This window comes from Pinus tabuliformis, chromosome 9, assembly GCF_031772625.1.
Source record: "Pinus tabuliformis cultivar Carrire ecotype Pingquan chromosome 9, CPIR1, whole genome shotgun sequence".
Taxonomy (NCBI): domain Eukaryota; kingdom Viridiplantae; phylum Streptophyta; class Pinopsida; order Pinales; family Pinaceae; genus Pinus; species Pinus tabuliformis.
Genome location: NC_142307.1, coordinates 1,888,000,490 through 1,888,072,578, shown reverse-complemented (window position 1 = coordinate 1,888,072,578; position 72,089 = coordinate 1,888,000,490). Strand labels below are relative to the sequence as shown.

At 35.5% G+C, this 72,089-nt stretch overlaps 1 pseudogene; it reads left to right on the top strand.

Annotated features, from left to right (window-relative positions):
• The first annotated feature begins 22,998 nt into the window (after positions 1-22,998).
• On the top strand, positions 22,999-51,457 carry LOC149156468 (vacuolar iron transporter homolog 2 pseudogene; annotated as a pseudogene).
• Positions 51,458-72,089: the final 20,632 nt, after the last annotated feature.

The window sequence follows — 72,089 nt, the reverse complement described above, 5'->3', positions numbered from 1 at the left end:
GTTTTCCCTTGAACAAATTGATTATACTACAAAATTTAACATGGTATTCAATGTATATATATTATTTCCATCTTTGATTTGATACCCAAAATAGACTCGGCCTTGTATATAACTTTAACTAAATTATTTTCCTTTTTATAGCTGCAAGCCTATGTCTTAATAATTATTGGTTTAGCATAAATTTATTCCCAACCCAAGAGACGAGGGATAATGCTAAATAAGTTCTCTTTAAAATACATCATGCTAGATACGTTCTCTTTACAATATATTATGCCACCTCTTAAATATTTGTCGACACTTATAATATATGTATATATATGTTTGCGGTCAAACAATACTTTAACATGTCAAACCTGAATTATATTATAGCATCTGACCTCGAACATCAATTCCTCACACAATATATTGATATATAGATGTGCCTTTGTTTTTTTATCCCCGTGCTGAGAATTAGTTACTTAAGGTTTTGAGGATGGTTCTGGACCTTAAGGTCATCGTGGCACTGGATTACACAGATATTTGTAGGTCGAGTCATCCATGTGAAATTTGTTTACATGGAAAGGGACCCGCTAGGTCTAACAAACCTTAGACAAGTGTTAAGCTTCAATAGTAAGGATTTTCTTACTCTTGATCAATGGTGGAGGTGATATTTGCATTGTTACGGTAAATAACTACCCGCAGTTGTTGTAAATGGATATCCATCCCATTATTTTGGGGCGGGTAGGGGACTGAGACAGGGATGCTCACTCTCTCCCCTTTTATTTATTCTTGCTATTGATGGACTAAGTCTACACATCAAAAAAGTTGTCGCGGAGGGACATTTTGAAGCTTTGCACATAGGTAGACAAATTTCTATATCACACAATTTTTTTGTTGATGATATTCTGATCATGGCTATGATTGACAGATTTAAATGGCTCACATTATTTCAAATATTTAACAAATTTGGTCGAGCCACGGGCCTCATTATGAATGTTCTTAAATCTACAATTTTATATGGCACATGTAATTTAAGTGACATTGCATATATACAGAGAATATTTGGGGTGGGTGCAGATCCTCTGGATGTGGGCATGAAATATCTGGGATATCACATAAAGCCTTGTAAATACTAGAACATCGACTAGATGTGGCTGGTTGATCGTTTTCACAAGAAAATCTGGGGGTGGGAATTCAAGTGCCTCTCTTTGGGGGGACGCATTACTCTCACTCAGTCAGTGCTCACCCAGATGGGGGTCTATTGGGCCCATCTATATCAACTTCCACAACTCATCATCAACTCATTGAATCGTATTATGGCACATTATATATGGTCTAGGGCTGCGCAAAATTTTAAATACCACCTGGTCAAATTGGAACATATTTCTAGACCAAAAAAGTTGGGAGGATGGGGAGTCATGAATCTTCGACAATTTCGATGGGCATTACTGCTGAAGTCGCTATTGTTGAAAATAGCAACAAGAAATGCTAAAAATAGAAGTGATAAAAATAGCACTGCTATAAATAGCAGTTTGGGTACCGATGCTGGATTGAGCAACATGGAATGAAAAATGGAAGTGCTAAAAATAACATTGTTATTTTTATCAGTTTAGGATGGATTCCAATTTTAGTCAGTCCCTGGACTAAAAATAGAAGTAAAATTCGAATTTGAACTTAACAGTTGTTTGAAAATAAATTAATTAATTCACCATGAGTTAATTAGTTGTGAAAAATCAAACATGAAGTCTATGTGAGGACATGCAACAGTTTCTCCATTAATTGAGGAATTCATCCATCAGTTAAATAGATAAGGATGAGTTCTAATTTGAGTTGTAATTAGTTTGGCTCAGTTAACTGAGTCAAGTCCAGTTAGATTGATTTAGATAGTTTGTTTAAATTAATGTGAGTTCAGTTAATTGATGCACGCTTGCATATAACTGTTGTTCTTCAGATAGCTTAATATTCTCTCATGAATAACTCATGCATGTTAGTTCAGACAGAGACCCAGTTGAGATCAGAGGAGGGACAATGTACTATCAGTTGGATGGATTTTTCCTATAAAGGAAACTCATCCATGGAGAAGGATTTATCTCCTTCAGGATTGCGCAGTTGGATCAGAGGTTAGTGAGTGTGTGAAGAGGCCAATTCACACAAGTGGCTGCACTAGACCCCAAGGAAAATTGCGCAAAGAAATAGGAGGCTTGGAGGGCAGAGGAGAAGGTTTGAGAGAGGCCTTTGACTGTCTATGAGTAGCAGAGGGATTGCAGAGAGAGCAGGATAGCTTGTGAGTTGATTCTTTTTGTAATCTAGACTATATTTCCACTTGTATGATAATACAGAGTTGGGGTTTTAGGTTGAGGCTTTCCCCAGGTTATTTCTTCTATGTTATGTGTGATTGCTTCTCATTCTCAGTTATATGTGTTCTCATTGATCGTGCTCAAATTGATTAAGCTTCCGCAAAGTGTTGTAGAAATAGATCTTGTATTTTGCTTTAGTCTATTGCGTAACCTGTTGATCTACAGTGGAAATGTCTGCATGGTATCAGAGCGAAGGTGACCAAGGAATAATAGTATACAAGAAGGGAGAAGTTTGAAGTTTGTGATTCCTGAATATAGAAATCGAGTTCTTATCACATCTCTATTTCACCTATGGTGTTCAGTGGTTTAAGACTCGAGTATGCCCTTAATGGCAACTCAAATTATATAGCCTGGAAGGATTGCATGGAAGCAATATTAGAGGATAACGGTCTAAAGGACTTCATTTATCAAGAAGTCCCCAAGCCAACTAATGCTACTCAATTGGCGGAATGGAAGAAATGTGTGGCTAGAGCAAGGAGAATCCTTCTGGAGGGAGTTCGAAATCACATAGTCTCGAGTCTCCATGGGAAAGAGACACCATTTTCAATGTGGAAAACATTGAAAGATCTATATCAGAATAGCAGCGATCAGAGGAGGCTAGCGCTGAAAGACAAACTTCGGAAGATCAAGTGTGAAAAGGGTGACACAATCTCTACGTATCTGAACAAGCTCACGACATGTAGGGATGAGCTTGGAAGTGTAGGGATCACGACCGCTGATGATGACATGGTGAGTCTTGCACTTCTCGGTCTTCCTAAGAGCAGGCATAGCTACGAGGACTCAGTTAATGGAAGAGAGAAACTGCTAGATTGGGAACGACTTTGGTCAGATCTAATGCAGGAGGAGATAAGAAGAAGCACCATAGATGGTTCTTCATCCATGCAAGATTAAGAAAACTGTGCCTTAGAGAGTAAGTTGAAGAAGGGGAAGGAGAAGGATTCTCTTTCCCAACCCAGTTCTTCTCAAGGTGGGAAGAATTTTGACAAATTGGAAGTGCGATGCTTTCGTTGCCATGAGGTGGGCCATTTTGCTACAAATTGTCCACTAAGGAAATCCAAGAAGGGATCTATGGAAGGATCAGAAGGTGAGGCACTGGCCTCATAGTTCAAGTTGTATTTCACACTGTTCGCATGCATGGTTTCATCCATGGTGGGAAGTGGTTGGTTTCTTGACAGTGAAGCTTCTTTTAGCATGACCGGCGACAAGAGTTTGTTCAGTACTTTAGAGGAGAAAGATCTCCAGATACTCATAGAAATGGTTAATGATGAAAAGTATAGTGTCTCAGGTGTAGGCACGGTTGTTTTTCAGAGGGAGCATGGAGCTCACATTACCTTGACTGATGTCAAGTATGTACCAGGACTGAAGAGAAATTTGGTGTTGATCGCGATGCTGGAAGACAAAGGCTATGATATAGTCTTCAGTAAGGGAAAGGTTTTCCTTAGAAACATCATCACTAGACAGGTGAAGCAAATCAGTTCACGGGTGAAGAAACTGTATGCTCTTGAGGTTCAAGATGCATGCAAAGCCTTGAGGAGCAAGGCAACTGATGGAGACTTGGTGGTTAAGAGGGAGAGTACATTACCTCTCAACATGCAGCACCAGAAGAAGTCTCAGACGATTGTGGAGGAGCCACGATTAGTGAAGTACCTTTAGGAGGTTGTGGAGTAGCCACAACTAGAAAAGCTAAGAGGAGATCGAGTAAAGACATCTACCCATGCAGAGACCTCTAGTAGGGGGAAATTTTGATCCAGGTGGGCAGAGGGATCACATGCATCCATACCTCCAGGTAGGAGGTGGGGTGACGTGGAGTGATCGTCCCAAGAAGGCTGAAATAGGGGCAGGATCCTTGAGGTACCCAACCTCTTTGATTTGACTTCGCTACAGGAGCCCCGAAAAGGAGTAGTGGGACTAGCTGGGTGGGTAGAGATAGATGCGGATGGAGCGGCAGAGAGAGCTACAGTGTAGGAGTCCCAGGATTGTGTAGAGCTAGCAGGCTGCAACAATTCAAGAGGCACAAGAGTGTTGCACCAGTGCAGGATGGCACAGAGAGGTGTGCTATGGTGCGAGATGCATGGAGTTTTGCAGTAACTCAGAGGTCAGAGAGGGAACACTTGCCAGTAGCAGGTAGAGCTTCAACATTAGAGTATGTTTCTAGCCCAACAGAGAGGTCAGTTGGGAGGTTTTTTTGTTTCTAGAGTTGCTAGAGCAACCACACTTGGTAGAAGTTTTGCATGCAGAACATTCCAAAAGTACAGGATCGAGTTTGAGTTGAATTCCTTTCTTATTGAGAGGGAGTGTTGAAAATAGCAACAAGAAATGCCAAAAATAGAAGTGCTAAAAATAGCACTGCTATAAATAGCAGTTTGGGTACCAGTGCTGGATTGAGCAACAGGGAATGAAAAATGGAAGTGCTAAAAATAGAAATGCTATTTTTAGCAGTTCGGGATGGATTCCAATTTTAGTCAATCCCTAGACTAAAAATAAGAAGTAAAATTCGAATTTGAACTTAACCGTTGTTCGAAAATAAATTAATTAATTCACCATGAGTTAATTAGTTGTGAAAAATCAAACATGAAGTCTATTTGAAGACATGCAACAGTTTTTCCATTAATTGAGGAATTCATCCATCAATTAAAGAGATAAGGATGAGTTCTAATTTGAGTTGTAATTAATTGGCTGAGTTAACCGAGTCAAGTCCAGTTAGATTGATTTATATAGTTTGTTTAAATTAATGTGAGTTCAGTTAGTTAATGCATGCTTACATATAACTGTTGTTCTTCAGATAACTGAATATTCTCTCATGAATAACTCATGCATGTCAGTTCAGATAGAGACCCAGTTGAGATTAGAGGAGGGACAATGTACTATCAGTTGGATGGATTTTTCCTATAAAGGAAACTCATCCATGGAGAAAGATTTATCTCCTTGAGGATTGCACAGTTGGATCAAAGGTCAGTGAGTGTGTGAAGAGGCCAATTCACACAAGTGGTTGCATTGGACCCTAAGGAAAATTGCACAAAGAAATAGGAGGCTTGGAGGGCATAGGAGAAGGTTTGAGAGAGGCCTTTGACTGTCTATGAGTAGCAGAGGGCTTACGAAGTTGGGGTTTTAGGCTGAGGCTTTCCCCGGGTTATTTCTTCTCTGTTATGTGTGATTGCTTCTCATTCTTAGTTATATTTGTTCTCATTGATCGTGCTCAAATTGATTAAGCTTCCGCAAAGTGTTGTAGAAGTAGATCTTGTATTTTGCTTTAGTCTACTGCATAATCTGTTGATCTACAGTGGGAATTTCTACAGCTATGGCACACGCTATTCTGAGAGGGTATATGGAGTAAAGTGATAAGATTCAAATATCTCAAGGACAAAGACTTTGTATTCTGGATGTGTCGGGGGTCCATTGGCTGCAATATGGGGTCGACAATATGGCTTAGCTTTAACAAGATTAAAAAGATTTTTCTCCAAAATCTATGTTGGCAATTTAATACTGGGCACCGGATTTTGATTGGAGGGGACCAGATCCTTGGTATGCACGAGAATACATACATTTATGTTGACTTATTACATATTCTCAATTACAGAGGTATTTTTTTCTGGAACCAAGTCATCCGGGAATGGCTTGGTTGCATACCTATTTGGAAGAGGGCAAATGAACTGGGATTGACTGACCATTTGGCTCTTGAATGGGAACACATCCGAATCATGATGAAATCACTTGGTATTTGCAGAGATGGTTGAGGAGACCAGGTCACATGGGTTAGGAAGAAGAAGATCGGTGAGATAGAGGTCATGGCCACCTATTTCTACCTCTGCACACAAGAGCTACAACACAATGTGGTAAGCTGGTTCTACAGTTTTTGGTGCATGCATATGCCTAGAATAACAAAAACCTTACATGGGACAACCTACAAAAGAGACAACGACAAGGACCGGGGATCTGCTATCTATGCTGGGATGAAGGAGAAGATAACAATCATCTTTTTTTACATTGTCCATGCACGGTTCGCATATGGAGACACTTTTCTGTTAATATGGGCTTTCCATATCTACATCATGTTAATATTTCTGACTGTTTAAATTGGTGGAGCTCACAACAGTCCACATGGAGGATGATCCCACTGGTTATTTTCTAGGAAATATGGAAGTGGCGCAACCAAATAATTTTTGAAAATGTCAAAGTAAAAGAAGAAAAGGTTCTGGCTCGCATTACCCAATGGATCAACATTGATAGTGATAATAAGAACATGCCAAAGGAAAAGACTGATATGGGGGATGGTCCATGCATTACTTACCCCGCAGGGTTTTTTGATGGGGCATCACAAAGTGGGATGTGCGGATGTGGTTTTTGGATCAAGTTTTTAGAAATGCAAGAGTACTGGGTACACTGGAATGTTGGAAGAGGCACGAACATGAAAGTTGAAGCCATGGATTTATGGGGCTTACTGTGGTTCACAAACTTCATGGACATTCCTCACATGCACTTTTTTGGGGATTCCCGGACCATTATTGATCATATACTGGGAAAAAACAAGATTCTACAGAGCACTCTTCAAGGCTGGCTAGGTCTGATTGAAAAGCAATGGGCCACTTTTTCGGATTCCACTATACAACATATTAGACGGGACCATAACCAGAATGCAGATCAAATGTCCAAAAAGGGTCTACTAGATGAGCCGGATAATATGTACATCGAGATAAAGATGGATTCACTCACCATAGATGCTGGAAGCCTCCTCATACCAGGGTAATGATCATATACTACAGGCACAAAAAATTAAGGATGTTGGTAGCAAATATAAGTATTCATCTATATGTTTTCATTTTACATTTCCTTTTTTGTATATGACACATATAAATGGAGGTATATAGTGCTTCAGTACATGTAGATAAGTTGGATACTCTACTTTTTTGTTTACACATTAGTGCCACATAGTGTTGATGAACATATTGATGAATACAAACTGTATGATGATTAGGGAGTTTTTTATACATGTATGCCAAATATAGATGATGGATACACACAAAAGGTGGCCACAGTTGCCCAATATTCTGAATTATGTACTATTTTTTATATAATATAAAAACAATCATTTTTTTCTTTCTAAAAAAAAAATACCCCCAGTCCCCTGCCACATTGATCTCATTTGCATTTTTCAGTGGTTGAGGGCCAAGCTCAGCAACTCAAGGTTTTTTGGAAAAATAACAATGAATCCTCTCTACATTTGAAAGATTTGTCTTCATAGGAGATATGTCTCATTCAAATTTGACAAAATGGTGGTTATTTCCAAGCCAAGACAACAATTTACCTACCAGGTGTAGAACTGACCTTTTCATCTTCTTCACTTGAATTATTTTTACAACATATATAATTTTTGAGCATTTGTTTCCAATTATCATAGAATATTTGTGTTAAATTTCATTTGGATTTGGGTATGAAGCACATTAATCCAACTTCCTAAGGATGTTCTAACACTGTGTCTCCTCTCCTCAGCGAATTGGAAATGTGATGATTTCCTCACGCTTTCTCAAAGGTAAATTTTTTTTGAACCATCTTTTTAAGAAATTGAAACCTTAATTCAATTTATTCCTTCTTGCATTTATTTATTCACGACATTGAGTGCATCATTTCAACTATAATAGGGTGAATGAGAAATCATTTTTTGCCTCTTTCACTAAAGGTATAATACAGGACACGGTCCAGTTCATTCATGTCATTTCGTATATGGAATTTCTGGAAGTTTTTCAAGACCCACTAAGGGTTCCCTCCTTTTCTACTATTCACTTGTTAGTCTAGAATGTAACTAAGGTTATACTCAAGGTCTTTTCAAATTTTATTTACACTGAAGACTTTATGTTTCAACTTCAACCCTTATAGCTACTCACATTCTATCATCTAGTACAGGTTTCTTGAGGCCATCTTTTAGTTCCAGTTTGGTCTCCAGAACATTAAAACCCCATTTGTAATTCTAGTATATAAGAAGGAACATAATTGGCCCAGGGTTTCAATTCCTTGGCTATATTTTTAATATTTATACGTATGCCTCAAGGGGTTTCCATTATAACTCGCAGTTGAAAGGGCACAACTACCATGAAAAAAACATGACATATGTTTTTTTTAATCAAGGGTTTGACCGTATGTTATCTTTAAACTTACTTACATGGTGATCGAGTTATGACCAAAAATCATATGGTCCAAGATGTAACTTCTCTACTATTTTCTTAAAGAAAAATAATTGCATTTCTATTCTCTTGTATATATTTCTGTGTACTAGAGTAAACATAATCATGGATTCTTTAGCATGTTGAATTATTTTATTTTTACTTTTACATCTTTGCATATTCATTCCTTGTATATAACACATATTTCATTAAATTTGGAATTAAATAGTGGATCTAGAATTTTAAAATAACAAAAAAAACTCAATTTTAGTGATGCCCTTGCAATAAAATGTTTCCAATTTTAATGAAATATGTGTTATATGGTAAAAATCTCTATTACACGGGAACTGCTCCTAAGAGGTGGGAAACCCGTGACAATGGTTCCCGCACTCTCGGAAGCTTTGGAACTGTATGGGAACGTTACCTTTTCAGTGAGAGCTTCAATGGGAGCTTGGAAAAGTTCTGGGAGCTTTGAAAACTATTTTTTTTGGAGTTCTGGTGTTCCCTGGGGTTGGGGAATACAAAGCCTATAGAGAGCTATGTTGAACTGCCCATAAAACATGAGCCTATGCTGAAACCTTCGCATGAAGAAAGGCCAAAGACATCTTTAACACCGATATCCTTAATTGAGAAACTGGAGAAATCTCTTGATGGGTTAAGGAAGCATGTGGCACCTCGACGTAAGGGCGATATCTGCGATGTTAAGATGAATAGTATTTGTTTTGTTTTTTATGTATATAGATCGCAAAAGCTTGTGTGTGCATATTGTATGTGGAAGTCAATGCTTAAACATTAGATTAGAGAAACATGTCACGGACCTGATAATGAGTGTGTGCATATTGTATGTGGCAGTCAATGCTTAAACATCACAATTGTTTTTTGTCCTAAGAATAACTAGGGAGAGAGACACCCAGAGAATATATTTATATACAAGAGATATTATATATTTATTATTTATATATTTAAATTGATTTTAATAGTTCAGTATTTTGAATCAATATTAATTTTGATTATTATATAAACTATATAATTTTTTTTTATAATTTTTTAGCTGTTTCCTGTAAAGTTTGGGGAAATCTCTAGCCGTTCCGGGAACTCGTACCCAAGTTCCCAATGTTCCCACGTTCCAGAAACTCATGCAACATATGTAAAAATATCCAATTACTCAATCAAAAATTCTTTTTTATGAAGATGTAAATATGTGTATATTAACTATTGAAGGTTATTATTCAATTTTTAAGCACTAATGAAAACACTGGTTACGCAAAAAGCCTAGTGGACTCTTTTCATGGAGATCCACTTAAGGTATTTTCTTAGTCCCTTCTAATTATTTCCATGGATTGTGTATCTCTTGGCTAATCAATGGGGTTATCATCCTTGTCCTTAGCCTAAGATATATTAACATAGGAGGCTATTTATAATTGGTTTCTTTATTATTTCATAGTATATAACTTCTATTATATTATGAAAAAGAACTTAATTTCTTAGTTTGAATATAGATTTTAATGTTTACCATAAATAGCTTATATTCTTCTTCTTTTCTTTGCTAACCAGTAACCACTACTCATTCCATCCTTCTTGTTATTCTTCCACATTCACTTATACAATCAATATCAAAGTTAGTTTTTATTTAAGATTTTTCTTGTCACCTCTCCAATAGAGGATATTTTACTTTATACCTGTATCCACATTTTTTCCAGCAACAAGAACAATACCAAATACACATACACATTAATAAATATTCATCCACAAATCATTAATAGGGTCATCCAATCTTCTTCTGGAAAATTTTCCAACGATACTTAAAATCATAACATATCATATTCCTTTCCTTCAAAATGCTAAATGACCATAAATAACATAATTAATATAGAGATATTCATACATTCATATACTTATCTAAAAGTTTCCTATAGATAGATTAATGGTTGTCATATTTCATCCAACCATGAACTCTGTTTCTTAGAAGTTCCCCCTGAGCTCTTCTCCTCACTGTCAGGAAAACAACTTTAGGATCTCATTTTCAGTTTCGCCTCCTTTTTTATTAGTTTCTAGGTTCAATTCCAATCTCTCTCTCCCACTAGCCTTTCTTTTAAAATATATTACTTTTATCTCTCGTAGTCCTCTTTACAAAACTTCCTCCCATGACATTTATCTCGAGTCATGAGATTTTTGGTGGTCTTCTCTTGCCAATAGTTCAATTGAACTGGAAAAAAGAAGGATTTTCTTCTTTTGTTTGTGCTCCTTTTTGGGCATAAATGATTCTAACTATTTTCTTGGTAGTTAGGAGTATAAACTCACATGATAGCCTTTAATATGTTTTCAAGAATAATAATAAGACACAAAATAATTTTATGATTTATTAATCAAAATAAATATTTACGATGTCCAATCATATTAGTTGTCCCACTTTTTCTTTTCAACCACATGCCCAATCTATAAATGGTAAAAGGAAACAAATTTACAAGGGGTATCACATCTCACCTCCCCTTAAAAGGGAACATTTCCCTCGATGTTTTCATGCTTCCATTTTCCTTGGAAAAACATAGGAAAAGGTTATTTCGTTTCATATTTCATCTCCTAGATGACCTCCTTAGGTCCAAATTGCTTCCATTACACTTAAACATGGGCGATGACTTGATTCCAATGTAGATTCCCTCTGGTCCAAATTTTGTAGAGATTTGCCTGAAACTCCCCTTGAGGTTCGACCTATACAACATACTAATCAACTATACGAGAAAAGATCATGAATATATTTTTAACAATGTAAACTTTGAAATGGGAACTGATACGATTACCCGTTTCATAGAGGTAGCAAAAAAATGACCCGATTTTGAAAATGGGCGATGCAGAATACACATTTTTTTTTAAGCATAGTTTGTGGCACTTTAAATTTTTTTATGTACATTACTTTTTAGAATGTTAGTGATTTTGATGTTGATTTAAAAAAGTGGTGATTCTGCATCAGGCCCTTTTTTTAAAAGACCTTTTTTTTTACATTAAATTATCTAATGTATGAAATGTAAATAAGTATTTTCTAAATTTAACAATTTTTGAAGTGATCTTCTTCTTCATATTTTCTTGTTTTTACTTAAATTTGTAGTGAGTTTTTTTTATTGTTTTTCATATTTAAAGAAGAAGGTCGATATTTTAAAGTTTCAATTTCTACATATTTATACATAGTTAATTAATTTTTCAATGCACATCAAATAATTGTCTCTAAAAATTAATAGTTTTTAACAATTAACATAAATATAACTAAAAAATTACTCATTTTGCTAATTTTTTGCTAGAAATGAGATGTCAAAATCACAATTTTTATAAGGAAAATTTAACAAAAAATGATTAAATAATAGCTTTGTTTTATGAATTTCATGTCAAAAAAATAATAATAATCATTGCTTTTTTCAAAATATAATTATTATCTTAAAAATTAATGCAAAAATCACATAATACAAATATTGAACACATAACAACATTAATTGAATGCTTATTCTTCTCATAGAATGTCAATGTCAAAACATTACAAGTATAACTAAATAATAGTTCCAAAAAATGAGCTCGATTTCTAAACATAACTTAAATTTAATCAACAATATCACGTAATCCAAACTATTCATCCTCTAGAGTTTCATCATTCTCTTCTTCCACAATATTTTCTGCTTCATTTTGCTCATTTTTCTCTTCTAGTCGATCTTGGATGTTTGCGAATCTCCTAATGTATGTCTTTCCAATCATTCCATGTAATGGTGGTTGAGGTTCCTTTACCTTTTTTGCCACACGTGATTCACTAAAATCCCCTTTCTTCAACCCAATTTCTTGCATTGCATCTCAAATAAATTGAAGAGCATTAATTCTTTGCTGAATAAAATTGCACTATACTGGATCTTATTCAATGGCAATGCAATTTCTTCCTTTTTGAAGGAAAAATGCTAGTGTTGTACCTAATTATCAAGCACAAGAAATAATGAAGTAAATTAGTATAATGATTTATAAATTAAAAAATAAGACATTGGAATTCAATTTCATATAATAAAACTTCCCTGAGCCAGAATAAATCAAGAACCCAATCTCCTTCATTTGAACATATGTCTATAAGATAGTTAGTCAGTAATTGTGGTATTTGATAAATGCTAACCATCTCTCATTTTTATTCTTTGTCTTCATATGTTAGTTTTCTCACAACAACATCATAAGCCAGTACTTGGCTATGATTCTTTCCATCCACCCGATTAAAAATCATAGACATATAGCTATCATCTTTTGCCCAACTATCAATATGGATGAACTCACAATCATTTATAAATGGTTGATTTTCCTGGTTAAGAAGATTTGACTTTTCCCTTTAACATGAAATAGTAAAAGTTCAATTAACTTGTACATAAATGAATTTTTTAACATTAATCAAATATACATTCTCAACGCCTTACCATCTAAGCTAAATCCTTGAGTTTGTTTTCCCCTTGAAGCTTGACAATAACATTGCTAATCGTGTGTCTAAATGAAATGTCACAAATCTCCATAATGGTGATGACATGACTTCTAGAAATCTCGCAACCACTTTACTAAGAGTTTGATAAGTATAAGGGTCACTATCATAGTAAATGTTTGGGATATTGAAACCATGGGGAATGTCTGCAATAACTAGGGAATAATCCCTTTTAGGTATGAGTTTATCTATGTCTTCACAGTCGCCTTGTATTACTTGATATTGAATAGTGTCAAGTGCGTTCCAAATGAAATGAGTAAGAGTTGATCAAGTTCAACATTCCTAAGGCGTTGCTTCTTTAGTCTTTCGATCTTAATTTTTTCAATAAAGGTTATGAAACTATCTGGTGCTCCATTTGCATCCTTCCTCATATTTAATAAAATAAACAAATATATGTATAAGTTAAGAAATAAAAATAGTATAAAGATGAATAAAAATCAATGTATAAATGAACATATCTTTTTAAATGCAAGATAAAAAAAAATTAGTGTTGATGTAAAACTTGAATCTGGATAGTTGCGTACAACATCATCCCAACTATCTTCATTCAACAATTTAACCATTTTTTCTTGTATTTTCATGTAAACTTTGTGACTCCATAAATAAAGTAAAAAAAATTTAATATAATGATATTTATAACAAATACTACCAAAAACAATATGTTATATTTAAAAGAAAATTATAATCTAGAAATAAGTAAAAATAATTCAACAAACTTACTTTTGAAATTCCTCATACATTTCCTCCAATGATAATTCCCCTGACCTCACACGAGATAATATTACTTTGACAAGTTTTTCATCCTTCACTCCTTGAAATTCTCTCGAAGGTGTGATAATCATATCTTATGGAAGTTGCTTCATTTCAGAACTTGATTTATTGTTGCTACATATCAATGGTTTAGGCCTTTTGGCCTTCTGGATTTTAATGCCAATGTTCTCCCACATGCTAAAAATCTCATTAATCAATTCTCATATCTCACCAGTTCTAAATGCCAACCGAAAAATGTTATCAATACCTCTGAATAAATCAATATTTACTCTCCCATCTTTTGAATTGATTTTCTCTTCAATTTGATAGCCTATTTCCATATAACATTCCTTTCGGAAATCTACAGTAACATTTATCTTATCCTTACCACATTTTTCTTCAAATTAACTATGAATAAATCTAACCCTTTGAATGAAAGTCATAGACATCCTATATTCATTATCTGAATTACGATCCCATGCCACTAACTTTGCTTCTGTATTTGATAAACCAACATAAATGATGCATTTTATTGTTTCAAAATGTGGGTTATTGGGATTTTCCTCTAATTATCTTTGAGCTTCTACAGAATGGTTCCCTCCAAGCACATAATAATTGTAATCAAAACATTTTGACTTATCAATTTCTTCTTTGCTGGGAAATTGAACTGAATCAACAAGAAGCACATAATTAACCACATGAGAATATGGATTGTACCTCATCAATGTCTTCAAGTCGTGAACATGCAGGCGGTGTGGCTTTCTGATTTGATATTTACATTGTCCTTCACTTTCCTTATAGATTTATCTCATATTAAACTGAAATGTATGACCACCCTCAATTAAATTTCTCTTTGTCAAGTTCTATCAAATGGAATTTTGTTTTGTTTTAATAATGCCATCCTCTAAGTCAACTCCTACTGTAATTATTTCTCTGTTTTCTTTTGAAGTTTCACTATGATCTTCACTGTTGGTAATGATTACTTGAGAATGTTCAACTTTAATTTTCTTCCTCATAACATTCTCATCATTAACTAGAACATATTTATTCTTGGACATTGTTACTTTTGGTATTTTACGACCCTTATCCTTTCTAACATCAGTTCCAATGTCATCCTCAATAACGACAACATATTCTTGAATGTCAATTTCAACTTGCTCATCTTCAAAAGTAACCTTTCTACTTTTGCTAGATTTATTCGCTAGAGGCATTTTTTTTAATCCCTTGGACGTAGTTTTGTAGCATCATGAATTACTACCTTTTTCTTGTTTTCCATATCTTCTTCTGACACTGAGTAGAAACTGCTAACAACATTCATAATATCGCTCTATGAAATGAATGCCTCCCAACATAATTGAAACACTTTCAACAAAATCCTATCAAACAAAATATCATGTGTCAATAAAAACTAAGTTATAAAAATATAATGAGACAGTTATAATAATGCAAAATGCAAATATAAATAACAATACTTACGAAATTTTGTGTAATCTCATTTACGATTTGTTTACACAACTTTGTAGATACCTCTCTCGTGTCATACATTGAACATAATAACTGACATTTAATCCTTTCATGTGACTTGGGTGGTTTTGTAAGTATATAAACAACTTCATTGTCCGGTACCAAACACATGTTTATGACCTTTCCGAACACCTCATAAAATTCCATTATCATTAGGTATATCTACATATAGATATATCTACACATCTCCACTTTCTCTTTCTTTCACATACCATATATTTCCTAGAAGTTTCACTTCTTTTGATTTCTTTTAGTATGAAATCATCTTCTTATCATTTGAGGCACTTGAAATATTTGTGGCTATCAGCTCATGTTTGGTTCATTCAACAGGGCGTTTTGATGATCCACCTTTAACAGTCTTTGATCCCGAAAGATTCACATAAATCTTCTTTGATGCCATTTTCCTACAAAAAAACAAACATATATAAATAAGCAAATTACAAAAAAAATAATAGCTTAAATTAACAAACAAAACGATAAATGATAATTAATTTGGTAAAACATATCAACTTAAAAAACATTTTAAAAAATAAGAAATTTAAAAAATACAGCCCCCTACCGCCCCACCCCGGAAATCGACCCATTGGAGTGGGTGGAGAGCCGAGCGCCAACCCCCCTACCTTGGCGGCCCAATGTCCATCCCCTCACCCCACCCCCAGCTACCCCGCCCCACCCCAGTGGTCCAACAGCCAGCCAGGGTGGCGGACCATTGGGCCGTTGGGGTGGGGCAAGGGGCTAAGCACCGGCCCCTTTGCCCCACCCCGGTAGCCCAACGGTCAGCGAGGCATTAGGCCACCATAGTGGGGTAGGGGGCTAGCTGCTTGGCTCCTCGCCCCACCTCGGTGGCCAAACGGTCGACCGAGCCAGTGAGTCGTTGGGCCTCTAGGGTGGGGTGGGGGGCTGGGCTCTAGGCCCCTGCCTCACCACGGGGGCCCAATGACATGCCACCTCGGTGAGTCGTTCGGCCACTGGGGTGGGGCGGTGGCGCTGGTGGCCCACTGGGGTGGCAGGTCGTTGGGCCGCCAGGGTGGGGTGGGGGGCTAGCGACCAACCCCCACCCCAACCCAGTGGGTTGTTGGGCCGCCGATGTGGGGCGGGGACTATAATTTCAAAAGAATGGAGTGTCACGGTGTCCACTTAGTCCTAATCCTATGGACCATGAGAGCAACAGTGATGAAGAGCATGAAGAAGAATTTCAAAATAATGGAGTGTCACGGTGTCGACTTAGTCCTAATCCTATGGACTATGACAACAACATTGATGAAGAGCATGATGAAGAACTTTAAAAGAATTGAGTGTCACTGTGTCCACTTAGTCCTAATCCTATGGACTATGAGAGCAACAATGATGAATAGCATGATGAAGAATTTCAAATGAATAGAGTGTCACAACGTCTGCTTAATCATAATCCTATGGACTATGAAAGCCTCAGTGATAAAGAGCATGATGAATAATTTCAAAAGAATGAAGTGTCACGGTGTCCACTTAGTCCTAAGCCTATGTACTATGAGAGCAACAATGATGAAGAGCATGATGAAGAATTTCAAATGAATAGAGTGTCACAGCGTCCACTTAGTCCTAATGCTATGGACTATGAAAGAAGCAGTGATGAAGAACATGATGAAGAATTTCAAATGAATAGAGTGTCACAATGTCCACTTAGTCCTAATCGTATGGACTATGAGAGCAGTAGTGATGAAGAACATGATGAAGATTTTCAAATAAATAAAGAGTCACAGTTTTCGCTTAGTCATAATCCTAAGGAGTATGAGCACAGTAGTGAAAAAGGGCAGGATGAAGCACTTATTCCTAATCTTAAGGACTATGAGAGTAGGAGTGACAAAGGGCATGATGTAGAATTTTTAGTAAGTAAACAATCACATTTTCGACATAGTACTAACCCTATGGACTACAAAAGAAACACTGACAACGCACATGATAAATAATATCTAATAAACATAGAGTCAAATTTTCCATTTAGTCATATTTCTAAGGACTATGACAGTAGCACTGAAGAAGAAGAATTAGATGAAGAATATCCTCCAAGTTAGTGTTTCAAAAGTAGAGATGATCATAGTGAGGGTAACATCCCTCAAAATTATGATGAAAATGCTTATACAAATGATCATCCAATGATGGAGATGTTGCCAGCAAATATTCTATCGAGGAGTAGGAGAATACATTTTCGTATCAATCCAAGATGTTCTAGTTATACGAGGGGTAGAGAAGAATATCTGATGAGAAGAAGTTCTGTCAGCGCTCTCATTTCAAGTGAATGTTGTCCAGAAGGTTGCTTGAAACATATGGATTTCAAGTTTGCATTAGAGAAAAGGAAGAGATATCTGTCAATGAATAAAAGCATGCAAAATTCATATTTAGTGGGGTGTATGCAATATACATCGTCAAGTTATGATTATCATATTCAATCTTTATTTATCTGTACAAAGGATTTCAAAATGTTCCATTCAATGGGTAATTTCTGTCCCTCAAGAATCCAAGAAAAACTGGAAAAAGATCCCACATTTTATTCAGAAGTACATCATAAATGATAGTTTGGGCCATTATCAAATAGTGCAATGTCATGGATGAAAGATTTATTTTCAAAGCATGGAGAGTATATGCGAAATAGAGAGACAATACATATTCCAGAGAATTTCTCAAGATGAGAAACCTACAACTTATACAAAGAATATGTAAAATGTGTTGAAGGACATGGTCGATTTATTACATATCAATATTTTATGAAGGTATGGAAGAAAGAATTCAACAATGTGAGTAGGAAAAGGCAAGGATGGAGATTTGCAGTACATGTGCTTCTCTTAAATAAAAAAGGGGATAAATGTGAAGGGTCAGCAAGAGGTAAGCATTCATAACTTTAACTTTTAAAATTGTATAGTCATCAACTATGAAAACATATTTCTTAATGAATTTCTTTTATGTTGTGTAGATTTCATTGTCAAAGAACTTCAGGAGCATCGCGAACAAAAAACAAGTGAAAGGAAAAAGTTGTACAAGCATCTTAAGAAGTGTTATTATAATCCGAATAAATATTTGGGTTTGATAATTGATGGTATGGACCAGAAGAAAACACTTTTACCACATTTTGTTTGCAGACCCAAAAATTTACAAGAGGAAAATTGTATTTAATATCACTTGGTTGGTTGTATGGTCTTCAATGGGAAAATGTTGCCAAGGGTGTACTTCATAGCTCCAAATATTCATAATGATGCAAATCTGAGAATAATCATAATTCATAATGTGCTTTCTCATTGATATAGTAATCTTCCTGAAGTTTTGCATCTACAATTGGACATCACTTGCTGTGAGAACAAAAATCATATTGCCTTTGGATATCTAGACATCTTTGTTGAATTGATAATTTTTCAAAAGGTAAAGATTAGTTTCCTTCTTGTTTGTCACACTCATGACCATAATGATCAGATGTTCAGTCATTTTTTAGTCACATTGAGGAGGAAGGAAGTTGGGAGCTTGCCATCATTAATTGAATTTATTAAGAAATCATACATGCGAGAGCCTACTTTTGATGTGTTGGAAGAAACTGTTGACATGTGAAGGTTTATTCTAAGATCGCATGGTGAGGAGAAATGCATTGAACAAATTAATGAAATTATCTTCCAACATCAATTTCGTATCAAAAAAATTGATGGGAAAACAATAATATGGGGCAAGAAATACTCAACGACTACAGAATGAGCACCGTCATTAGGTTTGGAATTTTTCAAGTTCATTCTAGATCATCCAATATTTGCATCAAATATATTGTTCTTACAATCAGTTGCTGAAGTTCATAATGCACACAAACATAATAGAGATATAAATTATTCTGATTGCTTAGAAGAAATTAAAATATGTGTTGGATATACATATGAGTACTTTGATATTGTTGATTCAATTTGGTGGGAGTCTTTTTTCAATAATCAAAGTTATATCATTTCAAAAACAAAAAATGAAGATATACCTTTAAAAAATCCATCTATTTGGCAACAAAATGTGTCAAATGAACATGAGGAAAGAAACATTGTTGAACAACAACAATCTCAAGGTATTATTAAGTCTTCATAGGCAGAGGAAAGAGAGATGTACACTGGTTCGAGAAGATCTCGTGCACAACGTGACACCATGGAAGACCTTTACAAGGGCTTAATATAGGATATTAAGGAGGGTTGCATGATCACAGTGCTAGCAGATGGAGATCCCAATGGCTATCCATTTTGGGTTGCTAAGGTTATCAAGGTAATTACAAAAAATGAAGATGTTACAGGTGTTGAAGTACATTAGTATGCCACAAATACACACCCATTCAATGGTGTGTATAAGCCAGAGATGGTAGTTGATAAAAAAAATTGGCGGAAAGAAAAAAAATTAAGGGTAAAAATATAAATCGTCTCCGCAAAGACCTCTTAAAATTGGAGGATTTTGACATACTTGTTTATGACTTCAATTTAACAAAGAGATGAACTCTTCACTTCAAGATGATAGATATTCTGAAAAATTTGTTACCAGAAGGAACAGTGTTGAGATGGGAGTCTGCTGAAACCAGTCGTAGATCCAAAAGAATTTTGAAACCTGAAATGGTGTGCATACATGTGGACTCAGATGGGGCACTACTTGATGGAAGAGAAGAATATGTAACATGTTCATCTGCATCCAGTCATTCATCTGAAGATGTGAATTTTGATGGTGTGACAAGAAAACATGAGTGATTTTGAATAATTTTCTAAGACAATTTATAAAACTGATGTTTGCATCGTATCTTGAAATAATAATTTTGATTTCCATATGGTGTTAAATCATAAGTTATGGGTCATTTTTATGTTGTTGGATTATATGTTTTAATTATGATGATTTTTATTGTTTAGAATATCTAAAATGCAGCAATAACTTAAAGATATAATGTTTGTTTCATTCAATCTAAAAATAATGTCATTTTAATTAATTTAGTCATGTAATTTGTTCATACTGTCATGGATTTTTAACTGTATGGTTGAAATTTTTCCAAAATTTTTTGTATCTTTAATGTTATAGTTGAAAACAATTAGAATTTTAGGAATCTTTGGAGTCATGTTATTATATGTTTAACAACATGGATAAAAACTAATATAATTTTAATGTGTTTCAGATCCCATTATTTTATCTCTATCGTCACTACTAAAACATGTTGAAGTTATACTTAAGGAAAAAAAATGTTATTCTAGCAAAAACAGTAGTCTGTTTTTTTCCTCAAAAACAATTGTTTTTTGCACATAGAAATTCGGTTTTACTGACATTTTTCTAAAATGTTGAAAATTGACCCTAAAAAAAAGACCATCGTTCCAGTATCAACACTTTTCATTTTCAGGGTGGTTTTTGCACAAAAAAATTGTTTTCACTACCATTTTTAAAACATGTTCAAAATTGACAGTAAAAAGACCATCATTCCAATATACACACTTTTCGTTTTTAGCACTGTTTTTGATTTTTTTGGGGTTTTTTTTGCCAGAGTTCTTGTTTTGAGTTTATAGTTCCCATTTCAAAGTTTACATTGTTTTTTTCAAAATAGACACATGAAATACATTACGAACACTAATCTGGGCTGGTAGTGCTAGTGGTAGGACATTGGCCCTACCCTGGCTAGTGTCTCAAATGTCCCACAAAACTGAGGGGTTAGTTTATAACATTTTCCCAATTTTAATGAATTCCTTTTTGGCCGCACTTTAATGTATACATGTTCACCCACTTGGAATTCTCTGTGTCATTTTTAAATCTGCATAACTATTTTACCGGTACCGCATGAATTTTAGTTTTTGTTTGATCTTTTTCACCATATGTTCCATTTCTTGTAGTACATCTAGCCTTGGCATAAGCTTATCTTTAGGGAAACTCCAACTTCAATGAATATGGCACTTTGTCCCATCCGTAACTTCAAAACGACTCACCTTGAGTGATGCCTAATAACTAATGTTATAGGAAACTCTACTAAATGCAGGCATTCCTCCCTTTTCATGGGTTATTTCACTACGTATATGTGTAGCATGTCTTCAACGACCGAAATTACACTTTCTATTTTTACATATAAGTATGGATGGTATGCAGTGCTACAACTTAACTATGTACCTATTCCAATAAACAATGTGTTCCAAAAGTTGGAAGTCATTTTTGCATCCCTATCTGATATAGTGGTATTTGGAATCCCATGAAGCTCAAAAATTTATTTCATAAAGACTTTTGCCACCTGTGAAACTCTATAAGTAGACTGAATAGGTATAAAATGTGCAGCATTAGATAATTTTTCTACCACAACCAAAATACAATTGTGTTGCCTCTAGGTGTTAGGTAAATTAGTAATAAAGTGTTAGGATCTGACCCTATCCCTTTATTAATGTAATATGCCCAAGAAGCCCCATATAATTCATGATTAGTAGGTTTAATAAATACATCATGTAAGCATTGTAAGTGGTTGCCCCAAATTATAAAAAAGGGACCACAATTAGTTATAACAACTCATATCTAATAAATAAAGTGGTTAACATGCATTATTCAAGTGACCATGAGTAGTTAGGGTTTTGGGTCCTAGGAAAATATATATATAGTCGAAGATAGCAATGGAAGTCTTATCTTGTGTTGTGTAATCAAGCTCTACTCTAATGAAGGTTTCCCCCTCGAAGAGGAAAGTGAACAAAATTGTTGGAGTTTTAATAAAATATTTCTAATATTATCATCTCATTATGTATTTCCTGTGGTATCTTTGACATATTTTTCACTTGTGATATTGTATGTAGGTCAAGCATACTACAAGTTGTATTAGATTACATTCTCGGGTCAGCCACACCACCAATTTTAGCAAAAATAAAAAGGCTAGAGATGTGTTCAAGTGTATTTAAACCATAGAGTTTTGTCATTACGTGCATAAACCTGTGGTTGGGGAAGCATACACGTGGGAAGTACAAGAGGTGGTCACATATGTTGGACTCCCTTGTAACCCCTAATGGTACCCCTTCAAGTAGTAACACATCATAAAGCACCTATACACGAACCACGGTTCCACATACCTCAAGTATATTGAAAGCCCCCAAAGGTTACTGTAAAACCAACCTTAGAAAGTTGTTGAGCATATTGTTGTTGTAGTACACTACGAACAACGCTTAGGGAGATTACTCAAACATACATAGGGTAGTTGGGTAGTAAAATTAAGGGCATGGTTAGTGCTCCTTAGCACTCTAAAAGAATGGTTTGAGTATTATTGTTGGACCCATGGCATATATCATAATATGTAGCACCTAAAGTACCTTATTTCCATAGTTCCCTCACTTACTGGTGATTGGCAATCACATTTTGCAGTATCTAGCAGTTAGGGTTTTTTTTGTGGCAATATTGATGAGTTGAGACTATCAAATTCCTACATAATTTACAATGTCGAGATTTTGAGATTTTGACCAGTGAAATATTGATCATCTTGGAGTAATATTCCTATCCGATAAAGAGAATAAAAATAAAATATGTCTAGTGGTTTCAAAATTCTTCTTGCAAGAGACTTATCCCATAGGGCTTAGGAAAACAAGCTGATCACAATGATACCATTAGCTAGTAAGCATCCATTTTCCTACAGTCCAATTTTTTTCTGAGGTGCTTTCAAATTACATAGATTAAATGAATCCTTGTCTCGCACCCATAGAAACCATACTAATTTTAAGTAAACCAAAATTTTAACCGAGGAAATCTTATGGTAACTACGAGGGCTCCAGCTATGGAAAGCCTCCATAAAAAAGTGGAAGACCTCATAGCAAGCATCGCCACCAACATCGAAGAAGTAGTTGCAAAGGCCATGGACCCCATACTACCATACATAAAGGATAAAGGCCCTATGGGTGCGGGGAACCATGTCAATGGAAACGTAGAAGGAGAATATAACGACAATCGATATGAGGGGTATCTTCATTTCCATGAGGGTCACCAATATTGTAGCAATAAGATAGCCAAAATTTACATGCACAAATTTGACGGTTCTAACTTGGTAGTGTGGATGGCCCAAATGGAACAAAATCTTCAACCCTACAGTATATGGGATGTTGAAACCAAACTACATGTGGGAGCTATTTATTTGGAAGAATAATGTTAGCAGTGGTGGTAATGGTTTCAGGAATGCTATGCGCGTAAACCATCTTGGAATATGTTCTATAAAGACATTTGTGCCCATTTTGACAGCGACTCTCACTTTCTAGGTTGCCTCACAAAGCTCAAACATAATGGTACAGTCCAAGACTACATCATGACATTTGACAACTAGTCATCCCTACCAAAGGCCTAGGGGATGCCTTATATATGGAATGTTTCATTAGTGGCCTCAAGGAAGTCATCTAGGAACATGTTAGAATGCATCAACCAGCTACTTCATCAAAATCTTGTTACAAATATTTGGATGCAAAAACTACGATTAATTCCCAATTTGGCCATCCTTCATTCACATCAAAGGCAAGTTCCACCCATGTTAATGGCCCAAACCAAACCCTTAAGGTAAAAAAGGTGTCACCAACGAAAATGGCTGAAAGGAGAAGAGAAGGACCGTGTTACTATTGTGATGAAAAATATTCCCTAGGCCATAAATGCAAGGAATGAAAGTTATTTCAGATTGACATGACTGAAAACAACCTAGATGATGAGGCCTAGTCTGCCGAACTGTTTGAGGAGGATGTATTGGAACCCCAAGATACTATAACAAATACTACAACAACACTCGATGAACCAATTATATCCCTCCATGCATTAGCAGGTATTTCTTTTGCACAAATTCTTAAAATTAGAAGCTTTATTAAGCATCGACTAGTGGTGGTAGTGATTGAGAGTGGCATCGATCATAATTTGTCCATAAATGGGTTGTTGAGGCCATGGATTGTTTTGTGCAAGCAGTGTCCAATTTTCACTTCCTTATAGACAATGAAGGGACCATGAAATGTGAAGGACATTGTGAGAACATAAACCTCCACATTGGGGACTATCACCTTAAAACACACATGTTTTCCATTAAAATAGGAGGTTGTGACATTGTCCATGGATCTAAATGGCTTCAAACACTAGGCCCCATTACCATGGAATTCTAAGAGCTATAAATGAGCTTCAAACATAATGGACACACTCATGCACTCTGTGGGATCCAAGAAGCTGCTCCTACTATCATTAGCTCACATAGGATGGAGAAGCTTTTAAAAAAGGGACACAATGGGGCAGTTTATCAATTCAATGCAATCTAGGGCACTAAACCAAGCCCTTCCAACATTCATCCAGATCTACAAATGGTGTTGAGTCAACATCAATGGATGTTGAAAAACCCAAGGAACTACCTCCTCCTTGAGGTGAGCATGATCATAAAATCCGTTTGATTCTGAGTATCCATCCACCAAATGTATGCCCCTATAGGTATTAATTTGAGAAAAATAATGAGATTGAAAAATATTATTAAGGATCTACTAAAAGCATGCGTGATTCGTCCTAGCACAAACCCTTATTCATTCCTAGTGGTCATGGTATTAAAGAAAGATGGGAGTGGCATATGTGTCCTGACTTTAGGGCCCACAACACACTCACCATCAAGGATACGTTTCCTATTCTAGTAGTCGATGATCTCCTTGATGAACTGCATGATTCTCAATTATTTACAAAGTTGGATCCTCATTTGAGATATCACTAAATCAGAATGGAAGTACCAGAAATTCCCAAGATAGCTTTCAAAACCCATTAAGGTCACTATGAATTTTTTGTTATTCCCTTTGGTCTTTGTAATGCCCCATCCACCTTTCAAAGTCTCATGAATCACCTTCTCAAGCCATATCTCAAAGAGTTTGTCCTATTCATTTTTGGTGATATACTCATCTACAACAAAACATGGGAAACACATATTCAACATGTTGACCAAGTGTTACAACGTTTGAAGGATAATAAATTATTGATCAATTTTTTCAAGTGTTTTTTTGAAATGGAGGAGCTAGAGTACTTGGGACACATTGTTCTCCATGAAGGAGTATGGGTGGATCCAAAAAAATTGAAGAATGCAAGATTAGCCACAAGTTTGGAACTTGAAAATTGAGCGGGGATTTTGGGGTCTCACACGATATTATCACAAATTGTTTTGAAAATTATGGACGAATTTCCAGACCCCTGATGAATGTTCTCAAGAAAAATGCATTCCCCTAAATTGAAGCAACACAACAGGCCCTCTTGGATCTCAAACAAGCCAATTGTTCCATGTCAGTTTGGGCCCTCCCAGATTTTACAAAACCCTTTGTGATTGAATGTCATGCCTCAAGGAATAGTGTTGGAGCAATCTTAAAGCAAGAAGGTAAACCAATCACCTTCACAAGAAAACAATTAAGTGGGAATAATTTGGATTAAGTTACTTATGATAAAGAAATGTTTGTGATCCTACATGCAATAAACACTTGGAAACTATAATTTCTTGGACAATATTTCATGATCATAACTCACCATCATAGTCTGAAGTATTTTTTGGAGCATCACTTGTCCTCTCCGCAACAAAATAAATGGCTTACCAAAATTCTGAGCTTTGAATATGAGATAGTCTATAAGAAGGGTCGAGACAAAGTTGTGGTCGATGCATCGTCTTGAAAATTTGAGGAGGATGGAACCCTCTTATCCTTATCCTTTCCCATACCATCTTATATTGAGGAGGAACACAAATAATATTTTCCCCATCCATCTACTTCTACACTAATCCAAAGTTTACAAGTAGATCCTAACCCCCTAGTGGGTTACACTTGGAAGGATGATATTATTTGATATAAGGATCATGTGGTCCTCTCCCCTAACTCAACTTTAAAACCATGTATCCTAGTATAGCTGCACTCCCCACCAATCACAAGACATTCGGGCTTTCAGAAGACTTATGCTCGAGCATGCTGCTCCTTTTTTGCGAAGGGATGAAACATGACATTGTTACATTTGTAGCTAAATGTGATGTTTTCTAGTTCCAAAGAGGGGGAACAATGAAGACATCAAAAACCTTACAACCCTTTCCACCACCTTATTCTATATGGATAGATGTGTCAATAAATTTCATTACAAGTATCCCTAAATCAGGCATCAAGTCAGTCATAATGGTGGTAGTGGTTCAACTCTCCAAATATACCCATTTTTGTGCCTTATCGCACACGTTCACTCCAACGTTTTTGGCTCAAGTCTTCATGGACAAAATTTTCAAAGTACATGGAATGCCTACTTCTATTGTGCCTAATTATGGTGCCAGCTTCACTGGTGATTTTTGGCAGGAGATGTTCAAGCTACATGGCACACAAATTTGAATGTGTATAACATATCACCCCCAAATGAATGGTCAAACGAAAGTGGTAAACAAATGTTTCGATACCTATCGGCAATGCTTTTCTTTAGATAAACAACATCAGTGGGTGCAATGTTTACCTTTAGTATAGTGGTGATAAGATGATAATTATCATGGAGAAAACAAGATGAAACCAGATGAGGTGGTGTATATCCAACTAACACCTTCACAAACTTCTTATCTTTTGAGGATATTGAAAAGTGAATGAAGTTGATAATCTGCTTCAGAACTGAGCTACCACTCTCACTCTTCTGAATGATAATCTCCCTTAAGTGCAAAATCGGATGAAGTAACACGCTAATCAGGATTCAAAAATTATCTCCAAAATATTGTGGGACTTATCATGTGATTCAATGTATTCGCTTCGTGACCTATAAACTGGCCCTGCCGACCACTTCAAAAATCCACCATGTCTTCCATGTCTCTTTCCTCAAGAAAGTTTTAGGGCACAATTGCAATTTACATAGCATACTACATGAATTGGATGAAGAATTTTTTATTTGGCTCCAACCAGAATAGGTCTTGGATTCATAGGAATAACTCCTTCATGGATGCACTATCAAGGAATTCCTCATCAAATGGAAATACACCTAACAAGAAGATGCGACATGGGAACCTACAACTATTCTCCAAACATTTCCACAGCTCCAACCTTGAAGACAAGGCTATTTTTGAAGGGGTAGTGCATATTAAGGTCCTACCCTAACCCCTTTATTAATGCAATAAGCTTAAGAGGCCCTGTAAGAGTCATGATTAGTTAATTTAATAAATAAAGCCCGTAAGCATTGTATGTGCTTGACAACCATTCTAAAAAATGATACATAGCTAATAAATAAAGTGGTTAACCCACATTATGCAAGGAAGCAAGAGTAGTTAGTTTTTTAAGTCTCAAGAAACTACATATTTTTGAAGATAGTAAGGGAAGTCTTGTCTTGTATTTTGTAATCGAATTGTGCCCTATTAGAGGTTTTCCCCTCGAAGAGGCAAGTGAACAATATTGTTACAGACCTAATAAAATATTTCCATTGTTATCATGTCATTGTGTATTTTATGTGGTATCTCTATCATATTTCCTAGTTGTGATAATTTTTGTAGGTCAAGAACAGTACATAAATTCCAATGAAATCACCTCCCATTTCCATTCTAATATAGGCAAGGGATTTAGTCAACCTGGTGGTTTCTGATGCTCCACTTTCACCTACTGACATTCTTGGCATTTTTCCAAGCATTTAGCTACCTCCTCTTTCATACGAAGCCAAAAAAAATCTTGTTTAAGAGTGGTGATCATTTTTTGATAACCAAAGTGAGATGAGAAGGGTTCATAGAAACTTTTAGGGGCGAATGTTCGCCCTTTGGCAAAATTAAGGGGTTTTAAATTTTTAGTGGGCGAATATTTTGTATCATAGTACATTTTTACAAATCACCTCAAATAGCCCACCTTATTTTAAGGGAGAGGGTAAAAAAGGTAAATTTAGACCTTGAAATTAGGAGTTACAACCTTCCATTCACCCATTTTCAATAATAGGTTTTATTTAAGTGAATCCATTCGCCCATTTTCAAGAATAGGTTTTATTTAAGTGAATCCTATGGGCCAAAGGCCCAAATACCATATTTATAAAAGAGGTATGGTAAATTAATAAAAAATATAGATAAATGAGAGGTATGGTAAATAAATAAAACATTTTTTATATTTACTCCATAAGTCACCTTATATACATGCAAGGGTGTAAACAAATAAAAATATAAGTAAAGTGGAGGTATGGTAAATAAATAAAAATCTTTTTATACTTACTCAAATGGTATGGTAAATAAATAAAAATATAAATAAACTAGACGCATGGTAAGTAAATAAAACCTCTTTTTATATTTAGTCCATAACCCTCGTTCTATTTATGAAGGGTCAAGAAAGAGGTTTTATTTAAGTGAATCCTATGGGCCAAATACCATATTTGTAAAAGAGGTATGGTAAATTAATAAAAATATAAATAAATGAGAGGTATGGTAAACAAATAAAACATTTTTTTATATTTAATCCATAAGTCACCTTATATTTAGGAACACTCAAAAAATGTGTTACATTTAGGTGAAACCTATGGGAAAAATACTATGGGACAAATACCATGGACTAGATTGTTATTAATACCATGCAAAAGAACATTATTAACCCTAATATTAGTATTAATAAAAATAAAAGTGGCACATGGTATTGACCCATGGTATTCACCAAAATGGCACATGGTATTGACCCATGGTATTCACCTGCAATGTAGCCTATTTAAATGGGGGAATTAAACCAGCATAGATCCATCTTTACTCTGGATCTACTAACCCCTGAGAGGTATCAAATATCATTATATGCAAACTAGCATAGAGTGAAAAAATATTTGATCCGATCAAGAGTAAAAATGGATGTTGTAATTTAACGTATGTTAAACATTTTAGCTTGGTTAAAATAAAAATCAACTATTAATTTTATTAATTTTTATAAATTACTAATAGTAATTTTTAAGCTCCAGGTTTATGATAACCCATGGTATTGACCCATGGTAATACCATGGTATTCATGTGAGCATAGACTATTTAAAGGGGAAATTCTATCATCTTAGATCCATCTTAATTCTGTGTCTACCAAGTGCTTAGAGGGATAAACAGATTTCATCCCCCTAAGAGTGGTAGATGTGGAGTTAAGATGGATATAGGTTGGTTTTTATGATAATGAAGATATTAAATAGACTTAGGAAATTATATTGTAAAAACATCTTAAGGTGAATGGTTAAAGCATAGACATTGGACAAGTATATTTGTATACTTCTGTTTTAAATTGAAACAAATCTAGGGCTAAAAGGAATGGATTGATTGCACTATTCATCCTTCTATAACTTTCCAACATATGCTAGAGTAAACAGATTGTAATTTGGGTAATTTTTCTAATTGCAAACAGGAACATACTTGTGTATTGGCAGGGTGGTTACGAGGTCCCTAGAAGTGATGAATTTGAATTTTTCTTGGTTTTATATATAGTATTAGGTTTTTTCTCATGCTTTCTATGAATGGCACGGGTGAATTTTATCCTACACCCACTAGGTTATCGATATGTAATTTCGGTAATTTTGATTTCAAAGGATATTTTAAAGAAATGCAATGATTTCATTTGTGTATTCAATAAACACAATATTTTATAATTGAGTAAAATATTCGCCATGCCTTGTGAGAGATTCGCCAAAAAATTATATATACATATCATATTATTGATAAAATCGCCTTTCATTTTTCCTATATACCATGGAGATTCGCCCATTTATTATACATGTAAATTTAGGGGGGGTTCTTAAAATTTTCCCTAGAAGGGTTAGTTTTGGTGTTCATATATTATCAATCATTTAACTCTGGACACATCCATAACATAAGGTTTGTTTTCTATATAATAACAACCTAATTTCATTAACTAAATAATCACACTAGCTTCTTTGATCAAGTTTAATTTTCAGATTTTGACAATTTTGATTATAACTCTTATCTTCTAATGCTTCCATTTTTATCTATTCATTGAAATCTATTTCAACTTTACTCACTTTTACTTCACAAATTTGTTTTGAAGTTTGACTTAGCACGTCTTCTACCTTGTTTTATTTTATTTTTATATGCTTAATGTAGAAATCATATTCACTTAGGAAGGCCATCAATCTAGCTTGCCTGACATTGTCAGGTTAGTTCAACAAATATTTTAAACATACATTATTAGTAACTAAGGTAAACTTTTTACTAATTAGGTAGTGTCTCCACATTTGAAGTGTGTGGATGAAGAAAATTAGCTCAAGTTCATGAACTGCATAATTTCTTTCATGATCCTTTACTTTATGGGATTCATATAACACCACATTATCTTCTTTCATGAGAAGACTCCCTAAACCTTCCAAAAAAGAATCAATACACACTAAAATACCCTTGGTATTTTAAGCACCAATGCAATAGTAACAAAATGTTTAAATTGTTCAAATATTTCTTGACATTTTTTAGTCCACTCGAATTTCACCCCTTTCTTTTACAGGGAGTTTATGGGTTACGCTAATTTGAAAATTCCCTTTATGAATCTGCGATAGTATTTGGTGATAACCATGAGGGACCTTACATTCGCCACATCCTTGGGAATTGGCCAGTTAAGAATGGCCATTACCTTTTCAGGATTCACTTCTACCCCATATTTGGATATCAAATGTCCTAGATATTTTATCTTATCTTAATAAAATACTAATTTGTTAAAATTAGTGTGTGTCTGATGTTTATGCAAAGTCTAGAACACTATTTACAAATGTTTTTTTGTGCTCCTCCAATGTCTTTGAATAAATTAATATATCATCTTATAAATATTACTACAAACTTTTCTAAGAATTTTCTAAAGACACTTTCATCAAACACATGAAGGTAGCAGGTGCATTCATAAGTTCGAAAGGAAGCACTGTAATCTCATAGTGTGTGATATCCCCTCTGATTTTAGTATTAATTAGCAGTGTTGTAATTAGAGGAAAATCATTTTTGATCAAACTATGATTTGTTGGAATGATATTTCATGGATTATATAAGTAAATAGATATGGATATTGCTATGCAATAATTACAATTATTATAATAAAAAATATATATGGATTTGGAATGGAAAATTATTGAAATGAGACACTTGAGTAATGAGATAATTACCAATCTCAATCTTAGATAAGATTGAGGCAAATCTTCCATATTTAATGGATGGGAGAAAAAGATCCATTGATTCTCTAGCCAGAGAAAGATGCTAATTATATGAAAAGTTAAATCACTTCTAGAGATAGATGCAAGCTTTAACAACAACAAAAAAAACCTTTCGCAGAAGCGGGACACGGATAATAGGAAAAGATAATGGAATAAAAGGTAGAAATATACCTATGGGAAGGATGAAGGGGTTAAAGCTCTAAGGGATAAATTATGGAAATTCATCTTGGCTCAGTGGGAACTTGTGGCCAGTTCACGGTTGGGTGGAGACAATGTACTCATTCAGTGTTTTCTCCAAAGTCTGGTTAGAACTTCTGTTCATTTTAATTTGATATAGATATAGTTGATGGTTTGGTTAATTTGGAAAGGCACGTTGTTAGTAACACTTATATATTACTGCATTGGAACTACTTTTTGTGTCTAACGTATTATCTTGATTCTAATTGATAGGTATACATTGATTGAGCATTTAATTTGGAGTGCATACTGATTATAACATTTTAAATTTGTCATTTATGGAATTATGTTATCTTTAACATGATGAGTGGCTTCAGGACATGGTAGAGGAGATATAATTTCACAAAAATCCTTACTTCTCTTTAGTTGTGAGCATATACAGAGGCCTAGTTGGAATTACAAATCTTCCCAACAGATAAATTTTAGTAAGAAGAATTACAAGATGTAAGAATTTTTAACATGAGCATATGAAAAATTGTTTATTAAATTGCATGCTATGTTAAAAGAAAACTTTATATTTCAATAACTTCATGTTGATCATTATGGTTGCTACTTGATGTTTTCCTTTGGGTTATTTTAAGAAAAAATTATGATCCTCTATATATCTCTCTGAGGTAATCCTAGAACTTTACCAGAGTCAAGACTCCTCTTGTTTCTCCAATAGAAGGGATCAGTCTACATGTACATCATTAGAAAGTAGTGGACGAGGTTAGGTAAACCTTGTTGGAAGTATAGGGAACAAACAAAATAGAGGGAAGGTTTTTAGGATGTGTTGATAAGCCTCCTAGCCTAGCAACTAAAAGTTATTATTTTAATTAAAGAAGTGATTCTATATGTCGGAATAAGAATAAAATGGCATAGTATCGGTGTCTCAAAAGTTATAAATTGTCAACAAAATAACCATAGGGAGTTGCTTGTAATTCAGAAATTTGTAACTAGAATGTAAAGACTTAGCACTGCATCACTTCATTTCATTCAAATTAATATACTTACATATATATCAAATGAACATGATGAAATGTTCTAACTCAACTATGAATAGATAAATGATTTTGGAGAACTAACTAAACTACACAACAATTACTACTTTACAACATTTCTATGAATACATATATGCAACAAGAAAGTATGATAGTGTGCTCCAATGAGACTATGAATAGGAGAATAATTCCAGAGAAATTAGGAAACTATTACATCAACCAATACCATGCAAATAATTCATAACCATTATTTAATTAACACCATATTCATAGTACAGGCTCGATTGCCAAAGCAAAATGAAATTCGTGGGCTAAATGAAATTATTAGTCGATAATTCCTTTCTTGTAAACAATAAGTGAGGAGGCATGCGGCCTTGGAACTCATACATATATAAGAGAAACATAATAATAATATAATAATTCAAAAAAAATGCTAACAACTTTAAAAACAAAGAAAATCTAGATCTGAAATAGTCACGCACTTTGCCATAGGATGAGAATCCTAGGGTGCTAAGTTAAAAACTGAGTTAGGGCTTTTCATTCTTACATGTTTCTAAGCTAGAAACCAAAAATATAACAACTATATCTTAGAGTGATTATGAAAAGAAAAACACGCAATGTGCACTGAAAAATATGGAGGCAACAAAGAAAACATTAAGAAATTAGAGGGTGTAAACAGACACTCTGTCCACGCACTCATTAACCCCAAGAAAATTTGCAGTATTCAGCATTCTCGAATGAAATGAGAAAGGGCCACCCACCTGTGAAATGGAGGACTAGTTAGGCGCTGAGGACGCCCAAAACCTTCAGGAAATCAAGACCAAAAAAAGAGACCGTGAGTGTACCTATACATTTAGTGAGGAAATATCTTAAATTAGGTTCAAGTTACCAAAACATTGATGTATTTAAGAAAATAAGTGACTGTGAAAGAGGGGAAGGAGCTAGTGCAAGATTACCTATTGCATTAGAGCTGGGGGTCAAGCTCAATTTCCATTGCTGTAATAGCCATAAGTTTAGTGCAAAAAAAATACCAAAAATAACCCCCATAACAAGCGTTTTAGAAGGTAGAGTTAACTAAGTGTCAGGTTACCTGGAGTAAGGCGATGGCGTTACACTTTTGCAACAAAGTAAATGAAACTTTGGCCACCTCGACCTTCTCAGGGAAGAAATTTGGAGTATATATTCTACACCTGCGTAGTCCAAAGCAAAACAGAGCATAAGATTAACACCCTACTCTGCACCTTGAAAAACGTATAACACCCTAGAAGAACTGACGAAAGGTTGTTTACCATAGGGTTCTGTTGAAGCCCCGAAAATTGGGTCGACAACAAAGGGGATACCCGCCCAGTCCGGACCTTGGTTGGCAGCTCCTTATCCGTTTGGTATAGCGGGTCCGACTGGGGATAATGGGACCAATTTCCCAATCTATGAGTGTGTGTGTGTAGAATTCGATGTTGCTGATCTAACAATTCCTATTTAAGATGTTCTAATTCAAATTTTAATCTAATTCTATGCTATTGTAATCTAATAAACAACACATCTAAATCTATACTGACCCAGGATGTAATTTTTCTATTATGCGATCTAAAGAGATTTCAAATAACAACTGGTAATGAAGATCATTCAGCGATTATAAGAAAGGAAATCAATAAAGATGAACCACTTCGCATAAAAAGGTTAGACGAAACAGTTGTGAAAAACATATCGCATCATGAGTTATTCATACATTAAGCATAAATAAATAGCTATCATCGTACAAAAGTTCCAAATGATAACTCAGGCATTCATGCAATAATATATATACAACTAAAAACTATATATCACTTTAACATATAAGCAGAAATGGTCAAGAGATAAAAGTACCATTTATGACTAGTCCTACTCATAAGCTTCAAGCAACAATGATTTATCTCTCCTTGCTCTAACATCCACTAGGAGTACAGAAGTGCAACATCAGTAGCAGATATCAAATGCAAACATCAACAAATCTTGATCCATTCATTCACCAAAACCTCCTCTGAGGGTGCAAAAGCGCATGTTCTGAGGACAAGTTTTTGATAGATTTCTGGACCCTTCTCTAAATGCATGAGAAGGGTTTAAATACTACTAACTAAATAACTTAATTAAACACATTCAGGATACGGTTTAAATGATCACCCTTTTTCTAAGCAAAACCATTTCTAAAAATTAAATCTAATATCTAAATATTTTTGCATTTGCTCCTTAACATTACAAGCATTCAGTATTTTGCCTGAGTAGAGTTGGCTGACTATCTTCCACTTTTGGTTGAGCTAAGTAAATAGAAATGGTAAGAGTTGGCACCACCTTCTCAGCAAGATCGATGATATACTCGAGATTCATCCTCTGACTATGTGGATTTACTGTGTATGCCCAGTAATAATCCAAGTTCAACTTGGTTAACCCTTGAATTGCTTCTGCCTTTTTCTCTAGCTTTCTGTTTCCAGTTTGTTCTTTACCATTGCTTTCTTGCATTTTTCGGGCTTACAAACGACTGAGCAATTAGAGGCTTTTCTTTTTGAGCAATTTTCTCAATGATGCGCGATTAGTGCTAATCGCACATCAGAATTTGCCTTTGTTCTTTGATCCGGGCTCTTCTGATGCATTTTTCGCTTCTAACGCCTTTTTCTTCACTGGGTATAAAGCTTCAAAATTTGAAAAAATAATGCTCTCGTGAGCTCTTGACCTTGAGTCATTAAACTGCCTGTTGATATCAGCATCATTCAATACTCATTCAACCATGGCTATAAATGAAAGATCTGTAATGAATGGCTCAGCAGCGTTCTGTGAATGTGCGACTCTATTGCATGCGGTATCTGTTTATGAGGGTGTCTTTTCTCTGTCTTTGAACATTGGAGCATTACCCTTTTTCAACATAGCTTCCTGCACATTGCTTCAGGTAACTTCTATTTTTCGTTCCTGCAGTTCACAAGTGAGGAAAGAGTAATGACAATAAAAATCGACAGGAAAGCCTTAAACTCTACGGATGTACAAAAACATGCCACCTGACGTGAACTGACTCTTCGACAAACAAAAAACCATCTTTCATTAACAACTATCGTATAATTCATTAATTATCATTAAAGCACGTATCCAGTTCTTGGTTTATGGAAAACTTTTGTTGAATATTGAGCCGGGAAAATTTGCGATGGAATGTTTCTGCGATCTGTATCGCAGTATCGCATTTCGCAGTTATTGCATTACCGCAATTTCATCGTGTTATGCTATCGCAAGGTTGCTTGATTGCGCTATCGCAAGGTCGCGGGTCAGAGTATCGCAATATCGCGGGTCGCAGTATTGTTATAATCGTTATGTGTCTTTCCTGCAATTTTGTGATATGCGATATGCGATATCGCATATTGGCAATTTTTAAGGTTTTCCAATGTGAGTGTTTATTAATGCATGCGATGCGATGGGGTTCGCGTCGCAATCTCGTAGTTTATCATTTTTACTCATAAGGAAATGTCCTATCCTTCTTTGCGCGATGCGATGTTTCTTTAAGGAGTAAAATACATGAGCCTTAATTGATTTTTTGAATTTGTTACTAAGGGTCCCCACTTACCTAGTGTTATTGCTAATACTAAATAAGGAGGGGGGTTGTTGGTGGCCACAACAATTGGCGATTCACTTGGAAGAACCAGTTATCTCTTTTTTTCTATTGAATTTTCTAAACTTCCAAAACAGAAATTTTTTTAGAAAATTAAAGTTTATTATGGAAAGATAAAGTACATTATGCTCTAACATGTCAATGTTATTTTGTTTCAACCATTTTCCACTTTGATTATTTGCTTCCTCAGGCTAGTCCTTGTATTTCCATCAGTCATTACTTGGTCTTGTAAAGATAAAACAAAGTCTCCTCTGTAAACCAGCTTTAAATATGCTCATTTGTCGTAGGTAGAGCCTCTGCTGCCAGCAGGCATTTATAGCCTCGACAGGGTTACCTGTTACCTAGTAATGATCTTGTATCCTACTTAAGGCAGCCTACAACTTTCATAGAAAAATCCATATCCACACTTATTGCTTTGTTTTTCTTTTTATTCTTAAAGAACAATGTCTTGGTTTGGTAGCCAAATTATGACACAGTCATTCACTTGATTTATAACTTTTCTGAACAAACTGGCTCATGATGAGACCCCTTGTCTTTTGATTACAACAATCTTGAGTCATTGCCCTATTGTGATGTACAATATTGGAAAAGTCAGCAAGTTATAATATCTGTGATAATGATAAGCCGACTCGTGATGAGACCTCTTATTCTTCAAGATAAAGTGTATCCTTGGGTTGTTCCTCTGAAAGTTGTGATTTCCTTAGCAAGGAGGAAGTCATTGTTTGCTAAAGATAGCTCTGGACAATAATAATAGAGTTTTTGGATACAACTGTTCTACAGAGAATCTTTATTTTGTTATTGATACCTTTCATTGTACTGAGATAAAACAATTTCTTCACTAAAGGTTGTTTTCATCAAACTTTTTGAAGTTGAAACTAGTATTATATCTGAGCTAGAGTCTTTAGCTGTATCTATCAATAATAAAGATCAGTTTTCCAAAAGATTTGCTATTTATACAAGCGAAAAGTTCAAAATCTGAAAGAAAATTGGTGTCTTTTTCGTAAATGCCTAATGTAACCACTCACAACTGGTTTTATTATGAAAAAGAAAGACAACTACTCTACAAAAATAGAAGAATAATCTTCTATGGAAAATATTTCTTGTGAATTTGTCCATTAACAGGCAAAGGATCCCTCTTACCTGCTAAATCCTGTAACACAAACGTTGATGGACCTATGACTTCTACAATTTGAAAAGGACCAAGCCACATTCTTTGAAATTTTGTATGTTTGCCCTTTTCTTCATGAGCCTTGTCCCACTTTAAAACTAAATCTCCCATCTGAAAATCTTTTATGGTCATTATGTTTGAATCAAAAGATGATTTTACTCGTGCTTGATGATGAGCATGTGTTTTCCTAGCCTGTTCTCGTTGTTCTTCTAATTTAATTATTTCCATTTGTCTCAGTTGTAAGGAAAGTGAGTACTTCATCAATGTATTGAACTAAAGACAAAGAGGGAATTGCTAAGTGAGTCGGAAGAACCACTTCTTTCCCATAAACTAAATTAAAGGGAGAAGTGCCGATAGAAGCCTTTTGCGTTATTCGGTCTGCCCATAAAGCATATATCAAAGCCTTGTGCCAATTCTTATGATTTTGGTCAACTATTCTTTTAACAATCCTGATTAGGTTTTTATTTGTGGACTCAGCTAACCCATTGCCTTGCGGGTAATAATTGGCCGAATATTTAAGTTTGAATCCTCTTTTAAGTGCGAATTCAGTCATTTCATTTCTAGAAAAGTATGATGCATTATCAAACATTAAAGAGGATGGCAATCCAAACCTGGTGATTATAAATTGATCTATGAACTCAATGATATTTTCAGAATTAGCCGTCTTGAGCGGAACTGCTTCTACCCAATTAGTAAAATAATCTGTTGCTGTGAGGATGTATTTATGCTGCTTAGAAGAGTGAGGAACGATCTCACCTATTATGTCCAATCCCCACTGACTGAAAGGTTGCTCAATGTTTACTGGCTGTAGTGGCAAGGATGGCTTCTTTTGTCTTCCAGCAGTAGTTTGGCAGACTTGACATCTCCTCACGTAACTGTGCGAGTCTTTAAACAGCATGGGCTAGTAATATCCTATGCGCAAGATTTTATGTGCAGTAGCATCTCCAACATAGTGTTTGCCTGCCGACCCATCGTGGAGTTCCTGCAAAACTTTTTCAGCTTCAGATTTCTCAATACATCTAAGAAGAACAGAATCATAATTTACCCTAAAAAGAATATCATTTGTGAGCTGATATTGTTTGGCTTCCAGCCTAAGAGCTCTTTTCTTAGTATGATCGAGGTGTGAAGGAGCATACCCGTTCTTAAGATAATAAATGATATCAGCGTATAATGACTCTGTATAGTTTAGGCTTACCTCGCACATTTGTACTTCTTCAGATGGAATTTCAGAAATTTGCGATGCTCCAGCCAGCATTTTGCAAAAGCCTTTACCTCTTACAATGTTTGCTGGTTTAATCTCAATGTCATATTCCTGTAAGGCAGTAACCCAATTGGCCCTTTTCTCACCCACATCCTTTTGTACTAGAAGGTTCCTTACTGCTGGAAACGGTACTATAATCTTAGTATGGGTTTAAGTAAGAAAGGTCTGAAGTATTTGACCGCTTTGAAAACAGCATAAGCCTATTTCTCCACGTCTGAATAATTTAATTCAGCACCCTCTAAATTTGAACTGAAAAACGCAATTGGAGCTTCCTCTTTTTCTTGATTTGCTTGAGTTAGTATCGTAGCATATGACTTATCTGAGGAAAATGTGTATCGAATAAAAGGCTCTGAAAAAATTGGAGTTGCTAAAGATGGAGCATTAATAATAGCTTGTTTGATCAGGTTGAATGCTTCATGTTCATCTTGGCCCCATTTAAAATTTGAGTTCTTTTTAATCATGGTTTGCAAAGGAGACATGATCCGTGAAAAATCTGGAATGAATCTCTTTACAAAGTTGATCTGACCAAGGAAAGATTGCATGGCTCTTTTGTTGTGACGTATGGATATTTCAGAAATTTCTTTGATTCTGTCGGGATCAATGTGAATACTGGATTTTGACACTATGAATCCTAGAAGTTTCCCTTCACTTAGTGCAAAAAAAGATTTCTTTGGGTTAAGTGAAATTTCATACCTTCAACACCGTTGAAATATTTTTTTCAAGTCTTTGAGATGGTCGCTTCACTTCTTTGAATACACGGTTATATCATCCAAATAAATCACTACAGATTTATTGACTAAACCTTTGAATGTGATGTCCATGGCTCTCTGAAATTTGGCACCAGCATTAATCAAACCAAATGGCATTTTTCGATATGTGTACGTGCCCCATTTAGTTCTGAATGTGGTTTTCAATTGATCATCAGGATGTACCAACACTTGATTGTATCCTGAAAATCCATCCAAGAAGGACATTAATTCTGAGCCCGCCACTACCTGCAGTATCTGTTCCATTGGTGGTAGAGGAAAATTATCTTTTTGGCAGGCCTTGTTAAGGTTTCGAAAGTCAATGCAAATCCTAATATCTCCATTTTTCTTTCTAACGGGTACGATATTGGAGACCCATTTGGAATGTCTAACGGGAAAGATTATTCAGGCTTTCAATAACTTATTGAGCTCAGTTTTTATTTGATTTTCTAAATTGGGGTGGATCTTTCTCAGCTTTTGTTGGACAGGTTTTTCATTATCGATCATGGGAATAGTATGTTGGATGATGGAAGTGTCATATGTTTTTAGCTCATCATAATTCCAGGAAAAAATATTTTTATATTGTCTCAAAAGACGAATATACGATGATTTTTCTTCAAGGGTTAGGCCGAGGCCTAGATTAATGTTTTGTGGTTTGGCATCGGTTCCTAGGTTTACTAATTCATAGTTCAAGGTTGAACTTTGGAGTTTTGAATTGGTAGACCTTTTAAACCGATCTTTCAAATCGTACAAGTCTTCTAACTTGACCACCGACTTAGGTATAGCATTGTTAGTGCTATCTTGTTGCAATTGTCGATCATGTTGGTATTCGTCAATTATTTGATTGGAGTAGGATCCTTCAGATGTGAGGAAATTTACAATATTGGGATCGTCATTGAATACTTTCCAATTTGTGATGTTATCAGGAATGGATGGTCTAAAGATTAATTCTATTGAGAATCTATCTGGACTAAAATCTTTGGAAGGAATAATCTTAGAAGCTACGTTAGCCAAAAGGTCTACACTTGCGTTTTGGAGTCTGGGGATTGAAGAAATATTAAATGCTATGAAATGCTCAGTCAGATCTTGAACTAAGGATTGATAATGTTTTAAATGACCTGATAAGCAATGTATTGTGTTACGTACTTGTTTAACCACAATCTCAGAGTCTTCGAAAACTTGAAGATACTTGACGTATAACCCGATTGCTTTGTACAAGCCTTGGACCAAAGCCTCATATTCTGTTGTATTGTTGGTGCAATCAAATTCGAGTCTGCATGTAAGCATGATTTTATCTCCTTCTGGACTAATTAAAACGCATCCTGCTCCTGCTCCTTCGTTAGATCTAGAACCATCAAAAAATAATTTCCAAAACAAAGATTTATTTACAGGTTTATATAAAAAATTGATACATTTCGAACTATCAGTTTGAGAAAAATTTTCGACTTGTGACCAAACAGAGTGTTCTAAATAGGGTGACGCATGAGCATTGAAATTTCCGAGGAAAGAATCTACCGAGTAATTACCAATAATGCTGTTGTTATACGCTACTGGTTCATTCTCCCCCTCTAGCTCCGTTACTATGTACTTCTGGTGTATCTCTCGTTCAACTTTTATTTGATTCAGTTTACCATTGTAGGGCAGCCACATGTGCGACCAGTCGGTTGCGAAGTATCCATGAAGTTTTTCTGACCAATCCCTGCTAAGGATTAAGCCATAGAATTCTGGAATATCAGCAACTAGAATGTTAATAACTTGACATACCTTCGGGTTGGATGACAACCTTATGGTTACTTGATTTAGTTCGCTGATCACTTCGACTTGAGATCGATCTAGCTAAACTATGCGCACAGAGGATTTCTGTGGTTGAACATTTAACTTGGCACATATGGATTTCGGTAAAATATTCAACGAAGCACCAGAATCTACCAAACAATTGTGCACATTTTTATTGAAGATTTCATAAGTAAGGAGAAATGGGGAAGTGTGAGATCTTGATCTTCCTCCAATTAGAGCGATGTCATTTGAATCAATCTTGTTGATTGCGTTAGTTGGAGGTCTTCCAATATTATGAGAAGCTTGAGAAAGTTCAGCGGAAGGCAAAGGTGCTACTGGCACGGCATGTAATTCTTTCATCATTATCTTCTGTTGATGCTTTAACTTGCTTAGTTTGTAAAGGGTGATGTTGGCCCTAGTCTTCTTCATGTATTCTATAATATTGTACTCCATTTCATCCGACAGGATAAGTGTTTTAGATGGAGTTGTTTTGTCTGTTTGGACTAGGCTGGTTTGAGTCGCTTTAGATGTCGTTTTCTTTTATGCGACTTTATCCTTTATTGCAGAGCTTGCGCTCTTCGGCTTAGGGGTAATTTGGGGAGGATCAAGCTGATTTTTGCTTCGTGTGCTAACTGGGAATAGTTCTTGATCTTCTTCTTGTGGGAGGATGAAATCCCACATTCCTTGTAATTCCACAACTTCTTCGTCATCAGTCTGCCCTTTAGTGGCCATTTCCTCTTCCTCTTCCTCGGATTCAGCATTTGAAATGGCATTGGGTGGCTTTGAATCCGTAGAAGGACCTCTTTCAAAAGCTCTATAGGGATTTTTTGAAGAAGTTTCTGCTACTTGCTTTTTGATGTCGACCATTTCATTGGACATCGTCTTTAGAACTTTCTTCAATCCTTCCAAATCGAATGGATCCTTCGCTTGTTTCTTCTTGGAGTCTTCCTTGAAGGTGACTTTTTTGGATTTACGTTCCTCTATCACGGATTTCTTTTCCAGAGCTATTATTCGTTTCTCTACTACTATTGCTTCTTTCATGTTATCGGCTAAGGTTGTTTTATTGGCCCTGTCCATGAAGATTGTTATGTTCGAAGGTAGAGCGGTGATATACCATTCACATCGTACTTCTTCGCTGCGCTGGGAAGCAGTAGGAATTTTGTTGAAAATTTTATTAAAACGTAAATTGAAATCCTTGATAGGCTCTCTAGTTTCGGCTGTAAGGTTGGATAGGTCGTTGATTAACGTTGCCGTAGATTAGTCATCACCAAAATTGGTCAGGAATTGCTCCTGGAAGATGTCCCAACTTGTGATGGATCCGAAGGGTAATGAAAAATACCATGACCCGGTTGTTCCTTGCAGAGTATAAGGAAAAAGCCAAACAACAACATCTTCATTAGTAACCCCATTGAGATTAATGGAAAGCATGAAGTTGTTTATGTGCTCTTCTGCTAGCATCCCTGCCTCGGGATTAAATTTAGGTAGCCATTTCTTAGGATGGGCCGGTATTTGACTCAAGGGTGCAGGCATTAAGACTGCACCAGGGTTATTCCATGGAGAATGGGCCATTATTGAACTGCTAACAGAGGAAAGTGCAGAAGATGATCCCTGTGGCTGGGAGGATGAGGATACTACGATTGTAGATGATTGAAGAGGGGTTGTGGGGGTTCCAGTGGACAAATGGACGATGATCTGGAGTGGTGGAGTGGATGGTTGACTTCGCGGTGAAGAAGTTGAGATGGATGATGTTGACGAAAGAGTCTCACTATCGGACTCTTTGGGTGATTTCCTCGCTCTTTTCCTGGTGGGGAGAGGTAATTCAGTTGGCTAAACGCCAAACTTTTCACTCTTTAGCCTGGTTAGGGGATGAGCAGGATTGTAATGCGAAGTCACGCTGCCTTGAGATTTATCAGACCTTTGAGGAGAAATGGAAAATCGCTGAAGTTTGTGAATGAGAGATTCGACTTCAGGAAGTTGAATGGTAGATTGTTCTGAAATGTCAGGGTCGGTAGCAGCGGTTGATACTCGAGCGACTTCTAACTCTGAATTTATGTGTAATGGAGAAGTCGGGGGAGATGGTGAAGGCGATTTACTCTCAGAATGGTATTCAGATTTGGATTTACTTGCCATTCATAGTTGAGGCCCTCCTTCTAGCGCCAAATATGTTGAAGCCCCGAAAATCGGGTCGACAACAAGGGCGATACCCACCCAGTACAGACCTTGGTTGGCAGCTCCTTACCCGTTTGGTATAGCGGGTCCGACTGGGGATAATGGGACCAGTTTCCCAATCTATGAGTGTGTGTGTGTAGAATTCGATGTTTCTGATCTAACAATTCCTATTCAAGATGTTCTAATGCTAATTTTAATCTAATTCTATGCTATTGTAATCTAATAAACAACACATCTAAATCTATACTAACCCGGGATGTAACTTTTCTATTATGCGATATAAAGAGATTTCAAATAACAACTGGTAATAAAGATCATTCAGTGATTATAAGAAAGGAAATCAATAAAGATGAACCACTTCACATAAAAAGTTAGACGAAACAGTTGTGAAAAACATATCGCATCATGAGCTATTCATACATTAAGCATAAATAAATAGCTATCACCGTACAAAAGTGCCAAATGATAACTCAGGCATTCATGCCATAATACATAAACAACTAAAACCTGTATATCACTTTAACATATAAGCAGAAATGGTCAAGAGATAAAAGTACCATTTTTGACTAGTCCTACTCATAAGCTTCAAGCAACAATGATTTATCTCTCCTTGCGCTAACATCCACTAAGAGTACAGAAGTGCAACATCAGTAGCAGATATAAAATGCAAACATCAACAAATCTTGATCCATTCATTCACCAAAACCTCCTCTGAGGGTGCAAAAGTGCATGTTCTGAGGACAAGTTTTTGATAAATTTCTGGACCCTTCTCTAAATGCATGAGAAGGGTTTAAATACTACTAACTAAATAACTTAACTACACAGATTTAGGATACGGTTTAAATGACTGCCCTTTTTCTAAGCAAAACTATTTCTAAAAATTAAATCTAATATCTAACTATTTTTGCATTTGCTCCTTAATATTGCAAGCATTCAGTATTTTGCCTGGGTAGAGTCGACTGACTGTCTTCCGCTTTTGGTTGAGCTAAGCAAACAGAAATGGTAAGAGCTGGCACCACCTTCTCCGAAAGATCGATGATATACTCGAGAGTCATCCTCTGACTATGTGGATTTAATGCATATGCCCAGTAATAATCCAAGTTCAACTTGGTTAACCCTTGAATTGCTTTTGTCTTTTTCTCTTGCTTTCCGTTTCCAGTTTGTTCTTTACCATTGCTTTCTTGCATTTTTCGGGCTTACAAATGACTGAGCAGTTAGAGGCTTTGCTTTTTAAGCAATTTTCTCAGCGATGTGCGATTAGTGCTAGGTGCTAATCACACATCGGAAACTGCCTTCGTTCTTTGATCTGGGCTCTTTTGATGTGTTTTTCGCTTTTAGCGCCTTTTTCTTCACTGGGTATAAAGCTTCAAAATTTGAAAAAATAATGCTTTCGTGAGTTCTTGACCTTGAGTCATTAAACTGCCTATTGATATCAACATCATTCAATACTCATTCAACCATGGCTGTAAATGAAAGATCTGTAATGGATGGCTCAGCAGCATTCTGTGAATTTGTGGCTCTGTTGCATGCAGTATCTGTTTATGAGGGTGTCTTTTCTCTGTCTTTGAACATTGGAGCATTACCCTTTTTCCTCATAGCTTCCTGCACATCGCTTTGGGTAACTTTTGTTTTTCGTTCCTGCAGTTCACAAGTGAGGAAAGAGTAATGACAATAAAAATTGACAGGAAAGCCTTAAACTCTACGGATGTACAAAAACATGCCACCTGACGTGAACTGACTCTTCGAAAAACACAAAACCATCTTTCATTAACAACTATCGTATAATTCATTAATTATCATTAAAGCGCGTATCGAGTTCTTGGTTTATGGAAAACGTTTCTTGAATATTGAGCCGGGAAAGTTTGCGATGGAATGTTTCTGCGATCTTTATCGTAGTATCGCATTTCGTTGTTATTGCATTACCGCAATTTCGTCATGTTGTGCTATCACAAGGTTGCGGATCGCAGTATCGCAATATCGCGGGTCGCAGTATTGTTATAATCGTTATGTTTCTTTCCTGCAATTTTGGGATATGCGATATGTGATATTGCATATTGGCAATTTTTAAGGTTTTCCAATGTGAGTGTTTATTAATGCATGCGATGCGATGGGGTTCACGTCGCAATCTCGCAGTTTATCATTTTTACTCATAAGGAAATGTCCTATCCTTCTTTGAGCGATGCGATGTTTCTTTAAGGAGTAAAATACATGAGCCTTAATTGATTTTTTGAATTTTTTACTAAGGGTCCCCACTTACCTAGTGTTATTGCTAATACTAAATAAGGAGGGGGGTTGTTGGTGGCCACAACAGGTTCTCAAGCATAGTCCCTGACCAAGGGATGAGCGATAATGCTAAATATGTTCTCTTTACAATACATTATGCTACTTCTTAAATATTTGTTGACACTCTATTATTTTTGGAAACTAACAACTTCTCAAAAGGTTAAATCACATAGGACCCCTTGTGTAATCTCATAGGACCCGATGAATTTTATGTGCCCCCTACTAGTTAGACATAGTATAACAACAAGCCCTCTTCACCACCAGATAATCACTTCAACATCTTGTCTTCCTAATGGCTTCTCATGTTCGAGATAAGTACCCAAATTTGTTATCCGTCACTTTAACACTTATAGAGGATTTCAATACATAATTGAATGTGTCAAATTAAGAGTTTTAAATAAGTTCCCTGGCTAGGAGTCTACCTATCAGGGAAAATTTTAAGGATGAAAAATTATCTTGAAGTTTAAAAACATTGGTGAATCTCACTAGTCCATAATATGCAAACTATAAAATGTTTATTGATGTATTTGTAAAATTATTCAATTTTAAAATGATTTTACATATACTCTCTATATAATGTTGGAAACTTTTAAGGAAAAATAATTTTATATTGTAAAATTTGGGTGAATCGTCTTTATAAGAAATGGAAATTGGCGAATCTTTTTTTTTAAAAGCATGGAAAATCAACCCACCTGTGAATATTAGCAACTAAAATTTTCAATGATATCTATATACATACCCTTTTTGATGCATACAATCTTCTCTCCTACTCTACTCATACACCCACACATATATCTCCTCTCTTTCTTTTCCATCCTATCACTCGACTATCATCCTCTTCGGTGGTGGCATTTTACCATTCCTCTCACTAAGTCATTTACAAGTAGTCAAGCCACTTAATCTCATAATTGAGAAAAGTAGTGCTTTCACCATTAGTATTCAATTGTTAGCTTACCAGCCTAGATCCATCTTATCAAGCCCCGAGAGGGAACAAATCTCTCGTGGTGCAAACCTATTTTTTGAGTGCAAAACTTGAGGAAAGGTTTGCACCTTGAGAGATTTGATCCCTCTTGGGGCTTCATAGATCTAGTGTTAAGATGGATCTAGGTTGGTTTCAGTCATGTCCGGTCATACAACATTTTTGAACATCTAATTATTTTGATCATTTTAAATATTTAATTTGGTTAATGTAATTTAAAATTTTCTTAGTTACCTCACTTTGTTGCTAAACATCTAATTATTTTGATCATTTTAAATATGCTAAATATGTCTAAGATTAATTTGGTCAATTTAATTTAAAATTTTCTTAGTTACCTCAGTTTGTTGAAATGAGAGAGACTCTTAGTAACTTGAATGATAAAAAATGATGAAATACAAAGTTTGAGTGCAAAGTGTCAATGTAACAATATTGACACATAGCGAATGTGAATACTAATCTGAAACTATTTTCTTCTACTGTTCCTATTGTCACATCTAATATTTTTTCTATTTCCTCATATCAATCATATGAAAAGAGTAGTTGGAATCATAGACCATTCAAATATTTAACTTGAGATACTATAGTCAACAACATACCTTGTCTTTGTTGCTCTCCAATATTAATAATAGTTTTCTTGAAATTCAATCATTGTGACTTATGGAGTGTTAAACCCCAAATAATTTTCAATGGTAATTATTTTCTATTACCGTGTTTGAATGCAAAGTAATTAACAATGTTGAATGATGGAAAGTGGGAATAATAAGAATGTACTCAATTATAAATAGTTTACAGTTTCAAGAAGAAAACATTTGGGGTAAGCACACATTTTATTTAGGATGAAAATTCAAGTATTGTACTTACGGTTGAATAATTTTTATGTCCTTACACTAAGAGAGTGTGTGTATGTTTTGGGGGTGAGAAGGAGAGACAAGGGGAGATAGAGATATAGATGGGGGGAAGGGAAGAAGAGAGAGGCAAAGACGGGGAGGGAGGAAGAGATATACATATGGAGAGAGAAATGTTAGAGAGAGAGAAGGGGAAGAGAGAGAGGGAGGGGAAAGGGAGAGAGGGAGGGGAAAGGGAGATAGATAGCTATGGAGAGAGTGTGTGTATGTTTAGGGGTAGAGAGATAAAGAAGGAGAGACAATGGGAGATAGAGATATATATGGAGGAGCTAGAGATGTGCTTACACTAAAATCAGAGCACATTATTAATCTAATTACTTTGAAATTAATGTACATCATACATCTTGTTGCATCAAATCAGAAATCCACATCTACACTAAAATCAATGCATTTAGTGCAAACAATCAAATATGATTAGAAATCAACATCTATATTGAAATCAATGCATCTAGTGCAAGCAATCAAATAGGATTAGAAATCAATATCTACACTGAAACCAATGCATCTAATGCAAACAATCAAATATGAGTAGAAATCAACATCTACGCTGAAATCAATGCATCTAGTGTAAGGTATTAAATATGATTAGAAATCGACATCTAAATTGAAATCAATGCATCTAGTGCAAGTGATCAAATATGATTAGAAATCAATATCTACACTAAACCAATGCATCGTGTGCAAGAAATAAAATAGGATCTCTCTCTCTGTGCCTTCTCTCTCTCTCTTTCTCTCTCTATGTCTTTCCTTCCCTTCCAACTCCATCTCTCTCTCTCTCCTCTCTCTCGAGTCCTCTCTCTTTTTCCCTCCTCTCTCTCCCCTTCTCTCCCACCTCCCTTCATCTCCCCCCATCATACACACACTCTCTCTCCACCCTCCAACTCTATCACTATCTCCCTCCCTCTCTCCTTCTCTCTCTCCTCCTCTCTCCCCCCTCCATATCTATGTCTCCCTATCTCTCTCTTCCCCTTCTTTCCTTATCTTTATCCTCTCCTTTTCTCTCTCTTCCCTTGTCTCCTCTCTCCCTCATTCCATCTTCATCTCTCCCTTTTCACTCCCTCTCTTTCCCCCTCCAAATCCATATCTCTCCCTCCCTCTCTCCCCCTCCTCTCTCTCTTCCTTTCTCTCTCTCACTGTGTCTCGCACCTTTATGTCTCTCTCCCACACTCTATTTCCCCTTCGATCTCACTCTCTTTCTTAAATATGATCCCATTGCATTGTATTTAAGAAAGTATCTAAAGTAATAAAAAACATAATTGGTTGTAAAATATGAAGCCTATATTTTGGATCAATCATATTAAAGAAAATACAATAATGGAAAAATTAAAAGAATCACACACTATCTTTTGTCTATCATTGTTAATCACTTTTCTTTCTCATCGCTTGGATCCTTGGTTAAGATGCATCTATCCTAGTTCTTTATAATATTATTTATATTATATAAATTTCACATATGTATATATAAAAGTATTCTCATTTTTTAATTTACTAAAACCTCCATCTAATATACCTGAAAAGTAATTATAACATTTTTTCTCTTAGATTTAATTAAAAAATGTTATAAAATTAAATTAAAAAAAAATATTTGTCGAATATTTTTATTTTGAAATAAGTTATTTTTGTTGGCATATGGTATTGATAAGCCATGGTATTGGCTCGTGGTATTGTAACAATTAAAAGCCTAGATCCATAACATAATAATCCAAAGTCTAGATGGCCCATAGTATTGATAAACCATGGTAGTAGCCCATGGTATTATAATTTCCTTCCCTCCTCTCCCTCTCTATCTTTCTCTTGTGGGTATTGGCTCATGGTATTGTAAAAAAAACCTGCTCAGAAGTTAATAATATCCATGGTAAATATTCATGATTAAAAATCTTATCATATTGTAAATATTAAGTTTTTATCCACTTATCAATTAAATTTATAGATGGAACACATATATATTAATTATTACAAATATATTGATTACATAAAATATAATATTACAATATTATATTGTACACAATATTTATAACCACCCCCACCTAATAAATAGTGGCGATGGGTGGGGAGAAATACTAATTAAAATGTAATATTATTAAATTTTACCTAATATTTCAGGTCACACCCCACACTAAATATTACATTCTACTCAATATTTCCCCTCACTCCTACTAATTTTATTGAGCACCTCCCTACAACTAAAAACCTAAGGCAAAGAAATATAAATTTATTATTATTAACGCCGTGAAATTTATCTCGTTATTATTACAAGATATGCCCAATTGAATCCTCCACTTCCTTTCCCTAATTTTAATTATTATTTTTTAACTAATTTTTTTATTTTAAAATAACGTTGCACATATCTTCAACATATACAATATATATTAACCTACATATAACGTTACAAATATCTTGAGTGTATACAATATATATTGACTTACACATATTTTATTTAATATTTTTTAATGTAACGTTACGTTAGTGACAACATCTACCCTATATACTAAATTGTAGAGGAACTCTTGACACAATTAAATAAATCAGAAAAAAAAAATTAAAATAATTTACTATTAAAAAATAATTAAAATGCTTAGGAATATCCTCGCTATTCCTACTTGCAATATAGTGGTCAAAGAACATGCCCATATTATTAAAACATCATAATTAATTATCCATGCTGAAACTAAAATAATACATAATAATTTTTATATATTAAAATGGAGACCTGACACCAGTAGATGTCGGAACATACAACTGAGTTTTATAAAAAAGGCACAAAGTGAAAACACGTCACTCAACCATTTTAAAAATACGTACTTTGACAGATTCCTAAGCCTATGACACATGCCAATCGATTCATATCAATCAACAATATTCTTGCGATACTCCTCTTATCCACTGGTTTTAATACAGGGGCTGCTGGGCTGCTCATCACCACGGCCATAACCAAATACCATGGTTAAACAAATGAATCAATAAAATAGACCTAAAAAAACTGTACGTACCTCCAAAATTACTCCTAGTCAACCCCATCGATATAATAATATAAATTTAGCGTCACACGATATTATAATTTGGATCGACGTTATTGTGAACCGCACACAGACAGAAAATGCAGTAAGCAGGATGTATTGATGGCGGCGGTCAACAGTTTGGCCTGTTGAGACCGCCAATAGGATATGGCGGTCGGCTACTGTTTGGCGGCTTAATATCGGTCGTCAATATATTATATTTTGCGTTAATCGCTTGCTTTGATTGTTCGCTTTGTTTTCTTTGATCTTCTGGCAGGAAGTCACCTTTACAGTTGCAAATCCGTGAAATAGAAGCTATTTCTACAAGAATGGACGGGGAGGTTATAGAGGTATCGCCATGTCCAGAACAATCGGATGTTGTTGTTACGATACCAGTTCACAATTTGAGCGGAAGGAAAGAGGGAGAAGGAAAATGTGTAGATAATTCCCAGCAAAGAGGGCAGTGGCTTAGGGCTTCTGTGCTGGGAGCCAACGATGGATTAGTGACCATAGCATCCTTAATGATAGGAGTGGGAGCAGTCCAATCAAATGCAAAGACCATGGTTGTAACAGGTTTGGCAGCCCTGGTGGCAGGAGCTTGCAGTATGGCGATTGGGGAATTCGTTTCAGTGTATGCTCAACGTGATGTAGAAGTCTGTACCATGAAAAAAAGAGCAAAGGATGTGCTAAATCCTAATAAGGATGAAAGCCTCCCTAAACCGTTCCTGGCAGCAATTGCATCGTCCCTCGCATTTTCTGTGGGAGGAGTGGTGCCCTTACTCTCAGCAGCATTTATTACTCATTACGCTATTAGAGTCGTGGTGCTGTTATTGGTGTCGAGCGTGACCCTTATAGCTTTCGGTGCAATCGGAGCATACTGTGGCCGCACTCCCGTGATGAAAGGAACTCTGAGAGTACTGATAGGAGGGTGGTTGGCCATGTTGGTAACCTACGGCTTGCTAAAGCTCTTTGCAACTATATCAGGATAGTATTTTAACCTGCGCATAGCTATTTCCAAATGTATAGTTTACATCGTACAATCAAGTATATGTGCCAGGATTGTAGTGATAAGCTGTAATAGTTATAGATGACAATTGGCTACTCAGCGAAAAGAAATTGTATATATTCACATTTCATGAGGGGGTTTATTCCTCATTTAGCTCTTTGCTAATGTAATTCTTCAAAATTATTTGAACCTTAAGGCTATTATTTTAATTATATTTGAACTTTAAGGCCATTATTTTAATTACATTTGGATAATTGTACCATGTATATCATATACCACGTAACAAAATTTTAATACTAATTTTCTTTTTCTGATATAATTGTGCAGGGGAACAGGAATGTGTATGCGGAATTTAAAATAATTATTAATAATTATTTGGGGAAAGGTAAAGAATTAATTTACATAAAATATTTTGTTGAAATCTAATTTCAACGCAGACCAAGAAAAACCTTGAACCAAGCCAGAAACCGTTCACCGGATTTTCTCGGAGCTATTTGCCGACGAAGGAATAATCCGGGAAGGAGCTCCGAGAAAATATGGAGCTGACGCGTGGTTGACCCCTGACGTAACGCAACGTAAGAATCTCGGAGGTTAACTTTCAGCACTTGTTGGTCTTCCGATATTGTTCTCCACCGTTGGATTTGCTCCCGTGTTCTCCGCCGTTGATCACCTGGAGCTGCATACGAACCCACATCAATTCAATGTTTTGCGTGGAGTAAAAGGTTTATGGTTGACCGCCGTAGGTAAAAGAATTTAATGATTGGTACAAGATTTTGGTGAGGCTCTTTTAATATGAGCATGGGCATGTTATAATATATGTTTTTATATATATTTATATACGGCATGTATTAAATAGGAAATCGTATGTAATAAGTTTAATGTTTTTTGTATTGATTTTTAAAAAAAATGTTATGCATTGCACACGGGAGGCATGTATGCGTATTCACAGCAGTAAAAAATGTTGATGGTGCGGTAAAAGAAGAAGAAGAACCAGAGGATGTATGCACAGCAGTGCATGAATACATTCAGTAATGTTTTGTGAAGTTTTTTTTTGGTAGCGAAAACCATGTGTGGTTTTGCACGAAGTAAGTTTTTGTAAGTTTGTGTAAGTTCTGCTTTTACAGCAGTATGTAAAATTGTTTTACACCAGTGAATGAAAATGGAGACTTTACAGCAGTAAGTTATTTTTCACAGCAGTGAATATAAAAGGGATTTTACAGTGGTAAATCTTGGTATCAGTTTTTAATGAATAGAAAGTCTTATGGTGGTGAAATACTCTGTTTCTCAGTGAAATTTCTTTTAAGTCTTCTGTGTGCACAAAAGATCTTGGAGCAAAAGAAACAGAGCATTGTCTCTGTGTGTTTGAATATTTGGTTTTTGGTATTTTCCCCATTAAAAATACCCAACAGTGGTATCAGAGCAGGCTTAGGCTCTTTAAAAAAAAGTTAAAGAAGCTGAAGGGAGAAGGTTGTTGCTGCAGCAAAACTTCTCAGGCAGACAGAAGACTCAGACATCAAAGGATTCAGGTATTTCAAAAGTTTTTTTTGTGTTGCTGAAGAAACAGTCAGTTGTTTTTAAACATACACAGTCAAGGAATGGCTAGCACAAGCACTGGTATGGGTTTGTTTAACACCCAGCTCCCACAGTTTAATGGGAAGAACTATGACTACTGGTCAATAACTATGACAGCTCTGCTTGCTTCCCAAGATTTATGGGAAATAGTTGAAGAAGGCTTTGAAGAACCAGCAGATGAAACTGAGTTCAATGCATTAACTCAAGGAGAGAAGGATCTGCTGAAGAACAATAGGAAGAAAGATTCAAAAGCCCGTGTGTTGTTGTATCTAGCAGTAGACCAGAGTATGTTTCCAAGGTTAGCAGCAGCTAAGACAGCCAATGAAGCATGGCAAACCCTCAAGACAGCCTATCAAGGCATGGAGAGAGTGAAGACAGCAAAGCTACAATTGCTGAGAAAGGATTTTGAGAACTTGAACATGAAGGAGTCAGATAACATTGACTCATTCTTCACTCATGTGATTGGTGTAATCACACAAATGAGAACTCATGGAGAAACCATTGAAGACAGAAGAATTGTGGAGAAAATATTGAGGGTCTTACCCTCAAGGTTTGATGCCATAGTCACCACCATCGAAGAGACAAAGGATCTCTCAAGTTATTCAGTTGATGAGCTACATGCATTACTGATAACACATGAGCAGAGGTTGAGTAGGAATGAAAACTCATCTCTTGAGCAAGCCTTTAAGACCCAGATGTCCTTTGGAAGAGGAAGAGGTCAAGGCAGAGGAAACCGAAGAGGAAGAGGCAGAAGCCAGAACAGAGGTGGAAGGAACAGCCCATCAAATGCACAAGGAAGAGGCAGCAATACAAATCAGAACCAAGGCCAAGGCAGCAGCCAACAAGGAGGACAACATCATGCTCAAGGACAAAGGTATGATAAATCTAATGTTCAATGCTATTATTGCAAAAAGTATGGACATTATGCAAGTGATTGTAGAAAGAAACAACATGATATGAACAGTAGACAAAATGCAAATGTTACAAGAGAAAACAACAGTCAAAATAATGTCCTGTTAGCTTGTAACATGGCTGAAACACATAGTGAAGACATATGGTTTTTAGACTCAGGTTGCAGCAACCATATGACAGGGAATATAGCCCTCTTTTCAGCCTTAAATCAGAATTTGAAATCAGAGGTCACACTAGGAACTGATAGTAAAGTGTCTGTTATGGGAAAAGGGGAGGTAAAAATATTTACAAAACAAGGAGAAAGGAAAACCATAGCAGATGTCTACTATGTCCCCGGAATGAGATGTAACCTATTGAGTGTTGGACAGCTTATCCAAAAGGGTTACAATGTTTACTTTGTAAATGATGTGTGCACCATCATGGATATACCACCCAGCAAGAGATGCATTGCTGAAGTGAAGATGACAAGGAACAGGATGTTCCCTCTCCGGATCAGGGCAGACTTGAAGAACAAAGGTGAAATTGCAGCAGTCACCCAAGAGGCCTTCCAAAGCGTGCCAAAGGATGAGAACTGGTTATGGCACTTGAGATTTGGGCATCTAAATTTTGGAGGTCTAAACTTATTGAGCAGAAAAGGAATGGTAAGAGGATTACCATTGATAGAGAAACCGGACAGCCTATGTGAAGGCTGCATTTTGGGAAAACAACATAGAGAAAGTTTTCCATCAGGGAAGAGTATAAGGGCAAAGACACCCTTAGAGATTATCCACTCAGATTTGTGTGGACCAATGCAAGCTCCATCATTAGCAGGCAGCCTATATTTCTTGACATTCATTGATGATTTTACAAGAAAGACTTGGATATATTTCCTCAAGAACAAAAGTGAAGTCTTTGAGAAATTCCAAAACTTCAAAGCATTTGTTGAAAACCAAAGCGGGCTGCACATTAAAGTTTTGAGAACTGATAGAGGAGGTGAATATGTCTCCAAGGAATTCCTAAGATTTTGTAGAGAAAATGGAATACATAAACAGTTTACAGCAAGGTACACTCCATAGCAAAATGGAGTTGCTGAAAGGAAGAACAGAACCATCATGGAGATGGCAAGGAGCATGTTGAAGGCAAAGCATTTGCCAAATGAGTATTGGGCTGAAGCTGTACATTGTGCAGTTTATATATTGAACAGGTGTCCTACAAAAGCAGTCATGAACAAAGTGCCAGAAGAGGCATGGAGTGGTAGAAAGCAAGGAGTCACCCACATGAGAGTTTTTGGGTGTGTGGGCTATGCACACATACCAGATCAGCTAAGGAGGAAGTTGGACAGCAAAGGGGAGAAATGCATCTTCATTGGATACAGTGATGAATCCAAAGCCTACAGGCTGTACATTCCATCTACCAAGAAGTTCTTTGTCAGCAGGGATGTTCAATTCATTGAAGAGGAAGCTTGGGATGGAAGCATAGAGAAGACAGTTAATGTTAAACACTGTTTGTCTCATGATGAAGATGAAGAGGAGGTGGCTGAAATGAATCCCCAAACAGCAGCACCAGCACAAGGACAGCAAGGGACACCATTGAGGATCAATGAGAGTGCTTCTCCAAGCACACCACAAGGAGGAAATTCAAGTGCATCTTCAAGCACTTGCACACCAAGTGAACGAGGTAAGAAGTTTAGAAATCTAAGTGAAATTTATGAAGAAGGAATGAATTCCTTATTTGCCTTGTATTGTCATGTTGATGATCCTATTCATTTCAAAGATGCAATCAAAGATAGGAAATGGATAGAAGCTATGGATGAGGAGATGAATGCCATAGAGAGAAACAAAACATGGGATTTGGTTGAGTTACCAAAAGGCAAAGAAGTCATTGGTGTGAAATGGGTCTATAAGACCAAGAGCAATGCTGAAGGCAAGATAGAAAGGCACAAGGCAAGGCTGGTTGTCAAAGGGTACAAGCAGCAGTATGGAAGAGATTATGAGGAGACTTTCGCCCCGGTTGCAAGAATGGAAACCGTGAGAGCAGTGCTGTCCATGGCAGCACAAAACAAATGGAAAGTCTACCAAATGGATGTGAAATCAGCATTCCTAAATGGAGTGTTAATGGAAGAGGTTTATGTGGAACAGCCTCTCGGATATGAGAAGAAAGGTGAAGAGAACAAAGTGTGCAAATTGAAGAAAGCTCTTTATGGGCTGAAGCAAGCGCCAAGAGCATGGTACAGCCGGATAGATTCATATCTATTGGATAATGAATTTGACAAGTGTGAAGGAGAACCCACAGTCTACATCAAGGAAAAGGATGGTAAGATTTTAATTGTTGTTTTGTATGTTGATGATGTGATTTTCACAGGTAATGATGATCAGCTCATTAAAAATTTTAAATCAGTCATGAAGGATGAATTTGAAATGACTGACATGGGTTTCTTGAGATACTTCTTAGGCATAGAAGTAGATCAAAATGAAAAAGGAATTTTTATATCTCAAGCAAGATATGTAAATCAAGTTTTGGACAGATTTAACATGCAAGAATGCAAGGCAGCCATCACTCCCGCAGTAATGGGATTAAAACTCAGCAGAGAGGACAGCAGCAAGGATTTTGATCCTAGCTTGTATAAAAGTATTGTGGGCAGCCTTATGTATTTAACAGCAACTAGGCCTGATTTAATGTATGCTGTTAGTTTAATTTCCAGGTTCATGGAGAGGCCAAAGGAGGCACATTGGCAGGCAGCAAAGAGAATTTTGAGGTATGTCAAAGGTACCAAAATGTTTGGAATTTTATATCATGCCTCAGAACATTCAGATTTGGTTGGATACACAGATAGCGATTGGGCTGGAAGTGTAGATGATCGGAAGAGCACTTCCGGTTATGTTTTTCATATGGGTTCAGGAGCCATTTCATGGGCTTCTAAGAAGCAGTCCATTGTAGCATTGTCTACAGCAGAGGCTGAATATGTGGCAGCTACAGCAGCAGCATGTCAAGCAGTGTGGATGAGAAGAATGTTGAGAAGCTTAGGCCAAGAGCAGGCAAAAGCGACAGTGATTTTTTGTGACAATAGCTCAGCTATTGCTTTGTCAAAGAATTTAGTGTTTCATAAGAGAACGAAACACATTGATACAAGGTTTCACTACATCAGAGAATTAGTGAACAATGGAGAAATTGTCCTAGAACATTGCAGGACTCAAGAACAGGTAGAAGACATCTTGACAAAGCCACTTGATCAGAAGAGCTTTGAATTTTTGAGAAAGTGTCTCGGTATGACCGAATGCCCAACTGTTGAAATTAAAGGGGAGTGTTGAAATCTAATTTCAACGCAGACCAAGAAAAACCGTGAACCAAGCCAGAAACCGTTCACCGGATTTTCTCGGAGCTATTTGCCGACGAAGGAATAATCCGGGAAGGAGCTCCGAGAAAATATGGAGCTGACGCGTGGTTGACCCCTGACGTAACGCAACGTAAGAATCTCGGAGGTTAACTTTCAGCACTTGTTGGTCTTCCGATATTGTTCTCCACCGTTGGATTTGCTCCCGTGTTCTCCGCCGTTGATCACCTGGAGCTGCATACGAACCCACATCAATTCAATGTTTTGCGTGGAGTAAAAGGTTTATGGTTGACCGCCGTAGGTAAAAGAATTTAATGATTGGTACAAGATTTTGGTGAGGCTCTTTTAATATGAGCATGGGCATGTTATAATATATGTTTTTATATATATTTATATACGGCATGTATTAAATAGGAAATTGTATGTAATAAGTTTAATGTTTTTTTTTGTATTGATTTTAAAAAAAAATGTTATGCATTGCACACGGGAGGCATGTATGCGTATTCACAGCAGTAAAAAATGTTGATGGTGCGGTAAAAGAAGAAGAAGAACCAGAGGATGTATGCACAGCAGTGCATGAATACATTCAGTAATGTTTTTGTGAAGTTTTTTTTGGTAGCGAAAACCATGTGTGGTTTTGCACGAAGTAAGTTTTTGTAAGTTTGTGTAAGTTCTGCTTTTACAGCAGTATGTAAAATTGTTTTACACCAGTGAATGAAAATGGAGACTTTACAGCAGTAAGTTATTTTTCACAGCAGTGAATATAAAAGGGATTTTACAGTGGTAAATCTTGGTATCAGTTTTTAATGAATAGAAAGTCTTATGGTGGTGAAATACTCTATTTCTCAGTGAAATTTCTTTTAAGTCTTCTGTGTGCACAAAAGATCTTGGAGCAAAAGAAACAGAGCATTGTCTCTGTGTGTTTGAATATTTGGTTTTTGGTATTTTCCCCATTAAAAATACCCAACATATTTTGGAATATTTTTAATAATAATAAAATATTTTTTTTTTTTAATTAATTTGAATAATAAAATAATGTCATATAAACAAATGTCACATGAAATATTTGGCTTTTTTTTCTATGTGGTATTGATAAGCCATAGTATTGAAACAAAGTCTATTTACAGATAAAGAATCTTCATGGTTAAATATGGGTGAGTGTCTATGATTAAAAATTTTGTTACATGTTTTGTTTAAATGTATGTACACCTTCAGTGGGTCTAATGGTTAAGAGTATGTGTTTCCTCTTAAGAGATCATAGGTTGAAAACTAGAGGGGATAGAGTATGTATGGGTCCCTTGTCCCGCAAACAAGGGGTCTCATGGATAATAATAATAATAATATATATTGTAATTTATATATTATTTTTCATGACAATGATGATATGTTTAATTTAGTTAATTTTGATAATGTGAAAAGTTTTATGAAACGAGTTTTCTTTATGCTTATTATGAATTGATATTTATAGACATTGAGTATATTTTTTATTTTTTGTTGTATACATAATCTCGATGAGGTCAAGAATTTCAAAATGGTTTTTATGTTTTAGAACTTATTTGGTGTGTTTGTAACGTCTCGTTTGTCTACCCCTTTGCAAATTCTCAACTTAAGAAAATTAAATTACTAATAAATTAAATGGCACATAAATATTTTGAAGTTATCAATATTTATAAATCAATTAATTTATATAACCAGAGAGACTAGAGTATATATATCTTAATATACTTAATAGTCAATCAATGCACAGAGATAAGTCCCTTGTCTCACATACAAAAGAGTATCATGGAGGATAATAATAATACAAATTGTAATTTATATACTATTCTTTACGATAATAATAATAATATATTTAATTTAGTTATTTTTTATGATTTTTAAAATTTTTGTTTTAATGATGTGCAAACTTTACCAAAATTATTTTTTTGTTTTTTATTTTTGTTTTTGTTTTTGTTTATTATTAATTATATTTTTGTTATTGATATTTATAAACCTTTAGTAGTGATTTGCTCATTACATTTAAGAATATGAGTATATTTTTTTATTTTATTTTTGTTGTATACACCATCTTGATAAGATCGAGAATTTCAAAATGGTTTTTATGTTTCACAACCTGTTCGGTGTGTTTGTGAATCTACCTTTTATAATTCTCAAGTTAAGTAAATTAAAGTGCTAATAATATAATCATAATTTTTTTATTAAATATATTAAAATGAAATAAGATAAGTTTTATTAAAATAAAAAAAGATAAGCTTTCAAATGTTGCGTGAGTGATGTAACGCAGAGGCTACGACGATGGGGAAATGTTTTATTGTAAAACAAATGTTCTTGCTGTATAAAATATTTTATTAAATGGATTTACTCCAAAGGAAAATGTCAATAAGATTTTAAAGCATTGATGTAACAATAGCAAGGAAAAAACATTAAAGTGTGACCTTCACACCAGTTTATAACTTCCATTGATGTGGGCGGTGAATTTAGGGGATGGTGGGCTTTCTTTCATGCTTCACGATTGGACAAATTTGGGTGATGAAATCCCGCTTCCTCTGGGACGACGGTTCGAATAGCTACTTCGCATGACATGATGTTAAAAAAGGGAAGAGTTTCAGCGCGACTTAGGTAATTCGGAATTTACCGCTGTTGTCATTACTAGCACTCTCACCATAACTGCTCACTTCTGGTTAGAAATAAACTAATCCTTGCTTGTATGTAGTGCTTATTATTAATGGGAGTTGTTTTAAGTGAGTTTTTTCTGACTGTGAAATAATTGAAGTGAAATTTTGATTTGTGTTTTAAATTAATTTGTTGATTGTATATATAGAATTAGGGTTTTGAAAAAAATTTAGGGCATTTTTATTGTACAAAAATTACATATCAATTTGTGATTTCAATAAATTTTTGTCAGATTTTACTTATATTAAACCAGAAAAACTTCCAAAATATCACACTAAAAATAACTAACTATCAAAACTCCCAACCCAAAAAAACAAAATTCTCCTCACCAAACAAATAGAAAAATAGAATTAAAATTTTACATTCGGATGAAATATTCGAGTTATGGCGTACAAGTTTGGTTTCAAGGCATATTTCTCAAATGAGGTGGGTTTTAGGATTTGAAATCTATAATATTCACGAGATCATGGACTTCAAAAAAAAAATAGAATTAAAATTTTGCATTCGGACGAAATATTGGAGGCATACAAGTTTGGTTTCAAGGCATATTCCTCCAATGAGGTGGGTTTTAGGGTTTGAAATCTATAATATTCACGGGATCATGGACTTCAAATTAAAGCAGAGGATTCAACCGGAAGCTAAACCATCTGAGATCAAATGTGCCAGAACCAAACCAAATGGAGTTTTAAATTTATCATAGTTACCAAATTCGGCCTAAAAATTCGAAGATTTAGTAGTTCGATTGGATTTGGCCATTAATATGGCTATATCCGATTTGCGAAATTGTTAGTTTCGATCTTCTGCTGTGACTTACTGTGAAAACTGGCGTCGATGACCGGAGGAGTCGGAACTATGCAGGTGGGAGAGAGTAGTAGTATTCCCATCAACGAGAGAGTGCATTCCTGTGCATTCCTGTTAACACTTGCATTTTTTAACTGGGGAATGGGGAATGGTTTGTTGTATTTATGTTTATTGTAAATTTTGAGAATATTTTAGAATTTGATAATAATAATGAAGGATGAAATGATATATTTTTTTTATTATATTTTGTTATTTTCAAAGGCATCAAATTTACTAGAATAGCAAAAAAATAATGGAAATTTGGCATTTTTTTTTTTTTTAATTTTGATAGTAAGTGTTTGAATCTTGCTTTTAATAGTGGAAATGAATTCGGCCCCATCAAAAATTGCTAAGCAAAAATATTTAAATTTAACAACAGTAACCCAGATTAAAAAAAAAATTACCAAATTTTATGGAAATCATGGGAGGATTTCCATATTTTTCCAGACAGTTTCGAACCCTACTTAAACTACGGCTTAAACTACTACGGCTTTCTGGTATGCCGTGAGTAAAGGGAGCAATTGCTAAAAACGATCAGCATCGTTAGGAAGTGGAGGGAACCACGTATGGACTCGTTGCCTTCCAACGCTTCTGCGCAGGTACCGAAATCGAAAACCACAAAAACCATGAAATAAGGTTCCTGTGTGCTACCCTCATACTGTATATGTTTTGGATTTAGTACAATATCCAGCCTTACTTTAACCGGACGAGAAGAAACCACAGCATAAACAACGGCATACATTGGGAAGGCTAATCTACAGGGACAGGGATAGGGACAGCGACAGGTTTTAGTTAGTAATTAATAAGCATGAGACAATGCTGAGAAACTTGTTGGTTGTTCTATCTGATCAGAGTAAAATGTCGGTTTACGTTTCCTTCAAAGCCCAGTCACTGTTTTAGTGGGGTTTGAGCGAACAAAACATGGTAAAAAGTGATGTTATTGCTAATCTACAGGGACAGGGACAGGGACAGCGAAAGGTTTTAGTTCGTAATTAATAAGCATGAAAGAATGCTGAGAAACTGGTTGGTTGTTCTATCTGATCAGAGTAAAATGTTGGTTTACGTTTCCTTCAAAGCCCAGACACTGTTTTAGTGGGGTTTGACCGAACAAAACATGGTAAAAAGTGATGCTATTTAAAAGTTAATATCTCCATAAAGTTAATTATTTTTATTTATATATTTAATTGGCCATAACATTGCTATGAAATATTTTGTAAGTCATCAGATTCAATATTTAATTTAATTGGCCATAACATTGCTATGAAATACTATGTTAGTCATGAGATTTAAAGTTTAAATATTTTGTGAGTCAAACTAACAACTTTTTTTTTGTAAATTTATGATTAATAATACTAATATGTATATTTTCAAATATGTATTCAATATAGTGATATGAAAAACACTTAAAAAAAACTTGATTATCTGTTTTGTTGCAATTTCAATAATAATAATTAATTCATTCATCCTAAGACATTTAAGACATTTTAGGAACTGCTCAACACATTATTCAATTATGAATCACTTTACTAGTTAAATGTGAATGGAGTGATAAAGATGCATGACTCTCATAAAGACCAAAATGAAATAAAGCATATCAAAATTTGAGTGTATCTAGGCACTAGTTTAATATGTATTTTGTTGTTATTGTAGATTGTAAAAGTATGACTAAAGGTCTATTATTTACTTATAACCATTGTAGTTATCCATGATATATGTATTAATGTAATATGTATTTTGTTGTTATCTTAGATGGTAATAGTATGAACAAAGGCTTTTCTATCTATTTAACATATAGAATGTTTCTCTTGACTCTCAGAAGTACAAATGATTGTGACAAATTTGTATTTTTGAGAGTCAAGGGAAACATTCTATTCTTGGTTTTTTCTACCTTGGTTATAAGTCTTCTATTGGGAGGTTTGTCATCAATATAACAAGCTGTCCCTTGAAATATTACATCATAGTTGTGTTCCATCAATTGACCTACACTAATGAGATTATGCTTCAGTTGTGGAACATAATAAACATCATGTATATTTTTCAATTGTTTTTCTTTATTAAGAACAGACACAATTCCTTCCCCTTCATCTTTTATATGAGAATGGCCACCAAGAGTAATTTTAGATGCAATAGAAGCATCAATGCAGGAAATCATATTTTTGTTACCTGTCATATGGTTTCTACAACCACTGTCCAACAACCAAAGGTCCTCACTATAATTGTCTTCAAAAACATGGGAGGAAAGAAGCATATCTTCAGATGATTCTCCTTCATTGTGAGAGATATTTACACTGCCTCTATGTTGATCTTCTCGTTTCTTTCGACATTGATTTTCATAGTGTCCAAATTTCTTGCAGTAATAGAAATGGATAGTAGATTTATTGCTCAATTTTCCACTTCCTTTTGTCTGCCTTTGTGAGGATCTTGATTGCCATGATTGTTCTGGTGTGAAACCCTTCTATTGCATGATGATGTTTTATAGATTTGCCTCTGCCTCTACCATGCTTTCCTATGCCTCTATATCCTTTGCCTATGCCTCTGCCTAGAAAAGGTTGTGCCTTGAAAGATTGTTCCATGGATCCTTATTTTAGGTTAAGACATGTCTCATGTGTCAAAAGCGATCTAGTCAACATATCTATTGATGGTGTTGTAAGATATTTTGACTCCATAATCATTGTTACAACCATTTAAAATTTCTTTAGCAAACTTCAAAGGACTACTTCAACAATCTTCCAATCTGCAATTGTTTCGCCAATAATATTGATTTGATTGATGATGCTCATTACTCTAGTCATGAACTGATCAACATTCTATGTGTCGACCATCTTTAGGGTTTCAAATTGAGTCCTCAACATCTACATTTTAACAATCTTAACTATATCATTACCTTGATATGTAATGTTGAGAACATCCCAAGGCAATTTTGTTGTTGTTGCACCAATTATTATGTCGAAGATAGAGTCATCAACCAAATTGTGGATACAACACTTGGCTCGATGCACCTTCTTTCTCTATTCAATAACTACACTTATCTAATTATTTTTCATGGCTACTAATTCTTCTTGGATTGGCTCTACATAGTCATTATGCATGAAATCCCAACTTTCTTGAGCTTGAAGAAAATTCTTAAAAGGCCAAAATCCATAATTTTTACCAAACATAATTAGTGTATGTGGCAAAAAACTTTATGAAGCCATTGTTAAAAATCTGATTGTGCCCCTTTTTTTTATCACTAAATCATTTTCAAATAAATAATACTCTAAAATAAAAATATTTCTATTATTTTAATTAAAAAAATATTTTTGAATAAAAATTATCAATGTAACAATACCTAATATGAACCATGCCCTTTTATACCAATATGAACAACTCATCCTTATTTTTAACAATCCTCTAAAAGACGTTTTGAATATACTCTTTCTTTTTTTTTCATCAAAAACGCTTTGAAACTTCATACTCCCCCATCAATATTAAAGCTTCAATCGCCCTTGACACTTTAGAAATTTGTAGTGTTAAAGTGTTGTGATTTGTCCACCTATTGATCTTTCTAGGGTGTGATGGTCAAATATTATCACCCCTCACAATTAAAAAAAAAAGCACATGAATTCTTCTCGAGCTAAATGCATAGTGATTGTTCCATCTTGACCTGACTTGATGGTGTTACACAATATTTTGTCATATCTCTTGTTCACTTCCCGTGCCATATTCTGAAGTGCCAAGACATTGACTACTGTGCAGCATATCCATCATGATATATAGACCAAAAACTCCCTAAAGAATCAAAGGAAAACTACCCTGAATTCATTCTAGAGAAGGTTGCCTAAAAACTTATTTTTTGGCATCAACGTGTTTTACTCCACTGCTTATCCATTTTGATGGCAGGTTGCTTAATTATACACTACCGCTACCAGCACAGGTTTCATAGGAAAACTCGTGTTGAACCTCTTTTGGAAGGCTTTCCCAAACTGGAGGAGAAGATTTGCTCACTAGAACCTTTGGGAACAACGAGCTGGATATTGGTTGTTGTTGATATGGTCGAGCTCTCTCATTTGGGCCTTTTAATCTTATCATCATGGGCTTTACCCTTGAGATGTGGACCTTCCTCCCTCTTTTTTGGATCCCTAACTCCCTCTCCCTTCCTATAAATATACCCCCTTCCATTCCCAAATGGGTGGTCATTGATTGCTACATCCCTATGCTGAGATTATGCTTACAGGCTACCCATTTTAGCTTGTAGAATGAGTGACTGAGTCTTTTCTTAGACTTGGACATCCACCAAAAGGAGGGCTCCAACATCAAGGCATATGTTGTGTGCTTCCCTTTCTAGTTTCTTAATATATACATCTGATGTTCACTTTTCATAATTGTGTAAATGTTTATGCTATTAGCTTAATATTCCTTAACCTTTTAAGTTGTTTATGTTTGATGTATGTTATATACTCTCTCGTATATTGAATAGCATTTTGACCTTCCTTTTAGGTTTCCATACATGAAGAAAAACTAAGGAGCAAAGCATGGAGGGAAATATTCAAAGCCATCTCTAAGGATCAAGCGATTACCATCAAAACAAGGTAGGTTCGTCCTTCTTTCTGCATTTTTCAAGCATAATCTAGGAAAGTGTGTATTAGATTGTTTGCTTTATTGATAGACCCATTCATTGGGCTAGACGGATCGCCTCTATCCGGAGATGGGATTTTCCTTCACAAAAAATGGTGACTCCACTGGGAACACTATAACTTGTTCATCCTCCTTTCTCAACTGATCTCTTGATCAGTTTGACCCACCATCGTGTTCTGAGTTAGGTTGGGTTTATATAGGTCTACACAATCACTCGTTGTTGTCTTAGAGTGCTTAGTCTCGAAGTGTTTGTGAAATTATTTCATTTTTTTCTTTTTTCCTCGACCAACATGTTTTTTGATCTGGCAGTGACGCTGCCAATGTACGTTTTCGTAAAACAGTCATGCTTATCCCCAGTTTTGTGCTATTTTGGCCTTAACAGCTGCGTTGATCCATGAGATTGGCAAAAATATAGCGTTTCTCTGTCAAATCCCAGTGTGTCTAAGCCCCTGAGATTCTGATTTGTCTTACATGACTGGTTTTTTTTTTATGTTTTGATTGATTATCTCATTTTATTAGAAAATCCTTACTCTTTTAAACTTTCAAATGTTTGAGTGCAATTGGATTCATTTTAGGGTTTATAAGTGGATTGGTTGTCTCTTGTATCCTGTGAGTTTCTTTGAGTCTCTGGTTTGCTAAATGATTAGGTCTGTTCATTTGGTACAATGACTTGAAGCATTGACTTAGAGTGGTTTCTGTCTATCTTATGCAAAGTTGTTTTTCATGTGTATTAGATCATCTTGCATTTGAAATCCATCTTTGTCATTTCTCAAACATAGATTACATTGTTTGGTTTGCAAACTGAAATGAGTATATTTGCTTATCTATTTGAAAGAGGAAGTGAAAGAAATATTTATTGAGTGCTTTGAATTTGGTGTTACTTTGATCGATGCCTTGTTTGCATTTAGGAGTATTTTGGATCAAAATCTTCATTTTTGCTTTATTTGAAGCTTAGTTGCATGTAAACATCTTAAAATCAAAGAACACCATATAAGTGAAACTGCATCTTAGTGAAGTGAAGATCATTTTTTTCTTTCAATAGATTTCATATTCGTTAGTGAAAGTGAAGTTTAGTTTTGCTGTTGCATTTTTCATTTGGAAAACGTTAGTGGAGGCATATGGTTTGATGCATTCTCTTCTTTTATGCATTACTTGCTTGAACTCTCATCCCTTGTTAGCATAGAATTCATTGAAATGAAAGGTTTACTTTTTTCTCATATAGTTGCATACTAGGTTTCAGGTGAAATCGTTTGAGCTAAAAATTGAAAACTAATTCAAGAAAAACTTTAAAATTTAGTGAATCAACATAAGGAGCATTTGGGAGTTAACACAAACATTTAGAGGTCTAGTCTAGAGATGTATTCTGACACCTATAAACCTAACAACAATCGTTAACTGTTGGGATTGTATCCTGGGGGTGAAATCCTGTTTCAGTACGAGAGCATATTGGAGGTTCTCGAGTACTCTAGGGTATATTGAAGGCACTCTAATATGGTAAGTATATAATAACACTCTCATCGAAAGGTTATGCATTAGACAATGCAAACATGGACTTGTGTTCCCTGTACCATCGAGTATATATTGGGAGACCCCACTAAGTTTCTATCCTTTAGCCATAGGTAACTGAGTCAGCCACCTTGTAAACGTGATACACCGAACATAGCACTTGGGGAGATCGGTTGTCATACATTAAGTCCCTAGTTTCGACTAAGGTATATATAACAATTAATGGATACTTGGTAAACGTTCTTACCTAGTACACCCCTTTTGATTTATTTCTAGTTTTTAAGTTCTAAAATTTAATTGCCCACAATAACATGACTTACCTATGTAGTTATCCTTTGCCTCATATTGCTTGTGCTAGAAAATTATATATTACAGAGCAATGGAACACATAAAATATATTGCAGAAATATAAACGTAGAAAACACATAAAACAAGAGAGACATAGATATACGTGATTCACCCAATTTGGGCTAAGTCCGTAGGAAACAGCAAGTCCTTCATTTTATATTATCCAACAAACTGAAGAGATACAACCTAAAATAGATCCGTTGTAATTCCCTCTTCAATCTCACACAATCTCCTCTCTCTTTCTCACTAAAAATATAGATACACATAGACACAATACAATTCCCTCATTTATAGCAAGGGGTTGCCTTCTAAGGAAAAGAACCCTAAATTAAACATAACTTCTACTGTCATATCTCAGCCTAATGAATGACCCATATTGACTACGAAATTACATCATTTTACAAGGCAATCTTACATCTATTTTTAGCTTTGGGGGCGTTGCCCCCGATCCCCTGCTAGGGGGGGCTCCTAAAGATCACCGCCGCCGCCCCTGGACCCCCCTTGTAGCGCAAATATTACGGGCAGCATTTCCGTCACATTACGAACTGGGATCCAATGCGGTGATACCTCTGAATAAATAAGACAATCATTCTCCACACTAGACAATCTCCCACTTGGAGACTGATTACAATAACTCCATCACTGCTTCATTTGTTGGACAATGATTGCACTTTGGACCTGGTTGTTTCTGATCTTCTTCATCATACTTGAAGACCAATTAAAACTGACAAGAATATCAGTTTCTCCCTGGTTACAACCTTTGTTAACATATCTGCAAGATTATGGCTAGTGTGTATCTTTTCTAGCTTCACTGTCCATCTTCCAACATTGGCTGTATGAAATGGTACTTGAGTTGTATATGTTTAGTTTTGGAATGAAATGCAGAGTTCTTTGCAAGATGTATGACACTCTGGCTATCACTATATAATCTACCCAACTCCTACTTCTTACCTAATTCATCCACGAACCTTTGCAACCAAATCATTTCTTTACTAGCCTTTGTAGCAGCAACATACTCTATTTCCATTGTTGAGAGTGAAAAAACACTATGCCGTTTTGAAACCCAACTGACAGTTGTTCCACCTGCAGTAAACACATACCCTGTTGTGCTCCTCATGTTATCTCTATCACTCACCATTTTTGCATCAACATATCCCTGTAGAGCAATGTTTGAACCACCAAAGCATAATTCTTGATTTGTGGTACCTCCCAAATACCTGAGAATCCACTTCACCACCATCAATGTTCTTTTCCTAGATTGTTCATGTACCTTCTTACAACTCCCACTGCATGTGTAATATCAGGCCTTGTTCAAACCATTGTATGCATTAAGCTTCAAACTGCTGATGCATATGGAACTTTTGACATATAAGCCATTTCTTCGTGAGCCTTGGGACACACTGTTATGAAACCAGCTCACAAAAAGATAGAAAAAATAGATCAACGCCTTAGAATTCAGCCTCTTCGAGGGGGAAACCTCCTTTACATTACACAAATGAACAATTATTGGATGATACAAATGACAAAACCTCCTTTCTCTATATAGTAGTCCAAGGGGTCACAATATAATGAAGCCGACCTAACAATAATAATATAAAGACACAAAAATAACAATAGTGTGATTTTATGGGGCACAATAATAACATTAAGGGATACAATGACAATAGTAATGAGGGAATCACTAGTATTATAGGGACCTAACATGCCCCTCTACTTCAAAAAAGTGGTGTCCTCGACGCTTGAGTAGTTCAGGATGCTTCTGCATACAATTCTCATCCTCCCATGTGGAATCTTTAACATGTAAGTTCTTCTACTTGATGAGATACTTTGAAATTGATCAATTTCGTAGTTGTCGAGTTCTTGTTTCTTTCACTACTTCATGTTATAATATGATTTTTCCTCCTCATCAAGTTCTGGCAATATTGTTTGAATTGTAATCTTGTCACCTATAACCTTGTTTAATCATGAAACATGGAAAACTGGGTGCACTCGAGAAGTTGCAGGAAGCTCCAATTTGTATGCCATAGTACCTATCTTTTGCAGCACATTGTACAGACCATAATACTTTGGTGATAATTTATTATCCTTATTAGCTTGCTTGAGGGACATTTGTTTATATGGTTGTAGCCATAGGAATACCCAATCACCTACATCAAAACTTCTTTCGCTACGATGTTGATCTGCCTGTTGTTTCATTCTATTCTGCGCCAAGGTGAGGTTATCCTTTAAGAGTTGGAGAACTTGTTGCTGATGCTCGATGTGACCTTCCACTGCTTGAACCTTAGAATTTTCTCTTAAATATGATGTGATGGATGGTGGATGATATCCATAAAGTGCCATCAATGGGGTCATTTTTGTTGCAATATGGAAGGAAGTGTTATACCACCATCGAGCCATAGGCAACGATTTGACCCATTGTGTCTGTTTATCAGATACAAAGAAATGAAGATATCGTTCCAAACATTTGTTTACTATCTCATTTTGCCCATCAGATTGAGGATGATAAGATAAGCTATGAGCTAACTCAGTACGAAGACAAGAAAATAATTCTGTCCAAAAATTTCCAGTGAAAATGGGCTATCTGTCGCTTACAATAATCTTTGTGTTTACATGTAGCTTTTGAATTGTTTCCATAAATGTAGTAGAAATTGTACTCGTTTTAAATGGATGAGATAATGCACAAAAGTGTACATACTTGGTAAGTCTGTCAATTATCACCAGGATAACACTCTTTCCTTCAGACTTGGGTAAAATTGTGATAAAATCCATTGAAACCTCCTCTTAACGTTGGCTTGGAATCGATAAAGGTTTTAATAGTCCTGGGGTCTTAATTGTTTCAACTTTATTTTGTTGGCAAACCAAACATTCCGCCACAAACCTTTCAATATCCGATTTAAGTCCATCCCAAAAAAATCCTTCTTAACCTTATTCGTAGGTTTTTAGAAACCTTGAGTGCCCTCCTAAGGGAGAAGTGTGAAATCCCCGAAGAAACTTTCGTTTGAGTTGGGAATTCTTACATAGGTATAACCGATCCTCGTACCATAACGAAATTTTTCCAACTAAATATATCAGATGTACTAGGATATTGTTGTATATTTTGAATGAGTACCCACACTTCCTCGTCATTGTTCCATTCATCCCTTGCTTCGTTTATCCAATCTGGTTGGATAATAGAAATGGTGCAAAGAAATTCTTCCACATCCTCATCCTTTCTAGAGAGTGGATCTGCCACAACAATTTTCTTCCCCTTTTTGTTAGATGATTTCAAATTCATAGCCCAATATCTTTGTGACCCATTTTTGTTGCTCTTCCAAAGATAATCTTTGCTCTAAAAAGTATTTAAGACTATCATGATCTGTTTTTACCTTGATGTGTCTTCCCATTAGGTACAGTCGCCATTTCTTAAGTGCATGTAGTATTGCCAGCATTTCCTTCTCATAAATAGCTTTGTGTAAATAATTTCCTTTGATTGGATGACTTTCGAAAGCAATGGGTCTTTCTGCTTGCATTAAAAGAACACCAATTCCATTTCCTGAGACATCACATTCCACAATAAATGTTTTTGTGAAGTCTGGTGTAGCTAAGACTGGTGCTTCGCACATTGCCCCTTTAAGATGTTCAAAGGCCTTTGTTGCTTCTAGAGTCCATGAGAATGCATCTTTCTTTAATAATGTTGTTAGAGGTGCTGCTATTCTCCCATAATTCTTAACAAACTTGTGAAAATACCATGTCAATCTGAGAAATCCTCGTAGATTATTTATGGATGTTGGGATTTTCCATTCCTTAATGGTTTTCATTTTTCTAGGGTCTACCTTAACACCTTCATGAGATACAATATGACCCAAATATTCCACCTCTTGTACTCCAAAGAAACATTTGGAGATTTTTGCATATAATTGTTTCTCCTCCAATAGTTTGAGCACCATGTCAACATGTTGGACATGATCCTTCTAAGGTTTGTTGTAGATTAGTATATCATCAAAAAACACTAACACAAATTTTCTAAGGAAGGGTTTGAAAATGGAATTCATCAAACCTTGAAATGTAGAAGGTGCATTATTAAGGCCAAAAGGCATGACCAAAAATTCATAATGACCCTCATGAGTTCGAAATGTTTTTTTTGGAATGTCTTCAGTCTTCATTCTGATTTGATGATATCCTGAATGAAGATCCAACTTGGTGAAGTAAATTGATCCATGCAATTCATCCAATAATTCATTAATGACAGGAATGGGAAATTTATCTTTAATAGTGAACTTGTTGAGCTCCCTATAGCCTGAACACATGCATCATGATCCATCCTTCCTGTGAACCAATACTACTTGAGCAGAGAAGGAACTTTGACTAGGTTGAATTATACCAACCTCGATCATTTCTGCAACCATACGTTCAATTTCACTCTTTTGGACATAGGGATATTTGTAAGGCCTGATGTTTGGAGGAACACTTTCTAGAATCAAATTGATAGCATGATCATGATCACGAATAGGTGGGAGGCCTTTGGGAGTCTCAAATACCTTGGAATGATTGTCCAAGACTTTTTGGAGATCTGAAGAAATGGGTGATTTTGATGTGGGAACCTCTAGTGAACATAATTGTGAAATTATGCCTCGTTGTTCTTTCTTTAGAAGATTTTTCATTTTGTTAGAGCTGATTACCTTTCCCGGTTTCCCTGCGATACCCCTTAATTCAACTTCCTTTCCTTCTACAGAGAATTTCATGAAAATATCTTGAAAATTAAAAGCTATTGTACCCAAGGATTGTAGCCATTGGACTCCTAGTACAACATCAACACCACCCATTTGAATGGAAAGCATTGGACTATTCAATACATGTTCTCCCA